Genomic DNA, 72,089 nt, shown 5'->3' on the forward strand with positions numbered 1-72,089 from the left:
AACATTGGATAACTATTCAGATAAAAATAACATGCAAGCGTTAAGTTTGAAATTGTCTTTTTTTAAGAAAAATTAAAGTTAATTATAGATGACAGGTCCTCCCCTCGATGTTTCTCATTGCAATATGTCTGTTCTGAACTAGCCCATTAAATGTCTGTTACTGCATCTCTATTGTTCCACCCTTTAATCAAATCTGGCAGTTAATTTTAGACAGTTGTGGGGGGTGGGGGGGGAGTAAGGGAGATGTGGGAGTTGGTATGTGGCATCATGGTAATGTCACTGGATTTGAAATCCTGAGGATTTGGCTAATGTCTGGTTGGAGGGAGGGATTGGAGAATCATGGTTTAAAAGCTAGCTTCCGCCATTTACAATCCGACCCCACCACCCAAGACATTTTTCCATCCCCTCCCCTGTCTGCTTTCCGGAGAGACCACTCTCTCCGTGACTCCCTTGTTCGCTCCACACTGCCCTCCAACCCCACCACACCCGGCACCTTCCCCTGCAACCGCAGGAAATGCTACACTTGTCCCCACACCTCCTCCCTCACCCCCATCCCAGGCCCCAAGATGACATTCCACATCAAGCAGAGGTTCACCTGCACATCTGCCAATGTGGTATACTGCATCCACTGTACCCGGTGCGGCTTCCTCTACATTGGGGAAACCAAGCGGAGGCTTGGGGACCGCTTTGCAGAACACCTCCGCTCAGTTCGCAACAAACAACTGCACCTCCCAATCGCAAACCATTTCCACTCCCCCTCCCATTCTCTTGATGACATGTCCATCATGGGCTTCCTGCACTGCCACAATGATGCCACCCGAAGGTTGCAGGAACAGCAACTCATATTCCGCCTGGGAACCCTGCAGCCATATGGTATCAATGTGGACTTCACCAGTTTCAAAATCTCCCTTTCCCCTACTGCATCCCTAAACCAGCCCAGTTCATCCCCTCCCCCCACTGCACCACACAACCAGCCCAGCTCTTCCCCCCCACCCACTGCATCCCAAAACCAGTCCAACCTGTCTCTGCCTCCCTAACCGGTTCTTCCTCTCACCCATCCCTTCCTCCCACCCCAAGCCGCACCCCCAGCTACCTACTAACCTCATCCCACCTCCTTGACCTGTCCGTCTTCCCTGGACTGACCTATCCCCTCCCTACCTCCCCACCTATCTTCTTTACGCTCCATCTTCGGTCCGCCTCCCCCTCTCTCTCTATTTATTCCAGTTCCCTCTCCCCATCCCCCTCTCTGATGAAGGGTCTAGGCCCGAAACGTCAGCTTTTGTGCTCCTGAGATGCTGCTTGGCCTGCTGTGTTCATCCAGCCTCACATTTTATTATCAATGATGGCAACTGTTGGTTTCTGGTATAAAAGCCCTGTCTTGTTCACTCAACCAACCCAACCTAGTCAAAAAGTGATTCCACGGTATAGCAACATGGTTCGTTCTTAACTGCTATGGTCTGACACTTCAAAGTCAAGAGAGAAGTTCGAGGGGTGGAGATTAAGGGCAGCACTACTGCCTCACAGCACCAGGGACCCAGGTTCAATTCTAGCCTCGGGCGACCATAGAGTCATACAACACAGAAACAGACCCTTCAGTCCAACCAGTCCATTATGAACATAAAGCCAAACTAAACCAGTCCCACCTGCCTGCTCTTGGCCCATAATCACTCCAGACCTTTCCTATTCATGTACTTATCCAAAATGTCTTTTGAACATGGTAATTTTACTCACATCCCCCACTTCCTCAGGGAGTTCATTCCACATGCAAATCACCCTCTGTATAAAAAAAAATTACCCATCATGTCTTTTTTAAATTTCTCCCTCTCACCTTAAAAATGTGTGCATTAGTCTTGAAAATGCCCATCCTTGGGAAAATGCAACAGCCATTCACTATCACTGATAATGGGAACTGCAGATGCTGGAGAATCCAAGATAATGAAATGTGAGGCTGGATGAACACAGCAGGCCCAGCTGGGCCTGCTGTGTTCATCCAGCCTCACATTTCATTATCTCAGCCATTCACTATCTATACCCTTCATTATTTTATAAACTTCACTCAGGTCAGGTTTGTATGCTCTCCATGTCGACACAGGTTTCCAGTTTCTGTCCACAGTCCAAAGATGTGTAGATTAGGTGGGTTGGCTGTGCTAAATTGCAGTGTCCAGGCAAGGTGGATTAGGCATGGGAAATGCAGGGTTACTGGGATAGCGTCGGGGGACAGGTCTGAGTGGGATGCCTTTCTGAGGGGTGGTGTGAACTTGATAGACTGAATGGCCCGCTTCCACCCCGTAGGGATACTATGAAGAGATGAATAGAAAAGCCACAGGATTTTGGGGATAGAGTGGATTTAATTCATTAGCCCTACCAAGAAGCAAGCACGAACCAAATGGGCTCCTTCTGTGCTATCTCATTCTGTACAGGATGGTTACCTGGGCAACTGGTTTGCAGTACAGAGTGATGCCAGCAGCTTGGGATCAATTACCACACCAGCTGAGGTTACAGTGAAGGACGAAAGAAAGAACTGCAGATGCTGGAAATCAGAAACAAAATCAGAAATTGCTGGAAAGAATCAGCAGCTCTGGCAGCATCTGTGGAGAGAAAGCAGAGTTAACGTTTCAGGTCCAGTGATCTCCGACTTCAGAACTCATTGTATCTAGCAAAAGGGAGTGGGAAGGAATAAAGGATAAGTGGAGACGTAGACCTCGGAAAAAGGAACAACAGCTGGACAAAGGAATGCATAAAGGGCAGCCTGGGAGAATCACTAGCTGCTAATGGGGACCATGACAATGGGCTCTTTGTGGTTAGCTTGTGAGGATAAGGCCTGGGTTGTGGTAAGGACATTGAAGGTGCCTCAGGCTCTAAAATTACTAAAGTCAATAGGGTCCCGAAAGCTGCAGGGTCCCCAAGCAGAAAGTCAAATGCTGTTCTTTGAGCTTGTGCTGAAGTCCTGCAGCAAGCCAGAGAGACATGTTGGCCAGGGAACACGGCAGCCTGGTAAAGTGACAGGCAACTGGAAGCTCAGGGTCACTTTCACAGACATAACGTACACGTCTGCAAAGCAGTCACCCAGTCTGTGTTTTGTTTCCTTAGTGTAGAGGAGGCCACAGTGTGACCCGGGAAAACAGTATGCTAGATTGAGACCAGCAATTTCTGTTTTTGTTTACAGTGAAGGATTCTTGTTCTCAACATCTCTCAACTGAGGCACAGTGACCCTCAGGTTAAATCACCACCAGTTGTCTGTCTGTCTCTCTCTAAGTTGGTTGGGGGCGGAGGGGAGGGGTGGTGGGTGAGAAGAGAAAGTGCACATGAGAGGGAGGAGCCTGTGGTTTGGTAGGACTGTGGTGACCTTTACCTTGTATCATTCTACACGATGATTATGAACTATTCCCTGGATAACACAACCCCCGCTCAACGTGTGAAACCAGTGAGAATGGAAGATTGAAAAAATGCATTTTCCAACCCCTAAATCTTTCTTTAACTGGTGCTCAGCCCAAAGGAAGGCCTGACCGGGACGTTGTGATATATTTCTTTGCTTACCAACAAGAGGTACTTTTTGGGGACGAAAAGCTGCCACCCATTCCCAGTCTTGACCTTCCATGTTTGACTGTTTAACCTAGTTGTTAATATAAACATTAAAAGGCCAACCATGCCTTCATCCAGAGAAGAAATTTATATTTAAAGGGAATATTAGATTATGTTCCTAGTCTGTCATTTATTGAGGCTAAAACAGGAGAAACACTTCACAATAACTAGATATTTCTAGAATGCATATTAAGGTTACAAAATATTTTTATTTTATTTCAGCATGAAAATATAAGTATTACATAGATGATTCATCCATCCCACCTTGTACTTCCGTAATTTATTTTCACCCCACCATAAATTAGAATTTATCAATACTGGTTTGCCGCACATAAGCGGAACATCTGACCTTTTCGTGTTAGCTCCTTGATGGAGGAATCAAAAAGAATCCAATAGCTTCTTCTCACCCCTTGCTCTATTTTCTTCTGCTGAAATACTGACATTTTTCCTCAAATTTGTACTAGCTTCTGCATGCCTGCATAGAAACTATGAACAGGAGGAAGCCATTTGAACCTGCTCCACCATTCAATATCAGAAGTCACATGGCACCAGGTTATAGTTCAAAAGGTGTATTTAAAATCACAGACTTTTGAAGCACTGCTCCCTCACCTGGAGTCGCACTTTGAAAACTTGTGATCTTTAAACAAATCTGATGGATGATAACATGGTGTCATGTGATTTTTGACTCTGCCCCCTCTAGTCAAACACTGGCATCTCCACAACATAGCCATTCAACATGATCACGGCTAATCCTCTATTTCAACGCCATACTTTCCTCTTCACACTCCACATTTAGTATTTAAAAAATGTAAATCTTTTCTCAATATACTCCACAGGTTTAATGGGTTGACCAGTATCTCCATGTGAAGAAATGGTTCCTCATTTTGACCTAAATGACTAACCCTCAAGATCACGATCCCTGGTTCTACAATCCCAACCAGGAGAAACATCCTCCCTCATTTAGTCTGTCCAGCCTGGTTATTTTATACCTTAAGTCAGATTCTCTCTCATTCTTCTAAACTCTCGTAAATGCAGATTCAGTCAAACCAATCTCTCTCACAGGACAGTCCTGTCATTCACAGTACCAGCCTAGCAAACCCTGCCCACACTCCATCTATGGAGAGTATATCCTCTTAGGTAGGGAAACAAAACCGCACAATACTCCATGTGCAGTCTTACCAAGGCTCTGTGTAACTGCAGTCAGATATACCAACTTATGAACTCATCCTCTTGCAAGAAATAGCCCATGCCTTTCTAAATACTTCATGCATCTGTCTGTTTATTTTACAAAGTATCCCATGTTCCAAAAATCAAAGAGAAAAGGAACTTTTAAATCTTCCTCCTCCACCTTCATAATAACTTTAAAATTGATTAACATTACTCACTGCTTCCCCCATGCAAATTATACCAAAAAGAAGCACAATCTGAAAGTACCTGGAGATGATAAATAGGGAGATAATTCTTGAATGAGTTATAAAATGTAGCAAATAAAACTCAGTCAGAATAGCACTGCATTGCTGTTCAACTTCAAAAATAAAAACTTGAATTAATAATTTCATAAATTTCAAAGTTATAAAAAAGTACCTAACAATGGTAAAGCCAGAATCAAAAGTGTTACTCGTTCTGAAATATAATCAAAGAAATAGTGTTTACATACAGATCAAGATTGTCTTAAAAAACACTTCAAGGTTAGTCCAATAAGCTTCCCACATTACATGTAATGTGTCAGATCAAGTGCTCCCATTTACATGGTGATAAGAAGTGTGCAAACATGAACTTTCCTCCAAAAAGCAGTGGATTTTACATCCCCTGTACCTATTTATTTCAGTGTCATCATTCCACATCCCAATTAAATGCATTTGTGAAATTAGGCCACAATTAATTTTTTGCAGAAACGCGCAAAAAAAATTTATATAGTGATCATTGGAGAAGATTCACTCTCGCCTTGGAACTATTTCCCATCATTCAAATGTAATTTGAATAAATTCAGTAGTGCAAAATTGCTGTGGACTCAAAGCTACTGGAATCTAGACTATGGTCGCCGAAGTTCATTTCAGAATATTCATAAGCTAAAAGGCAAAAGACATTGACCACAACAATTACAAATGCAAAAGCAAGCCAGATGGGCAGGGAGAGACAGAACGAGAAAAGTACATTGACAGACAGACACGTAGAAAAACAGAGACAGAGAGATGGGGAGAAAGACAGAATTTATCCATTGATATGTGCTAAATTTAGGGGGAGACGATGGCCTAGTGGTTTTATCGCCGGACTGTTAATCCAGAGACCAGACAACATTCTGGGGACCTGGTTCCAATCCCGCCACGGCAAATGGCAGAATTTGAATTCAGTAAATATCTGGAAATAAAGAATCTAATGACGACTGAATCTATGGTCGATTGTCAGAAAAACCCATCTGGTTCACTAATGCCCTTTAGGGAAGGAAAGTGCCATCCTGACCTACATGTGACTCCAGACCCACAGCAAAGTGGTTGACTCAACTGCCCTCTGGGCAGTTAGGGATGGGCAAAAAATGCTGTCTAGCTACTGACGCCCTCATCATGTAAATGATGAAAGGAAAAAAAAAATTAGACTTGAGATGCAACTGTGAAAGACAAGCACACTGCCCCAAAGCGGAAGACAACCCAATGCGCAGACAGGGTTCCTAAAAGTCTGAACAAAACATTATTCCCATACAACATTAAAACATGACCATCACTCAGCTGTTATTTGCTGAATATCTGTGCTCAGTCTGTTCCACACTCTAGCACAGTTAACTATTAAAGTATCTTTTTCAAAAGAATTACACACTGTTTCAGTGCATGATCAAAGAGCATAAGTGAGTTTTTGTTGCAGACTTGGCATGTTGCTATAATTATGATTTTCACTTCCTCTTAAGTACTTAAAATACAGGCTAGTTTTTGGCTAGCAACCCTCAAGTTTCATTCAATCAAATGTCAAGTGCAAAGGTTCACCGTTTATACAAATATGAAAATGCACAAATAACTGGCTTCAATTTTGTAGTCTTGTTTGTCATAGACACAATGTTTCACACACAAAACGTCCAAAACTTCAGAAACCTCCAGGATCAAGTCTTTCATTTATGTAAACATTAAAAAAGTGTTCAGCCTGGAATTCTCCAAATAAAAAGGGATTCTATCATTACTGTTCTTCACCATGATGCATCATCGGGATTTTTTTTTAAAAAACGGAGTGTTCTACAATTCTGAATCTGCGGTCGTCCAATAATTCACTTTTGCAGCCACGGTTTTGCAGCCCTTGACTGAAAAGATTCTTTGATCTTTTGGAAAGTATACCATCTCCTCCGCCACTTTGATGGCCACTTGGTCAACATCTTCAAAATGCATCGAGTACAATTCAGCTTTTGCACACAACACAACGTGCTTGTACTCCAGTGGCAGAAAAGGAACAAAATAATCTATTAGGTTTTTGTCAATGAGATGGGTGTGCCAGAATCCACCTGTAGAAGGATAAAGCAAAGCAAAAACATGAATCTCAGTCACGTTCGTAAAATGCACAGGTGGTCAGATTCCTTTTATCATAAAACATTTTTTTTTAAAAAAAGTCCAGGGTAATGCCAAAATAAACAATGTTAGAATCCCCACTGTGTGGAAGCAGGCCATTCAGCCTATCAAGTCCACATATGCAGTGAATTAAAATAAATTCATCCAGCATCTTTCATCAAATGTCCCAAAGAACCAGACAGCCAGTGAACTATTTTTAAAATAAATGTGGACACTCTTGTAATGCAGTAAATCCAGCAACCAATTTGAACACAGCAAGCTTCCGTAAACAATGTGATAATTACACTGCCACCTCTTTTTACTGATACTGCTGCAGGAATAAATATTACCCGATACCCGCTTTTCTCTAAAATAAAGACACTAGGACCTTTAACTTTCACCCGTGGGAGCAGACTGGACCAGTATTTCACAACTCGCTTATATAATGGCACCTCTGGCAATGCTTCTCTCCCTGGGTATCGCACTGGGAGAATCAATTTGAAAAATCGCAATCTCCTGACTCACCAATGAATATGCTACCTGCCAAGGCACAGTTGGTAGCAAGTGGCAAATATACGCAAGTGAAACATAGATTAAAAATTGTTAAGTATTGAAAATCATGCCATTCACATTCAATTAACGTCCTCTGGTTTTTAATCCTTCCACCAATGAGAACAGCTTCCCTCCAAGTAGTCTGACTCAATCCCTCCAGACTTGAACACTAAATGAACCTTCTCTATGTAGTAGTGCTAGTTTCTCAAAAAAACCACATTAAATGCTGAAATCTTTCTTGTAAGATATGTTTGTCACCCTTTTTAAAGCCTTCCCACCTTTGCTCAAGTGCGATGACTAGAACCGGATACAGTACTTATTTTGAGGCCAAATCAGTGAAGCTCAGCTTGGCCATTATAGTATTTCTCAGCGTTTTCTAGATTTGCAATTTATTTATTCACTGGGGTCAACTAACCTCTGTTAAACAGTCTGCTCAATCTGCAACCAAAAATAGAACAAGGGACGTCGAGCAACTCTAGCTCTTATTGTATAACTCAGGAGACTGTTCAGTTCATCGTATCTATGTCATATCTTCGAAACTATCCAGTCCTGCTCTTTCCCCATTGCCCTCAAAATACACATCCATTATTTTTTTGTGAAAATCATTTGAAAAGAAGATAAAGCAGGTTTCTAGGTAAAAGGTGAAGCCTAAATAGGTCATTGAATCTGGCTGGATGTACTGAGCATTCCCAGAGTGTTAAGATTTCAGAAATGGACAAAATTTTAAACCTTCAGTCAGGTAGATAAGTATATGTAAACCAGGAAACCTGGTATTCAGACCTTTCATTCAAATTATGAGGGATGGTTTTTTGCTTTTATATTCAGAAAAGAGAAATATGGAAAGACAGCATTAGAACTTGGATCAACTGGAGAGAATCATTTGAGTCACTGGAAGACTTAATTGGAGGGAAGTGCTGCAGTTCTGTCATAGCATGGAGAGATGGAACCATTTACACTGAAGCTCAACGTTGAAACTAGTTTCGAAGGGGCACTGCTGGGTTGGTGATTCAGCCATATAATTTGTCTCCATGAAGCTAAGTCACTATCTGCCCTCCATAAGATGTAGGGACAAAAGCAGGCTATTTGGCCCATTTAGTCTGCACTGCCGTTTAATGAGATCATGCCGATTTGATAATCCTCAACTTTACTGCCTTATCAGCCATAAATCTGTCCATATGAGCCTGCAGTATGCTTAACAATACAGCCTTAACAGCGCTTTGTTGTAAAGAATTCCACAGATTCACTAGTTCTCTATTCATCCCCTTCCATTCCCAGTTCAAATAAATGCTGAACCAAGACTTACTCTTTTTGTTGTTGTAGACTTCTAAGGACAGACTGGTCTCCAAGTCTGTCCATTTAATATCTTCCCTTTTCATCCCACGCTGCCAGAAATCTAGCACAACATCATTTATCTTTTCCCCACCAGCATTGCTATTCACAAAGAAAGCAGAGACAGATTACTTTACTGCAGTTCATTTCAGGAGTCACGATGTGGAGGTGGACTGGGGTGGACAAGATCAGAAGTCTTATGACACCAGGTTACAGTCCAACAGTGTTCACCTGACGAAGGAGCAGTGCTACGAAAGCTTATGATTTCAAATAAACCTGCTGGGCTATAACCTGGAGACGTGAGACTTCTGACATCATTTCAGGAGCATCAGCAAGAGTAAAAGGTCAAAGATTTTAAGTGATTGGCAGAAGAACTAGAGGAGAAACGGTGGGGTTTCTTCAATATATCAGCTATAGCTCAGGTAGTCAACATTCAAACTCAGACAAGAGTTTATCAGTTCAAGTCCTACTCCATGAACTTAGCAGGAAAGTTAAGATCAACAGTATCAGAGGATCCATCTTTCCCTGAACGTGTTAAACTGATTGCCCTCTGAAGAGTTTGCTGTGCATGATGTGACACTGACCCAGTGTTCTATTTTTGTGTTCTCGATTGAGGGATATTGATACCAAAGATAACTCTTGCATCATTATTTGAAATATTGCCATGGGATCTTTTACATCTACTTTAAAGGCCAGATACACCCTCAATTAAATGCCCATCCGAAAGATGATACTGGAGCATCAGACTTGATGTTAGATTGGAAGTTGGTAATATAAATGCAAGTTGCTGCTGTTAGAAATCCTTCCTGATCTTCATTTCCTTGGGAGAGAAGTATAATAGGCAGCTGATCTGATATTTCCCACATTATGCTATTGCTCAAAGCCAACATTATTTTCCCAGTGAACCCCACCACTCTAACAATTTAGGCATGTCCATACATCATGCCCTACAAGAGATCCTGAATGGTCTTAAATCGGGGTGAACCTGGGAAGGATGTATCCCTTTGAAGTAAGGGACATGCTTTTAAAATTAGGAGTTACCCTTTCACAACAGAGATGGGGAACTTTTTGTCCCTCTTCGTCTCTCAGATCACACAACGGTCTGTCTGTATCAGAAGGCAGCAGAGGTAGGGTCATTAAATAGTTAAAGTTAGAGGGGGATAGGTTCTTGTCAAATAGGAGAATCACATGTTATTGTGAGAGCCGGCAATGTGGAATTTGAAATACCAATAAAATTCTCAATTCGAGGCCAAATGGTTTATTTATGCTCCTGTTTTGTCTGTTCATACAGATGTGCAGGGTAAAGAATGGAAAGAGAGGCAAGCTCACTGGCTACGTCACATCCATCAGGTAACTCTAATCCATTTCCTGATTGCTATGCATAATGCTAAGGAATTGAGTGGCATGCTGCCTGGCCATGCTCTCTGACACAGGAGAAAGAAAAAAAAGCCACTGTGCCTTAAAAGTGCAACATACCCAAAGGCCAGCTCATACTTGCCTCAGGAAGATGAACATCGCCTTTCGATAAACCACTCCATCAAGCTGGCTGTAGTATTCCAAAAATGGTTTAATGGAATCAATGAGCTCAGGGTTCATTTTGTCCATCTCATCAAAAATAAACAGGGACCGCCCACACAGGCTAACATTCCCGCGAATCCATTCCTGCAACTGTTGCTGAATTAATTCAAAATAGAAAATAAAATTTAAAAGTGAATGTTTGAATCTGATAAAAGCCAGACACCTTATTCTTCAAGTACGAGTTCTATTGACAGCATCATTCTTGGTAGCTCCATATCTTCAAATACTTCTTTTAAAGGTTCTTGCTGCTGTTTTTATTATTCGCAATCCAGATAAAAAGGTATAAAATATTAACTTCAACTCATGAGATTCTCCCATGGAAATGCACGTGAATAGTTTCACTTAATATTTATGCGGGGATAAATAAAACCACTGCTTAAAGTGGGCAACATCACCAGACATTACCGCCACTTCAATGTGGCTGCTTATAAAGGCATATCCTTAGCCAGACTGGTGACAATTGGTCAATCATCCCATGAATCACAGACTGCTTAGTGACTGACATTTTTTAAAAACACAAAATGTGCTATCTTCCATGTTACCTATTCCTCAGAACTGGAAGATGCTAAGAGTTTTAAACAATTAGAGGTAGGAGAGGGAGTGACAGAATGTATGTTGTCGCTCAAAACGTAGGCATCAGTGCAGCATTACTTTGAACTCGACCAGTGGCTCAGCGACGAGAAACTTCAATTCAGTATTCTCAGTCTACAGCTCGACTGGATTAAAGTACATCATCAGGTTGGATAGGACATTGGAGAAGGAACCTTACTGTGTCTAACCCAAGCTGTACCTGCTCTGATTTTGAATTATATATAAATGACATGACTATGACAGAGAAAAATAAGCTGATAATTACTATATACTTGCTGGTATGTTGAACATTGGGGAAGTGGTAAGAAGTCACAAATTTATGAACATATTTACTGTCCATTCCATTTTTATAAAGACTTTCAGCTATTATTTTACTGACAAAGCTTTTGCCAGTACCAGTCCAGCCATGTAGAGAAAGGGAGAGAGGCTTCCTTGCATCCTTGTTACTCAAGAAACCTTCGATTGCCTTCGGAATCACATCCAATGCAATATGCTGTCCAAACAGCTGCTCCCTCAAAGAGGCTTCTAATCCTATTTCAAAAATCAAACAGGAATGCACAGATAAATACACATGCAAAGCACAACTACAGTCTGAGAGAAACAGAACAGCAGATATTCAGGCAAATTTCAGTGAAGAATAAAAGTAATGGGAGTCATAATGGTAGGGGATTTCAACTACCCCAGCATTAACCAGGTTAATCATAATGTGAATGTTTAAGGGAGCAGCATTCTTAAACGTATCCAGGACAGCTTTTTAAGCCAGTCCATGGAAAGCCCTACAATTATCATTTTTTACCAACCATCAATTTTTGTATTGGTGGGAACTTTGATTTTATGCCCAGTTTTATCTTTTACCATAACAATCTTGAGTCTAACAAAGTTAAGATCGCTGCCTGCAAAATGCTCACTCACTGATTCTTCAATCACTTACCCAACTTTGTTATCTAAAACTAAGTCCAGGAGTACCTCCTCCCTTGTAGGGCTTTCCACGTACTGGCTTAAAGAGATGCCCTGGTGCATTTTAAGACTTTAAACTTTCACACTATGACTAACCCAGTTAATGCTGGGGAAGTTGAATCACTCAAGAGCTGATTGAATGGTGCAGTAGGACTTAGGAGCAATATTAGGTCCTAAGTTACTATGTTTTTTGTGCAATAAATATCGACTAGGACACCAGGATAAAGGCTGGTGCCATTTTCCCTGGAGCTTTGGAGGCTGCGGGGTGACCTTATCAGGGTTAATGAGGTCATGACGGACATGGAGAGGGCAAATAGTCAAGGTCTTTTGAACCCCTGTACCCTGGGAAAAAGTAAGGGGCACAGGTTTAAGCTGAAAAGGGGAAAGATTTGAAACCTAAGGGACAACTTTTTCCCACATAGAGGGTGGTGTGTCTATGGAATGAGCTTCTAAAGAAGTGATGGAGGTTAGTACAACTACAACATTTAAAAGGCATCTGAATGGGTACATGATTAGGAAAGGTTTGGAGGGATATGGGTCAAATAATGTCAAGTGGCACTACATTAATTTAGGACATCTGTTCAGCATGGACAAGTTGACCAAAAGGTCTGTTTCCATGCTCTTCGATTCTATGACTCTTATAGTGTATGGTACCAACAGCCTCAGCACTGTACTTTGTGCTCAAACTCTACAGTGGGATCTCAGAACCTTGACTCAGAAACTAAACTGAAACCAACTAAGCCACAACTGACAAACAGAAAGCAAGAAAAACTTCCTTATTCTTCATAAAGCTTCTAAACACAACCGAAAAGTATTTCACCAATGAGATTAATAAAAGGCCAACAAAACAAAATCATGCAAGGTTTTAAAAGTTTGAAGTGCAACAAAGAAAAATTAAAACAACCAAATGCAGTACCAAGCTGCGACTCACTGAACTTTTATCTAGTTGCAGACCCTGACTCTGCATTTTGCTTCTACCCAATCCCCTCCTTGTTTCTTTCATCCCACAAAACTCCAATGCTACACTTCACTTCTAAGCTCTCTAACCCTGCCTCTACCCCACAAACCTGCACCCTGTCTCTAACCACCTTCCTGACACTCCATTTTAGTTCTATCCTCAACTAATCACCTGGCTTAAACAACCTCCTAGGCAACCAGCTTGTAACTGATGTCCATTTCAAGCCCACCAACTCCCACAGCTACCTAGAATACACCTCCTCCCACCGACCCTCCTGCACCTCCCCCCTATTCCCAATTCCTCCGCCTCATCTGCTCCCACGATAAGACATTCCAATCCCGCACATCACAGATGTCCAAGTTCTTTAAGGACCGCAACTTTCCCCCCAACAGTGATCGAGAACGCCCTTGACCGCGTCTCCCGTATTTCCCACAACACATCCCTCACACCCCACCCCCGCCACAACCGCCCTAAGAGGATCCCCCTCGTTCTCACACACCACCCTACCAACCTCTGGATACAACACATCATCCTCCGACACTTCCGCCATTTACAATCCGACCCCACCACCCAAGACATTTTTCCAATCCCCACCCCTGTCTGCTTTCCGGAGAGATCACTCTCTCCGTGACTCCCTTGTTCGCTCCACACTGCCCTCCAACCCCACCACACCCGGCACCTTCCCCTGCAACCGCAGGAAATGCTACACTTGCCCCCACACCTCCTCCCTCACCCCTATCCCAGGCCCCAAGATGACATTCCACATTAAGCAGAGGTTCACCTGCACATCTGCCAATGTGGTATACTGCATCCACTGTACCCGGTGCGGCTTCCTCTACATTGGGGAAACCAAGCGGAGGCTTGGGGACCGCTTTGCAGAACACCTCCGCTCGGTTCGCAATGAACAACTGCACCTCCCAGTCGCAAACCATTTCCACTCCCCCTCCCATTCTTTATATGACATGTCCATCATGGGCCTCCTGCAGTGCCACAATGATGCCACCTGAAGGTTGCAGGAACAGCAACTCATATTCCGCCTGGGAACCCTGCAGCCATATGGTATCAATGTGGACTTCATCAGCTTCAAAATCTCCCCTTCCCCCACCGCATCCCAAAACCAGCCCAGTTCGTCCCCTCCCCCCACTGCACCACACAACCAGCCCAACTCTTCCCCCCCACCCACTGCATCCCAAAACCAGTCCAACCTGTCTCTGCCTCCCTAACCTGTTCTTCCTCTCACCCATCCCTTTCTCCCACCCCAAGCCGCACCTCCATCTCCTACCTACTAACCACATCCCACCTCCTTGACCTGTCCATCTTCCCTGGACTGACCTATCCCCTCCCTACCTCCCCACCTACACTCTCTCCACCTATCTTCTTTACTCTCCATCTTCGGTCCGCCTCCCCCTCTCTCCCTATTTATTCCAGAACCCTCACCCCATCCCCCTCTCTGATGAAGGGTCCAGGCCTGAAACGTCAGCTTTTGTGCTCCTGAGATGCTGCTGGGCCTGCTGTGTTCACCCAGCCTCACATTTTATTATCTTGGAATTCTCCAGCATCTGCAGTTCCCATTATCTCTGCTCTGCCTTGGCTTGCTTTGCTTTTACCCGTTGTCCTTCGATCTTGCTTCTAATCCCAAAGATGCATTTTATCTCCACCACCAACCCCGACCCCTTTTACCTGCCGACCCCTACCCTGCCCCTGCCCCTTCCCCTTCTACCTGCTGACCCTGTGTCCAGCTCTGACCCCTGACCCTGCACCTTTTACCTACTGACCCTGTTTGACTCCAACCCCTGACCCCTTTTATCGTCTGACCTTTCACATCCAGCGGTACCCAGGCCCTGGTGCAGCATTCCTGGAAGCGACAGTTTAAATAATAATAATAAGCCGTAGAGGCCGCTCCCACCAGGAAGGCGGTGGTTGTAAAGAGTTCCAGCGCCGCAGTCAGTCCTGGGGAAAGAGACAGGACAAACAGCAGCAACTCCCACCTCCCAGGCGCCATCTTCCGAAGCTCGTGCGGAAAGGGAAACGGTAACTTGGACAGTTCCGCCCCGCAGAATGGCATCGACAGACGTCACGACCGCCCTGCAGGCTGCGCTGTCCTTTGCTCCTATTGGTCACCGGCTGTGCACGTGGTGCTGCGGGCGGGGCTGGTGTGCAGGTGTGAGGATGGCCAGGTGATGCCTCGGCCATGTAGTTCTTTACCTTTTGGTGTGACTTGGGTGCCAATGGGAAAACTTAACATACACTAACGAGGGAAGTCATCAGGGACTGGTGCGAACGCAGAGTTGATGATGATGATGATGATGATGATGATTGATAAAAGTCTGTACAGTTAGGAACTAGAGTAGTCCATCCAGCCCCTTGAGCCTGTCCCACCACTCAATAGGATCATGGCTGATCCAACATTCTTCATGTCTACTCTCCTGCCTTTTCTCCATAACCCTTGATTTCCCGAGTTACTTCGAGCCTAAAGTCTACACGAGGACTCTACGCGCCCACTCCCTATGGCAAGGAGTTCCAAAGGCTGTCAACTCTCTGACAAGAAATTCCTCCTCATCTCAGTCTTAAATTGGCCATTTACTCCGAGACTTCATATTCAGGTCCTAGACTCAGCCATGATTGAAAACACCTTGTCTGCATTTACCATCTCAATCCCCTTAAGTATCCTATATGTTTCAATGAGATCATCTCCTAATCTTCAAATTTCCTATGAGTAGAGTCTCAAAATTGGTTTCCTCAAAAGACAATCCATCGTACTGGGGATCACCCTAGGCAACCTTTTCTGAACTGCCTCCAATGAAATAATGATTTTTTTTTCGATTGAGAGACTAAAACTCTTCACAGTACTCTAGATGTAGCCTCACCAGAGCCTTGTACTGTTGTAATAAGACTTCCCTACTTTTACACTCCAACCCTAGAGATAAGTGCCAATATTCCATTATCCTCAGAGATAATAGGAACTACAGATGCTGGAAAATCCAAGATAACAAGCTGTAGAGCTGGATGAACACATCAGGCCAAGCAGCATCTTAGGAGCAGGAATGCTGACCAAGGGTCTGGGCCCAAGGCGTCAGCTTTCCTGCTCCTAAGATGCTGCTTGGCCTGCTGTGTTCATCCAGCTCGACACCTTGTTATCTTCCATTAGCCTTCCTGATTACCTGCTGCGCCTATGTGTTAGCTTCTGTGCCTTGTGTACAATTACCCCAATTACTTTTGGAGCTTTCTGCAGTTTTTCTCCATTTAAGTAATGCTCTTCATATGTTGCCAATCCTTCCCAGAACAAAAGATAAATAAACCTGGCAAATGACATATACTAATTTGACTCATCTTGTACACTTCAAATTGGAGGTCCAGTACAGAGGGATTTCAGTGTCCTGGTTCATGAGTCACGAAGTTTGTATGCAGGTACAGTAGGCTGCTGGGATACTATCCTTTATTATGAGAGGCATTGAGCACAAGTCAGGAGGTTATACTTCAGGTGTATAGGGCATTGGTGAGATCATATCTCAAATACTGTGGATTTGGTCTCCTAGTTTAGGGAAGGATATAAATGTGCAGGAGGCGGTTCTGAGGAGGCTTATTAGATTGACACTAGGAAGGAGTAGGTTGGGTTGTAAGGAAAGATTGGACGGGCTGGACTTGTTTCCATGGAGTTTAGAAAGTGAATTGTGACTTGATTGAAGTGTAAAAGATACTGGATGGTCTGAACAAGTTGCATGTGGAAAGTATGTCTCTTCCTCTTGGTCAGCCTAGAACTTGAGGGGGCTGTTTTAAACTTAGTTGACTGACTTTTTTTGGGACAGACATGAGATTTTTTTTAACTCTTTTGAAGGTTTTGGAATTTTAGAAACATCTGCCTCAGAAGATGGCAGAAGTAAGATTAGTGAATATTCCTAAGGTGAAGGTTGATAGAGTTTTGTTAGTCTTAGTAATCAAAGGTTCTGGGAGAAGGGGACTGTATGTGGGAAGGTGGGAATGTGGAATTTAAAACACAAACTGATCAGCCCTGTGATCTTACTGAATGGTGGAGCAGGCTCAAAGAGCTGAATGGTCTTCTTCTACTCCTATTCTCTATGCTCCCATCTTAGAGAACTACAGAAAGATAGAATGGTTACAGCACAGAAGAAGGCCATTCACTCCATGCGGGTTATTTTTTAAGAGCAATTTTAGTTGATCCCTTTCCCCATTCCCCCAAATGCAAGTTTTCCTCTTTCAGATCTCTATCCAGTTCCTTTCTGAAAGCTATTATTGAATCTGCTTCCATCAGTCTTTCATGTCCAGATCATGATGACAACTTCTGGGGTCAGTAGTAGTAAAAAGGGAGCATTACATCTCTGAAACAAACAAAATAAGGATATAAAATGTCGACTTTTTACCAGTGGCTGTGTCCAACGGGAAGTTAGTATGGCTGTCATTTATCCAAAAATGCTCAAAGAAACTTTTAAATTAATTTTATTCACAGAATACTGCTAAGTACAATCGCATTTGCAATTCACAAACAGCGATCAGATCAATAACTGGAATTTTGTGGTTTAATACAGGTTTGAGGGAGAAATAATGGTCAGATCAGTGCCAGATTGCCTCATTTTTCTTCAAATAGTGCAACTGAATCTTTTATCCTGAGGTTACCTGAGAGAGCAGGTTGGAAAACAGCAGCTCCTACAGTGCAGCAACTCCCTTAGTACTGCAAGGAAATGTCAGCTGGTTAATGTGCTCAATTGTCTGAATTGGGGTTTGAACCCACAACTCTCTGACTCAGAGCCAAAACACTGCTCTTCCTGGTCAGAATCCTATCCATTAGGTTGGTTTGAGGGATCTTCAACAACCTTGATGTTTGTAGATGAAGACATATAGTGCAAAAACCAATCATGCAGCACGAAGCTGACAGTGTGAATCCAGGGAAACAGGAGTTTAATGCCTCACTCGTACGGGTGCATACCTGACTTTCAGGCGAAGGCGTCCTGTGAGAGCCAAGTACATCCACACGCTGCCATTTCCAAACTAAGAATGCGAGACAGCCACTTCCCAAAACTGATGTTCCACTTAAACCTACGAAGCATTTGGTGGAATCAAATAAAACTGTATTAAAATGCCCTGAACTAGTCCGCTCAGGTTTGTGCTGCATGACACAACTCTTAAGTACCAACTCAACCGAAATCAGGTTAAACTGTGTAGTTTTAGTCGTAAACCGTTCATAGATAGAGAAAAATACCGCCCCACTATTTTGCTGTCATGAGCACAATGTCAAATCAATATGGCTGGAAGTTTTCTTTTGGTTCTGAAGAAGATTCTTTGGATCTAAACATTAACTCTGTTTTCCTCCCCACAGACGTTGCTGGACCTACTGAGATTCTCCAGCATTTTCTGTATTTATATCAGATTACCAGCTTCTCTAGTATTTTGCTTTTATGTTAGAATGATTTTTGGATCGATTAAGCTCTCATTTACGTTCAATGCTTTAATTCTCTTTAATCCCAGATTGCTATGTCCTGTGTCCAAGTACCCCTGTCTGCCAACATATAGTTATACCTTCTCCTTAAACAACTCAATTGATGATGCATCCACGGCCTTACAGCAGCAATCCAATTCATATTTTCACAACTCTCTATGCAAGGATATTTTTCTTCTCCTCGGAGTACGTTACAACAATTCGATATTGCGGTGAAACCATCATTATCCGTTGTGCTTGGGAATGGCTGTTGCAGGTTATAAAAATATTTACAGCCCTGCTTCGTATGCATCTTGGGATGAAAAAAATAAGTTGTAAACTGTCTTAAACTTTTCAATGTGCAGTCGAGACCCCAAGTGGTCAGGAGTTGAAATTTTGGGATCCAAAGTGCAATGGCTACTGTGGAACTCCAACCAAGTTATGAGAGCTTTGCTTCTTCTGTAACGTGATGCGGAGGTGCTGGTGATGGACTGGTTTGGGCAAAGTCAGATGTCACATGACACCAGGTTATAGTCCAACAGGTTTATTTAAAATCAGAAGCTTTGGGAGCGCTGCCCCTTTGTTGGGTAGCTTGACCTGATTAACCTGTTGGACTATAACCTGATGTTGTGTGACTTCTGATTTTGCCCACTCTAACAGGTCTCTCAAAGCAACCTGCAATTCACTCTCACAATACTCACTGAGGGGTCTTCACAGTTTTCAGATTTTTGAAATGGTGTCATAGGGCAGGAAGGTTTGGGAAGTACAGATCTTAACCACTTCACTCACATTTCATGCATAATTTACCTTTGCAAGTAAAATAAGTTTCAAGTGCTTGGATTCATCTCTTTCTAATGTCACTTGCAGATTACATCAATATCACGATCATTAATTCTTTAAAATGTACTAGATTGTGTTTAACACCATTTAGGCACTCGTCAATAACCCATTATTTTTAATGATGCTGTGTTGTATATCCTTTCCTGTACATATCAGAAGCCTAGACGATAAGTAAAGATCTGCAAGAAAAGAAAATGGAGGTTTTTAAAAGTGTGGTCATTAAGACATCTGCTGCAAATTTCACATACTATCCAAAAGGCAAATGAAGAGCTGTTTGAAATGGCATGAGCAAAAATAACTCTGAAAAGTGACATGCAGAATAGGATGTCAGTATTTCAGCCATTGTTCGTGTCTTTTCCAGGAGGCAAAGTGATGGCAGCAGAAAGAGGTCTGATCCCAGTTCTGAGGAAGTGTCACTTGACCCGAAACATTAACTCTGATTTCTCTCCACAGATACTCCAGATCTGCTGAACTTTTCCAGCAATTTCTGTTTTTGTTCCACGTCTAGTTGGATAACAGATGACACAGGTGGTGGTTAGATGTGCTACTGTGGGTGAGGATGGCACGACATAGACAAACATGGTGTACCAATGCAACAGATTCCTAAATGGCAGAAATGGAGACCAGCAGGAACAACAGTCTAATAATGGGCAATTCAGTTAAAAGAGTCATCAGTGAATAAGTGCATCATTAATCAGTCCCAGGGATTCTGCATACGCCAAGGAGATATGTAAAAGTTTCCTTCTGTAGGTTCTCCAACTTAGAAATACAGGTTCACTTTGGAGGCTACAGTCTTACAGCCTTTTTGTGACAGCAGCCTCTCTTCTGGGTAGTAGACCATACTGCTTGCAATTGTGGTGACAATGCTCTCATTGATCTTTTTATCCCTGGATGCAATTTCCGCTCTCACGCAGGACTCAACATGTTTGAACTCCAGGGGTAGGAAGGGAATGAAATGATCAATCAAGTTGTGTTGGATAAGGTCAGTCTGCCAGAAACCACCTACAAGGAAAATATTTTTAAATGTTAATAATTCTCCTTTTTATGATTTTCAGAATGAAAAAAAATTGAGTACTCCCCTTTCAGTGTTAATTTCTCTCCTGCAGACATGACTCCAATGTTCATTACTCTCCACTGCCACCAAACCCCAACTCATTATTTTAGTGATCATTGGCCGTTTGAGACTTGTTAAAAAATTATTTGGTCATTTCCAGGATGTGTGTGTCGCTGGCTGGACCAGCATTTACTGCCCATCCCCAGTTCTTTTTGAGAAGAGGTGTTAGGCTGTCTTCTTGAGCCAATGGCGTTGTATTGTGTAGGTACACCCACTGTGCCATCAGGGAGGGGATTCCAGGATTTTGACCCAGCGATACTGAAAGGACTTTGGCATATTTTCAGGTCAGTATGGTGCGTGGCTTGGAGGGATACTTTCAGGTGGTGTTGCCCCATTGCATTTACCACCCTTGGCCTTCTAGATGGAAGTGGTTGTAGGTCTGGAAGGCGTTGTTGAAGGAGTCTTGGTGAATTTATGCAGTGCATCTTGTAGATGGTACATACTGCTGCTACTGATTGTCAATGGTGGAGTGACTAAATGTTTGTGGATGTGGTGCAAATCAAGCAGGCTGCTTTGTCTTGCATAGTGTCATGCTTCCTCAGTACTGTTGGAGCTGCACTCATCCAAGCAAGTGGAGAGTACTCCATTACATTCCTGACTTGTGCATTGTGAACAGGCTTTGGGGAGTCACAGGATGAGTTTTATTCTAAATTCATTCACAGGATGAAGGTGTCACTGGCTAGGCCAGCATTTTTTGTCCATCCCTAATTGCCCAGAGGGCAGTTAAGAGTGCGTCACATTGCTGTGGGTTTGGAGTCACATGTAGGCCAGACAGGTTAAGGATGGCAGATTTCCTGACATTTGTAAAGGCAAACCCAGGTGGGCTTTTCCTGAATCAGCAATTGTTTCACTGTCATCATTAGGCCCTAAATTCCAGATCTTCTATTGAATTCAAATTCTACAATCTGCTGTGGTGGGTCAGGGTTAGGGTTAACCATTATATTCCCCTTTTTTGCCATGAATTTATGTTGTTAAAGAAACTCTACAGCTTCATGTGACTTTATTTCAGTGACCGACCACCACATAAACCAAAATAAAAACAATGTTCTATCAAGCTAGGTTTAATTCTGGGATCCGGAGACATTGTTCACCAGCTGGGATCATAACAATGTAGACAGCTGTTCAAGAATGGAGCTGTGGTGGGGAAGAAATGTGAAGCAGACAAAGTATATTTTGCCAATTGCAAGTTTTATGCATTACTTTATTCCCTATTGTAAGTGATGTGTACTCACTGTTGTTGTTGTTGAAAACTGTCGAGGAGAGTTCCTCTTCCAGCTGACTCAGTGTAATGCTCTCCCTTGCCTTTCCATTCATCAAAACACTTAAGGTAAATTCACTTATCTTGTCACCGCCAGTATTGCTTTCGGATTAAACAAAACACAATCAAGTGTCATTGGTCATCCCCAAAAGGAAGACATCACTCCAAGAGGGAATTCAAGAAAGTTAGCAAGGAGTAAACATGTGGGACTTGTTACCTCACGGAGTGGTTCAGACAAATAGTGTAAATAAAATTTGGAGGAAGATAGATAGATGCATCAGAGAAAACTATGCTAATAAGTTTAGATGAGGAAGAATGGGAGGGACAGGAGGAATCTCTTATGGAGTATAAATACTGTCATTGACCAGGACGGGAGGAATCTCTTATGGAGTATAAATACTGTCATTGACCAGGACGGGAGGAATCTCTTATGGAGTATAAATACTGTCATTGACCAGGACGGGAGGAATCTCTTATGGAGTATAAATACTGTCATTGACCAGGACGGGAGAAATCTCTTATGGAGTATAAATACTGTCATTGACCAATTGGGCTGAATGGTTGGTTTCTTTTCTGTAGCACTAACAAAATGCAATGGGTGAATAGCCAAGGTCATCCCCCAAGGGTAGGGGAGTCCAAAACGAGAGTAGATAAGTTTAAGGTGAGAGGGGAAATATTTAAAAGGGACCTAAGGGGCAACTTTTTCCACGCAAAGGGTGGTGTGTGTATGGAATGAGCTGCCAAAGGAAGTGATGGAGGCTGGTACAATTACAACGTTTAAAAGGCATCTGGATGGGTACATGTATAGGAAGGATTGAAAAGGATATGGGCCAAATGCTGGCAAATGGGACTATTTTAATTTAGGATATCCGGTTGCCATGGATAAGTTGGACCGAAGCGTCTGTTTCTGTGCTGTAAAACTCTATAACTTTGGCAGGAAGAGGCACTTTTAAAGTCATTCAGGGTTTCTTCTGCTTCATTGCAAAATGTTTACATTTAATTTCATGGTGGAACCTATTTACAATGGACAATTTTCGCCTACCTCACAGGGCAGGAATCCAATGAATCGAATGGAATATCACTCTACCCCTGTTCAACATTGCTCTCAGCTGACTTTGATAGGAAGTTAAGCCACCGTATAAAACCAGTACTGCACCCAATCGCATCAGTTGGAGTTGGTTGAAAGGTTAGAGAATTGTCCTATGGTGTCACCTTCTCAGAAATAGCACAACTCTCCAGCCAAGTAAAAGGTTAATAATCACAAGTGGGAACCTTACCCAGTTTTTTCCATCCTAATCGTTACCTTAAGAATATGAATATTGCTTTTCTGTAATCTACTTTGTCGACATCACTGCTATAGTCCAGGAAAGGTTTGATTGCATTGATGAGGCCTGGATGCATTTTGTCCATTTCATCAAAGATAAACATTGATTGGGCACAGAGTGAAACATTTCCACGAATCCACGTCTGTAAGTTATTCTGCAGAATGAAAAAAAGGTACCCCCATCTTTAGATGCCTGCTTCATCTCTACATCTTAAGCAAAAAAAATCCTCCATTCACTTAAGACATAACAAGGTGTGGAGCTGGATGAACACAGCAGGCCAAGCAGCGTCTTAGGAGCAGGAAGGCTGACATTTTGGCTCTAGGCCCGAAACATCAGCTTTCCTGCTCCTAAGATGTTGCTTGGCCTGCTGTGTTCATCCAGCTCCACACCTTGTTATCGCGGATTCTCCGGCATCTGCAGCTCCTATTATCTCTCCTCCATTCACTTTTTTGGTGTTATTAGTTCCTTTAAAAATAAATTAAAATAATTAATTGGGAGAATGTTTTCCTTCTGGTTAGGGAGCTTAGTCTCAGGATGAGGTTAGCCATTTAGGACTGACATGAAAAATATCACTGGAAGAGTTGTAATCTTTGGAATTTTTTACTGCATAGCGTGAATTTCTTATTTATTTGTTCATTGCATGTAGGTGTTGCTGGCTGAGCTAGCATTTATCTTTTGAACACTTGCAGGGTACCACTTCAGAGGGCATTTAAGAGTTAACTACATTTCTGTGGGTTTGGAGTCACATGCAGGCGTGACCAGGTAAGTATAGCAGATTTCCTTCTCTTAAAGTCATTAGCAGACCAGATAGGTTTTCATGACAATGAACGATGGTTATATGGTCGATATTAAACTAACATTTTATTCCAATTTTTTTACTGAGCTTCAGTATCATCACTTTCCATGGTAGGATTCAAACCAACATTCCCAGAACACTAACAGTAAAAACAAAGTGCTGCAGAAATTAAGCATGTCTGGCAGCATTTGTGAAGATAGAAACAGAATAAATAAAAAGACTTCCCTTTGGAACCAAAGAAGAGTCATATCAGACTCAAAACATTAACTGTTTCTCTCTCCACAGTTGCTGTCCAATTTGCTAGAGTTTCTCCAGCTCTTTCGGTTTTAATTTCAAATCTCCAGCATCTGCTTTACTTCGCTTTATTTTATTCACCAAAACATTAGTCTGGAACTCTGGACTACTGATCTGGTGACATTATCACTGTGCCACTGCCTTCCCATGCTTGTTGTTGAATATATTCAAGGCAGAAAGTCAATAAAGTTTTGGACCTGAAGGGAATCAATGGCAATGGAGATGGTTTGAGGAAGTGGAGTTCAGGTTAAAGATCAAGATATAACCAGTGGAGTACCACAAGTATCATTCCTAGAACCTCAAATAATCACAATCTATGTTGATGACTTGGAGAAGGGGACAGAGAATAACATACACATTTTCTGATAATAGAAAAGTAGGTGAGAGGACTGATTGTGATAAGGACATAAAAGAATCTGGAAAGAGGTCTAGATAGGTTGAGTAAGTGGGCAAAACTTGGCAGCTTGAGTTTAATGTAGGAAAGTGTGAACTCATGCATTTTGTAGGAAGAATCAAAGGCAGACTATTATTTAGGTGGAGAGAAACTCCAGCACAGAGGGTCCTGGGTATAATTATGCATGAAACACCAAAGGTTCCCATGCAGGTGTAACAAGTAATTAAGCTATAGGTTTGGAGTTATAAAAGGAAAATTGTGTTACATCTGTACAGGATGTTGGTGATGCTGAACCTGAACTACCATACAGATTTTATCCCCATGTATTATATGAGAAAGGGTGTGCTGATGTTGGAGACAGCTTAAAACAGATTGACCAGGCTGATTTTTGCAATGCAGGAGTTCACTTATCATGAAGGAATAAAGAGATTCAGCCTTTATTCATTAGTGTTCAGAAAAATGAGGGATCATCTTATGAAACATGCAAGATTCTGAGGGCGCGTGACAGAACAGATGTTGAGGAGATGTTTCTGCGTATGGGAATATCTCAAACTTCAGTACAAGGATAGAGAATAAGGGAACACTCATTTAAAACTGAATTGCAAACAAATGTCTTCTCTTAGATAGAATGCCTTGAATTCTCTATCCCAGAGAGTTGTGGAGACTGGGTCGCTGAAATATCAGAGAGTTGAGGACTATGATGAGCTCCACCAAAGAGGAATTTAGGCCTCAGGCAGATCAGCCACAATCTTGACCATGAATGGCAGGGCAGGCTTGAGGGGCTAAACTGTCTACTCCAACTGCTACACCTTGTGACTTTGCTTTTATGTTTACAGAGCTATTGGAGAGCGAAGTCCAGAATTTTGACCCAGCAATAGCGAAGAAACAATCAATCAACAACTAGCAATTGTTCTTGAAGTCCCATGACAAAAGGAAACACAACAAACTTGAGATTAACGCAGCATTGTAAATGAAACAGAAATCAGGATTTTGATGTATCCATGTGTTAATAATACTACACATTTATTATTAAATTCTTGTTAACAATAATAATAATGCAAGGATTACCTGATACCGGTCAATGAACTGAACATGAGGAAAATGGAGAGTTGACACAAATACATGGATGTACTGGCTGTATAATCCTTTTCTATAAAGGTTCTGGGCTACTAAACGACTAATAAAGTTCTTGCCAGTGCCACTGTTACCATGTAGAGACATGGTCAGGGGTTTCTTGGGATCAGGGTTACTTAAAGAACCCTTAAGTGCTTTGATGATCACTTCGCTTGCGATGTGTTGTCCAAACAGTTTCTTTGTGAAATCCTCCTCTAAACCTACATTAAAGAATAGCAAAAAACAGGCACGTTAACAAAGGAAAAAAATGACATTCATATAGGATTTACATGATCCCTGGTTGCCCTGTGTGCATTACAGCCAACAAAGCCATTTTGAAGTATATGTGCTATTTTAACATAGGCAGCCACTTTGGAAGCAGCAAGCTCTCACACGCTGTAATGTGAAACTGTTCTGATCATCTATATTTTTACGTGCTGTTGACTGGGCGGCACAGTGGCTCATTGGTTAGCACTGCTGCCTCACAGCACTAGGCACTGAGGTTCAGTTGCACCTTCGGGCTACTATCTGTTTGGAATTTGTACATTCTCCCCATGTCTGCGTGGGTTTGCTCCGGGTGCTCCGGTTTCCTCCCACAGTCCAAAGATGTGCAGGTTAGGTGGATTGGCCATGCTAAATTGTCTGTAGCATCCAGGGTTGTGCAGGCTGGGCGCATTAGCCACGGGAAATGCAGGGTTACAGGGATAGGGTAGGGGGTGGGATACTGTTTGGTGGGGACTCAATGAGCCAAATGGCTTGCTTCCACACTGTAGGGGATTCTACGACTGTATGATTAAGGGGTAAGTGGTGTTAATTGAGGACTCAGGGGAAAGCTCCCCTCTTTACTTCAAAATCATGCCATGGAATGTTATACATCCACCTGAGAGGACAAGCCGGGCCTTGATTTAATGTGCCGTATTTGCAAGATGGCATCTTTGGGGGCGCAGCATCCCCTCAGTACTGCATTTAGGACTTTCTCTCGCCAGGTTTCTGGAGTCAGATTTCAATCTACATACTGTGCTTCCTAAACATTTTCCCACTATGATCCCATTTTGACTTCTGAAAATTGTTGCAACCCCTCTGAGAAATGAGAGACTAAGAACTGCAGTTACAGTCATTGAGTCACAGAGATATACAGCATGAAAACGGACCCTTCGGTCCAACTCGTCCATGCCAACCAGATATCCTAAATTAATCCAGTCCCATTTGCCATCATTTGGCCCACATACCTCTAAACTGTTCCTATTCATATACGCATCAAGATGCCTTCGAAATGTTATAATTGTACCAGCCTCCATCACTTCCGCTGGCAGCTCATTCCATACACACACCACCAACTGCATGAAGGAGTTGCCCCTTAGCTTCCTTTTAAATCTTTCCCCCTTACCCTAAACCAATGTCCTCTAGTTTTTGATTCCCCCAATCCAAGCAAAAGACCTTGTCTATTCACCCTATCCATGCCCCTCATGATTTTATAAACTGCTAAAAGATCACCCCTCAGCCTCTGAGACTCCAGGAAAAATAGCCTCAGCCTATTCAGCTTCTCCCTGTAGCTCAAACTTTCTAACCCTGGCAACATTGTTGTAAGTCTTTTCTGAACCCTTTCAAGTTTCACAACATCCTTCCTGCAGCAGGGTGAACAGAATTTCACATAGTATACCAAAAGTGGCCTAACCAATGTCTTGCACAGCCACAGCATGACATCCCAACTCCTATACTCATTGATAACAAGGTGTAGAGCTGGATGAACACAGCAGGCCAAGCAGCATTATGCTCTGTTCATCCAGCTCTACACCTTGTTCTCTCGGATTCTCCAGCATCTGCAGTTCCTATTATCTCTCCTGTACTCAATGCACTGTCAAATAAAGGCAAGCACACTTAAATGCACACTTCTTCACTATCCTATCTACTGTGACTCCACTTTCAAGGAACTATGAACCTGCACTCCAAGGTCTCGTGGGTCAGCAACACTCCCCAATTAAGTATATCAGCCCTGCCCTGATTTGCCTTGCCAAAATGCAGTACCTCACATTTGTCCAAATTAAACTCTGCCACTCCTCAGTCCATTGGCCCATCTGAACAAGATCCCATTATACTGTTACAATGATCTGTCTGAGATGAAGTAATAACTTGGTCAGAAATCCATGATGACCATTGATACCTTGGAGCTCTTAATCCCAAAATGTCAGCATAGGACCCTACTTCAGGTCCTGACCTCCAGTTTGGGAAGCCCTGATCTACAACCATTTGTCTTGAATGTCTAGACTGCTACCAACAGTGCCACAACTTAAACTGTTGCTAATTACATTCCAATCGCTGCGGATTAATCCAATTGACAATAATCACGCGACATTACAGCCCCTTGAACACAACACTGTCAGCGAGACCATAGTTCATGTTTTATAAATACCATTCCCCTATTTGCAATCGCGGCATAGTCAATTCACACTGCTGGGGCATGCATTATAGGAGAACCACAACACCTCCCCCCTCCCAACCCCGCGCACCTGTATGAAGAAATACTGGATAGGCTGGTGTTGTTCCCTGTATAGAGAGGAGGCTGTGGGAAAATCTGATTTGAGATGTGCAAAACTGAGAGGTGCCTGGATAGAGTGAATGGGAAACACTTGTTTAGCAAAGTAAGAAAATCAGTGAAAAAGGGACAACAATTTAAAGTGGTTGGTAGATTAGTGAGGAGATGAGGTAAAGGTTTGTACCCAGACGATAGCAGGAGTCTGAAACTCAATGTCTGAAAATGGAGTCAAGGCAGAAAACCTTGGATCTGTCAGAGGTGTCTAGACTTTAAACTGAAGTCCCATAACATCCAACAAAAAAATGCTGGGAAGTGGGATTAGGCTGTATGTCTTGTCATTCAGCCTCACAGACAAGATGGCCTAAGGAGATGCTTTCTGTTCTGTAAACATTTTACAATTCTACGAAGAATACACTGGTATTAAACAAAGTACAGTTGGGTCAGCAAACTCAGGCACCTGTTTCTCACGCAATTCTTGAAGCTTGAATTGTGGTTAGATGTGCCTGATGTAGCAACTTCAAATGTGAATTTTGGTCCGAGGAAAGCGTATATAGATTTGCACATGTAACAATACCTTTAGCACCTTCTGTCACACTTCTAACAAAGTCCAATGTCCCAAGGTGCTTCAGACGAGTGTTAAATTTGATTCCAAAACACAAAGCGGCCAAAGTTACCAACTCTACAAGCAAATCTGCAGTACATTTAATCAGGTCATAACGGAATGCCACTGACAGAGCTAACACAGCAATCCCCGAGTAAAACATACAGTTAGAAAGCAGTTTAAGTTATGGGTACTTAAATACAAAAGATTGACCTTTCACATTCAGTGCGATCCAATTCTCATCACAGTACTCGCAGCTTTTGAAATTAATATAAACTTTCAGCAGATAACCTGCTATGACACTTATAATAAACAGGAAGACGTGCTGGCTTGCCATGTCTTGGAGATCTGCTCCTGCTATGTTCTATTTTCATCTGAATGACTGAAAAGCAAATAAGACAGTTATGAAAAGTTTAGTCACTACCATAATCAACCTAAGTTTTCTTGGTTCTTGGGATATGGGCATCGCTGGCTTGCCCAGCATTTATTGACCACAGGGCAGTTTAGAGCCATTGACATTGTTTAGGAGTTGCATGTTAACAGGCCAGGTGAGGACGGCAGATCTCCTTCCCTAAAAGATGTTGTGAACCAAATGATCAGAAACAAAATCAGAAATTGCAGGAAAAGCTCAGCAATTTCTGTTCTTGTTTCTGATTTATAGTATCCGCAGTCTTTGTGGGTTTTGATGATAATGGGCAATGGTGACATGGGTGCCATTACGTGTGCTCTTAATTCCAGAGTTTCAAAAAGATTGAATTCAAATTTCACCATCTGCCACGCTAGGATTCTCCCCCATGACCCTAGAACATTAGCCTGGGGTCCTGGGTTACCTGTCCAGTGAAATTACCACTTTGCCACCACCTCCTTATAGCTTTAATCAGCGTTATCTTATGTATGTACTATCTACGGTTTGGTGAATGAGACTTGTGTCTCAGTCAGCAAGTTGTGGATTCAAGTCTCACTTCTGGGAGTTGAGTACAAAGTTCTTGACTGATTCTCCTTTGTGGAAGGAAGTGTTTCTTAAACTCAATGATATTGGGAACTTCCTCTCTGATGAAGGATGTAGGCCGAAACTTCATCTTTTGTGCTCCTGAGATGCTGCTTGGCCTGCTGTGTTCATCCAGCTCCACACTTTGTTATCGCTGTTTCTTAAATCCACTGCTCAGGAAATCAAACTGTCATATTTAGATCAGTGACAATGGGAACTGCAGATGCTGGAGAATCCAAGATAATGAAGTGTGGAGCTGGATGAACACAGCAGGCCAAGCAGCATCTCAGGAGCACAAAACTGACGTTTTGGGCCTAGACCCTTCATCAGTCTCTCTGATGAAGTGCCTAGGCCCGAAACGTCAGCTTTTGTGCTCCTGAGATGCTGCTTGGCCTGCTGTGTTCATCCAGCTCCACACTTCGTTATCTGTCATATTTAGATGACGCTTTCTATTCCTAGACTCCCAACCCAATGAAAATAAGTTCTATGTAATTTGTCTGCTCCCCTCCATATATTGAAAACATTGATCAAAATCACCCCTTGAACTTTTAAATTTATGAAAAACACAGACATGTTGTCAAAGCCATTTTTCCTTGCATTCATCAGCACAGATGCAAGAATTCCAAATTTCCACGGGTATAGCAATGAATGCTGTTTGAGAAATAGCATGCTGATTGGTTAGCAAGTGAACACTGATTGGTTGAGGCTTTGCCAGGTAAGGGAATGCAACAGGGAACACTAGCCCTGTGGCTTTCAAAATGCTGTCCTGTTGTCATGTGACATGCAGAAATGCATATGTGCAAAGAATTTATAGGCAGAGAGATCAATGGGCATAGAGATCAAAAGATTATACAAGTGGTGTGGCATGGACTGTTGAATAATAAGTCTCTGCAGATGATCAAAATTGTCAGGCGGTATGAATAAGGTGTCAACAGCTGAATAGGAAATAGAGCAAATGATCTATAATCCAATTAATTGAGGCAGAAAGATAATTCCAAAAAATTTAAAATAAGGTGGTGCTGGAGACAAACCAAACAGCTGGAATAACATGCTGAACAAAGTAACAAATAATCCAAAACTTACAAACTAATTAAGGGAGAGAGAACGTTGTTATTAAGGTGATGATGTTAAAGCAGGATAGTAAGGAAGATTTAACAAATACAGAACAGTGTGATGGTTCAACATGTAATGCAAACTAATCTGGTCAGTACTTTATGTGGGGGGGAGAGAGATAATGGGAACTGCAGATGCTGGAGATTCCAAGATAATAAAATGTGAGGCTGGATGAACACAGCAGGCCAAGCAGCATCTCAGGAGCACAAAAGCTGACGTTTCGGGCCTAGACCCTTCTTCAGAGAGGGGGATGGAGTGAGGGTTCTGGAATAAATAGGGAGAGAGGGGGAGGCGGACCAAAGATGGAGAGAAAAGAAGATAGGTGGAGAGGAGAGTATAGGTGGGGAGGGGATAGGTCAGTCCAGGGAAGACGGACAGGTCAAGGAGGTGGGATGAGGTTAGTAGGTAGGAAATGGAGGTGCGGCTTGGGGTGGGAGGAAGGGATGGGTGAGAGGAAGAACAGGTTAGGGAGGCAGAGACAGGTTGGTTAAAATAGTATCAGAGATAATGGGAACTGCAGATGCTGGAGATTCCAAGATAATAAAATGTGAGGCTGGATGAACACAGCAGGCCAAGCAGCATCTCAGGAGCACAAAAGCTTTATGTGGGATCTTGCTTTTTTTTATTCCTGAGATGTGGGCATCCCTGACTATGGCAGCATTTACTGCCTATCCCTAGTTGCTCAGAGAGCAGGTATGCGTCAACCATATCATTGTAGGCCTGGGGTCATATGTAGGCCCGGACAAGGTAAGGATGGCAGATTTTCTTTCCTAAAGGACATGAGTGAATAAGATGGAGTTTCGCCTCAACAATTAGTAATGGATTCATGGTCATCATTAGACTCTTAACTCCAGATTGAATTCCGATTCCCCCGTCTGCCATGGTGGGAGTCGAACTCGCCAAATTCCTGAATCAATGGTTTAAGCTATAATATCACTACACCGCTCCCCTCCCCATGTGCGCAAGCTGCTTTAATCTCTCCTGTAAGTGACTGTTATTTCGAAACTTCCGGGAAGGCGCTACGTAAATGTAAGTCTTCCATCATGTTTATATGCCAAAATATGGTACTATACATAAAAGTCCATGATACATTTGCACTTTTGTTATAAGAATTCAAACTGCTACCTTTAATTGTGCTCGTTTCAGGTCTGTCCGCCCTGAGGTTCAACTTTTTGCAAAGCTCATGTAAAAGATTCGAAGCCGGACAGAGTGAACGAGTTTATCACTTTCTGAAGGAATTTTCTCAAACTTCTGGCCCCGTGGTTGGTTGTCATTGTCAGGTCAAAAAACACCCCAAACAAACAAAACTCACTCCGACCCGTCTGATGTCCGCCTTTAAAACGCATTCAGCCATGACTCTGGAAAGAGAAAACGAAAGTTACGTTTCACTTCCTGAGCAGCAAACCGGTTGGACTTTCGTCTCACCAGCTTATCCGTGGACAGGGGAGAGAAAAGATCCCAGCTTCCCCCCCACAACGCTCACAGTCCTTAACCCCTAACCAAGTCTCTCTCTCTCCCCATTCTATCCTCTTCACCCCCTCCCTCATACCACAACTCTCTCTGCCCAATACACTACTTGTTCACTCCCCCAACTCGGCTACCCTCCTCATCCTCCAAGCCCCTTATACCAACACCTCTTCGAAATCCCAACTCACTTTCAACCCACCCACTCTCACTACCCTCCTTCCTCGCCCATTTGAATCTTTCATCACACCTCAGCCTCCCAGTTTCCTTAATCCCTCCCCTCGTTCCCTTACCTCATCACACACTCACCTCCTTCTCCACTTCTTTATTATAGAATTCCTGCAGTGTGGAAGCAGGCTGTTCGGCCCCTTGACCACACAGACCCTCCAAAGAACATTCCACCCAGACCCACCCCCCAACCCTGCATTTCCTCATGGCCAATCCACCTAGCCTGAGCACCTTTGGACTATGAAACCCAGGTAGGCACAGGGAGAACATGCAAACTCCACACAAACAGTCACCCAAGATTGGTATCGAACCTGGGTCCCTGATGCTGTGAAGCAGCAGTGCTAACCACTGAGCCACCGTGCCACCCCATCATTCCACCCTCCACTCTAAACCTAAACATGATGCATTAACCTTAAACAAACTCTTGAGAATACTGATGTAACTCAGCTGGTGTGGCAGCATCTGTGGAGGGAATCTGAAGGACAGACATAGCCAACTCAAACGAATAATGTGATTGGGGCAGTACGGTGGCTCAGTGGTTAGCACTCTCAGCCTCACAGCACCAGGGACCTGAACCCAGGTTCAGTTCCGGCCTCGGGCGACTGTCTGTGTGGAGTTTGCACATTCTTCCCATGTCTACGAGGGTTTCCTTCCACAGTCCAAAGATGTGGAGGGTAGGTGGATTGGCCACGCTAAATTGCCCCATAGTGTTCAGGGAGGTGTAGATTAGATAGGCTACAGGGTTATGGGGTGATGGGTTTGAGTCGGATGCTCCGAGGTTCGGTGTGGACTTGTTGGGCCAAAGGGCCTGTGTCCACACTGTAGGGATTCTGATTCTGAACTCTGTTACCTCTTCGAAGGAAATCAGTAAAATCATCAATCCTGACTTCCCCACTGGCAACCTGTGTTAATGGGTCCATTGTGGATATTTCTAATCAATTGGTTCAGGGATGTTATGACACACCTCTAGAGCGTGTGGTACTTGAATCTCTGATCACCTGTCCTCAACGACCCCGCCCCCCCCCAAACAAGCTGTGGTGTTTACAATATACATTTAATGATATAGACGAAGGTATTAAAAGTAATATTAGCAAATTTGCTGATGACACAAAGCTGGGTGGCAGTGTGAAATGTGAGGAGGATGTTATGAGAATACAGGGTGACTTGGGCAGGTTAGGTAAGTGGACGGATGCATGGCAGATGCTGTTTAATGTGGATAAATGTGAGGTTATACACTTTGGTGGCAAGAACAGGACGGCAGATTACTACCTCAATGGAGTCAAGTTAGGTAAAGGGGAAGTACGACGAGATCTAGGTGTTCTTGTACATCAGCCAATGAAAGCAAGCATGCAGGCACAGCAGGCAGTGAAGAAAGCTAATGGCATGCTGGCCTTCATGACAAGAGGAATTGAGTATAGGAGCAAAGAGGCCCTTCTGCAGCTGTACAGGGCCCTGGTGAGACCGTACCTGGTGTATTGTGTGCAGTTTTGGTCTCCAAATTTGAGGAAGGACATTCTTGCTATTGAGGGAGTGCAGCGTAGGTTCACAAGGTTAATTCCCAGAATGGCGGGACCATCATATGTTGAAAGATTGGAGCGACTGGGCTTGTATACACTTGAGTTTAGAAGGGTGAGAGGGGATCTGATTGAGATGTATAAGATTATTAAGGGATTGGACACTCTGGAGGCAGGAAGCATGTTTCTGCTGATGGGTGAGTCTAGAACCAGAGGACACGGTTTAAAAATAAGGGGTAGGCCATTTAGAACAGAGTTGAGGAGAAACTCCTTCACCCAGAGAGTGGTGGATCTGTGGAATGCTCTGCCCCAGAAGGCAGTGGAGGCCAAGTCTCTGGATACTTTCAAGAAAGAGATGGATAGCGCTCTTAAAGATAGTGGGATCAAAGGTTATGGGGATAAGGCAGGAACAGGATACTGATTGTGGATGATCAGCCATGATCATAATGAATGGTGGTGCTGGCTCAAAAGGCCGAATGGCCTACTTCTGCACCTGTTGTCTATTGTCTATTATCATAGGGTAATACAGCACAGAAACAGACCATTTGGCCCAACTAGTCCATGCTAAACATAATCTGAAACTATACTAGCCCCACTGCCTGCATTTGATCAATATCGCTCCAAACATTTCTCATTCATGTACTTATTCAAATGACTTTTAAGCATTGTTATTGTACCCACATCCAGCACTTCTTCTGGAAGTTCACTCCACCCACACAAACCACCCTCTGTGTAAAGAAATTGCCTCTCATGTCATTTTTTAAATCTTTCTTCTCACCTTATAAATATGGCCTCTAGTCTTGAAATCCACCAACTTAGGAAAAAGACTTCTGCCATACACCTTATCTACACCCCTCATGATTTTATAAACCTCTATAAGGTCGTCCCTCAGCCTCCAATGCTCCAATTAAAAAGCCACAGCCTATCCAGCCTTTCCTTGTAACTCAAACTCCCTATTCCCAGCACTTGTTCAGCTGTAAATCCCCCCCCAATTCCAAACTCCAACCCATCCTCCACTCTAAATTCCTCCCAATCACTGTCACCAATCCTGCCCCTTCTATTTCATGTCTCCTGTCTTCTGATCCCACTTCTCCAACATACCCCTCTCGTCCACACCCCACCCCTCCACCGAGTGCCCTGGGCTTCCTCATGCTATGCTGCTTGAATTTATGTGTAAAAATTGTTGAATTTGAGGTCCAGTTACAAAAACAGGTAAATGCTCTAATTCCTTAAGCAGTAACATATTCTAACAGCAACGAGGAAGCAAGGGTAACTGGATGGAGGGTTAGGTTGAGTTGAATGACTGTGGTATGACAGATAGGAGATGGTTAAAGTGGGTACTTCTGATGGAATAAAAAAGAGGGGTATCGCTGAGATGGAAGGAGTGGAGGATTAGTGAAACGATGAAGGTAAAACGTATTTGTTGGGGAAATGGGTTGGATGACAACACAAATGATTGGGTAAGAGAGTGGGAAGGGAGTTGCTAATTAAAGTCAAAATGATCATGCAAGCTCTTCCTCAAGCTTATCGTCGACTCCTTTCCCTTCCCTGACTCCCCAACGCCTGTCACTGATCTACAAGGCACAAGTTAAGATTGTGAAGGAGCACTCTTCACTTGCCTGGATGGGTGCAGCCCCAACATCATGCAAAAATGTTGACACCATCCAGGACAAAGTAGCTTGCTTCATTGGCACTACATCCACAAGCATCCGCTCCCTCCATCAATGACGCTCAGTAACAGCAGTGTGTACTGTCTACAACATGCACTGCAAAAATTCACCAAAGATCCTCAGGCAGCACCTTCCAAACCCACGACCACTTCCATCTAGAAGGACAAGGGCAGCAGATACATGGGAACACCACACCCTGCAATTATCCCTCCAAGTGACTCACCATCCTGACTTGGAAATACATCACTGTTCCCTCACTGTTGCTGGATCAAAATCTTGGAATTCCCTCCCTAATAGTATTGTGGGTCAACCCACAGTAAGTAGATTGCAGCAGTTCAAAAAGACAGCCCACCACCACCTTCTCAAGGGCAACTAGGGACAGACAATAAATGTTGGCCAGCCAGTGATGTCCATGTCCCACAAATGAATAAAACAAAAGAGTGACTCCTTGCTCTAAAGTTCTGTTTCTCATCCATTGAAGCTTTCCAATTTTAAAGCTAGATAAAACAATTATCCAGTTAGATAGGATCCACGACTGGCTGCATACTTATTTCACCAGTTGGTTCCCAAAAATGGGGTTTCAAATTCAAGCTCGCAATCTCTTCAATGTTGGCTTCTGCTTATGACCGGATATCAAATCCTTATTGGAGCTTTGGACATTAAGTCAAAATGCATTCACCAGGATGTTGCACTGAACATCAAAGGTACAGCATCTGCAGTTTGTTAAGCCAACAGCTGCCTCCTCCCCAAATCTTCAGACACTTTTGAACAGCAGTCTATAATATTCAGAGATCCTTCCCAGTGCAGCACACTTTGAAGGAGGTGTGTGTGTGTGTGTGTGTGTGTGTGTGTGTGTGTGTGTGTGTGTGTGAGAGAGAAAGAGGCCAAGCAATAAAGCGACTCTTTCCAATCAGATTGAAGGATTCTCACTGAGAGAGGCAGAGTTTAAACTGCGAAGTCAGCAGTGCCTTTGTGGGTAATTGCGTCACCTCTTCATAAGAGGGTTATGCATTCAATTCCTCTTCAGGACACATGTAAAACAATTTAGGTTGATGCTCCAGCACTGTGCTGAGTGATGAAGATTTATTACTTGGAAACTGGAGGCTGAATTCTGACAAATTTTGGCCAGGTGCTATTTTTGGAGAGCGTCGTGCGGGGTTTCCTGCCAAGGCCCATGGCGACTTTCCTCACATCTTTCACGACTTTCTGCTTATCATCTCATTAACAGCACAATCGGACTCCAAAACGCTTATTTCTCTGCCACAGACGATGGTGGAGGCTCAGCCGTAGAGTCATACAGCACAGAAACAGACCCTTCAGTCCATCCAGTCCATACTGAACATAATCCCAAAATGAACTACCTGCTTCCTCCTGGCCTGTATCCCTCCAAATTTTTCCTAGTCATGTACTTATCCAAACGTCTTTTAAGTGCCCACATCTACACTTCACATTGAGTATATATCCAAGGCTGAAATCAATAGGTTTGTCAATATTTAAAAATCAAAGGATATCAGGAGATTAGTGCAATCAAATATTGTTGTAGTAGAAAATCAGCCATGACCTCACTGAATGAGCCCATTCTGCCATTCAGTAAGATCAAGGTTCATCTTTGGTCTCAACTCTACCTTCCTTGCTCTGTAATGTATCCCTTAATTCTCTTAGACCCTGGTAGTATACAGACTTCTGTTCTGGATATACTTAATGACCAAGATTCAACAGCTCTCTGGATTAGAGATTTGTACAGATTAGCAACTCTTGCAGTGAAGACATTTCTTCTCTTCTCAACTTAATTGGCCAATCAGTCATTCTGAGATTGTACCACATGTTCTAAGTTTGTCAACTGGATGAAGCATTTTTCACCATTTACCTTGGCAGTCCCCTAAGGAGTTTTTGTAGTTATCTAAGATCACTTACCATTCTTTTCAAGTCTAGACAGTTACATGAATAGGAAAGGTTTAGAGGGATATGGTCCAAACGCAGGCAAATGGGACTAGTTTAGTTTGGGAAGTCTGGTCAGCATGGACGAGTTGGACCGAAGGGTATGTTTCCATGCCATATGACTCTACGAATGGCAGAATGGGCTAGAATGGCCAAACGGCCTTCTCCTGCATTTACTTCCTATGTTCTTCTGTTCTCAACTCATGATAGAAAGAACTTCCTTGTCAATGCAGCCCTACCATTCTTCTGAAGACACTAGTATATGGCCAGAGAGCAGCAGCCAGAAAAAGTAGGCACAATCTGCTCTGAAAATCATCGCCACTCTAGACACCAGTTTTTCATTGTCAGTTTGTCGATAGAAATCACAAAATGGGAGCTGTCCAATAGCTCTGCATCATTCTCTATGGAGCTCCTGACAAATAAAACCTACTTGAAAGAAAAATTGTGGACTTTTTTTTCTGTTGTTTCATCAAAGACAGCCTGATGAGATAATGATTTTGAGAAGTATAGGACTGTAGAGGTCTGAGGGGGTGGAAGACTGCTGGCCTGTTCTGTTCGGTTAGCAGGACAATGAACTCCTTTTGACAAATAAGATAAGTGACCCTGCCATCTGTCTTCAGACTTCCTGCAAATGCAGAAGGCCAACAGTTTGTTCTTGTGTGGGAATGATAATCTGGAAGTGGATCCATGATCTGTAACTGAGAGTGAATTTGCTTAAACAAGCTATGATTTAATGATGCCCTTTTTGCTCCACTTTTCTCCTTAGTCCCATATGAGTGTAAGTTATTTTGCATGCACTGTTTGCTTTCTTGTGTAGTATCGCTAGAGGGCCTCAGACCCTTAAGTTTAAACCATTGATTGTATTTCCTCAGTGATCATGCAGATTGCTGGTTTTTTTTAATTATTTGCACAGCATCCCCGTTTTTAGTCTGTGTTTGCTCTTGTAATGTTTTTCCAAAGAGATAAGCCGTTGTGCATGTTAAGTTCCACACATCTCTGAGTCGCATGGTTCCAGTTTCAAGCTCCACAAAAGTCAATGGCTGACAGTCCAGAACGAGTGCTGCATTGTTGGCTGCGCCTCTCTCAGGTCAGACTCCAGTCTGGACTGAATAGAATAGAATCAAATCAAATCCCTGCAGTGTGGAAACGGGCCGTTCGGCGCAACAAGTCTACACAAACACTCAGACCATCCAAATCAGGATCATCCCCCTCATCTACACATCCCTGAGCACTAGGGGTAATTTAGCATGGCCAATCCACCCTAACCTACACTTCCCTGAGCACTATGGGTAATTTAGCATGGCCAATCCACCCTAACCTACACTTCCCTGAGCACTATGGGTAATTTAGCATGGCCAATCCACCTAACCTGCACATCTTTGGACTGTGGGAGGAAACTGGAGCACCCGGAGGAAACCCACGCAGACACGGGGAGAACATGTAAACTCCACCCAGACAGTCGCCCGAGGCTGGAATCGAACCTGGGTCCTTGGCGCTGTGAGGCTGCAGTGCTAACCACTGAGCCACCGTGCCGTCAATACAATACAATGCAATATGAATGTAAGTGATCCCAAGGTCATTATTTCCAGGAGGTAGAGGATCATTTCCACCACTGTCCCCATCTCACAATCAACACCACAAAAGGTGTTTATCTGGTCAGTATTGCATTGTTTGCGGAAGCTTGCAGAGCCTCACATATATTGCTATTTTTCCAACATTACAGCAGGGACTACATTTCAAAAGTACTTCATTGCTTCGAAATGTCTGATGGTCAAAGAAATTGCTATAAAAATGCAAATCTTTTAAAATTATTTTCTGTTTAAGTAATAGCGTGAAGTTATGAAATAGATTAGATTAGATTCCCTACAGTGTGGAAACAGGCCCTTCGGCCCAACTAGTCCACAACGCCCTTTGAAGCATCCCACCCAGACCCATGCCCCCATAACCCACACACCCCTGAGCGCTGCGGGCAATTTAGCATGGCCGATCCACCTAACCTGCACATCTTTGGACTGCGGGAAGAAACTGGAGCACCCGGAGGAAACCCACACAGACATGGGGAGAATGTGCAAACTCCACACAGACAGTCGCCCAAGGCGGGAATTGAACCCGGGTCCCTGGCGCTGTGAGGCTGCAGGGCTAACCACTGAGCCACCGTGTCCTGAAAAGCTATAAGACCTGCATTTATACAGCATCAGGTTGTCCCAAAGCACTTTACAGCCAGCAAAATACATTTCTCCTTGTTGCTGCTGTAAGAAAAATAGCAGTAGGTTTGTCTAAGGCAAGCTTCCACATGTGGTCATATGACAATGACAACAAAATCTGTCCTCACATGATGCTAGTTAAGGGCTAAATGTCACCCAAGTCTCTGAAGAAGGTCTTCAAAATAGTGCCATGGAATATGTTACACGCAACCAAGAGGAGAAACGATTTAATGACTCATCTGAAAAACGGTACAACTCTCCCTCAGTACTGCACTGGAATGGCAACCTGCCTTCTATCTGTATTGGGAATTAAACACACATCCTTAATGCAAACGCAACAGCTCTACCCTTCAAGCCATGGCTAGACAATAAGCAAAGTAAAACTCCTGAAGTTGTAATTTGGAAAATTTCCAACACCAATACAGGCATCAAGGCTAAAAAGAAAATCCACTAAGCAAGCACAATATGTCATAAAGTGTGTGATCACAAAACCATGGCAGCTATAAAACAGTAAATGTTAGGTAGTGAGTCTAACATCCACCAGAATAGAAAGCTGTTGAGCTAAATGTCTGGGAAACTGCCCTTCCTTTAATCTGCTTTGGGGAATGCGACCTATCAATCCTGAAATAACTAATAAGATTGCCAATCCATTGTGGCATTAAGTTGGTCTTCCACAACCCAAAACACCTGGTATCGTTGGTAGTCTTGCCTAGAAGTTGTAATGCTGATTGGGGATAACGCTGATCTGATATTGCTGCTGAAATCCTCTGGAAAATTTGACATGTTTTATAAAGTTTCTAAGGAGAGGTGGTGACGTTGTGGTGATGTGGCTGGATCTAGTAACTCAGAATTCCAAGCTAATGTTCTGAGGACATGGGTTTATGTCCTACCATGTCAGATGGTAAAATTTGAATTTTAAAAAAATCTGGAATTTATAAGTTAGCCTAACGGTGATGATAGCCTTATGACATGTAACCACTATCAATTGCTGTAAACCCATGTAGTTCACTGATAGCCTTTAGGGAAGGAAATCTGCCATCCATGACATCACATTGGGTCAGGCAGCATCTGTACAGTGAGAGAAAGCTAACGTTTCAAATTGAGATGACCCTTCACAGAAATGTTAGCTTGCTGTCGCTCCACCCAATGTGCCTGACCCAATGTGATTTCCAACATTTGTAGCTTTCAGTACATATTCCAGTATCTGCAGTAACTTGCTCCCAATCTGGCATCCTTACCTGGTCTGGTCTACATGCGACTCTAGACACTCAGCAATGTTGTTTACTATTAACAAACCTCTAGGCAATTAGTGTTGGTCTATAAATGCTGACCTAGCTGGTGATGCCAACATCCAATGAACAAATAAAAAAAGACAACCTGAAAATTTTCCTATGTTCTAAATGGCTCATTGATTTTTGTGCGTGGAGGTGTGTGAAAGAGAGTGATGAGGAGCTGGGGTCACTGGTGTTGTTGGATAGCAGAGGTAGGTCAAACCAAAGCTCCTAGATCCTCTTATTGGTCACCAATGGAAGATCTTTCAATGTGGCTATATCTATAATTGGCGATTAGTTAGCTCAGTTAGCTAGATGACTACTTTTGCTATACAGGGTGATGCCAACAGTGCAGGTTCAATTCCCATCACCAGCTGAGGTTACCATTGAAGGTCCTTCCTTCTTAGCTTCTCCCCTGGCCTGAGGTATGATTACCGTCAGGTTAAACTATCACTAATCATCGCTCTCTACTGAGGGAACAGCTCTATAATCCTCTGGGAAGATGGCGACTTTACTTTATCTGTTAAACTCTCCTGTCTGCATGCACTTTCAACCCAAGACTCTCCTCACCTCACTGATTCTCTCACAATTTGTTTGCCTGCAGTATTCCCACAAAAGAATTCAATGCTGATATTAGATTAGATTCCCTACAGTGTGGAAACAGGCCCTTCGGCCCAACAAGTCCACACTGCCCCTTGGAGCATCCCACTCAGACCCATCACCCTATAACCCACACACCCGTGAACACTACGGGCAATTTAGCATGGCCGATCCATCTAGCCTGCACATCTTTGGACTGTGGGAGGAAACCGGAGCACCCGGAGGAAACCCACACAGACACGGGGAGAATGTGCAAACTCCACACAGACAGTTGCCCGAGGCTGGAATTGAACCCGGGTCCCTGGCGCTGTGAGGCTGCAGGGCTAACCACTGAGCCACCGTGCCGCCCGTTAATTTTAATAGCAGAAAATGTCTATGTAAATAAACTAATCATTCAGATTGCACAGACTCATCAAAAATCTCTCAAAATACTTCCTAGAAAGCTGCTTTAGGAATCATTGCCTTCTAAGCAGTTTTTTGAGTTCTAGATTAATATGGCTCAGTGTCACTCTTTGTCTTCCTGGCACACTGGCGAAATGTCTCGTGACTTTTAATTATGTTAAAGGCATTATATAAACCACGTTATGGTTGTTATTTGACCCCTTTTGTTAATGGTGTCTTTGGTGGTTCTCTAATTCAGATGTTCACATTCTTATTCAGGCTTTCATTCATTGCCCAGTGCTTCAAGACATTTTGACATTTCAGTCCTAACATCAGCTCAATATGTCTACCAAGCCAGAATTGTAGACTGTTACAGACAGAGACCATTCAGCCCTTCATATCTACTGCTTTTTGAATGGTTTCCTTCTGTTTTATCCAATTGTCTTTTGAAAGCTGTTGTTAAGTCACGTTGCACTACACTTTTGGCAGTGCATTCTGATCCTAGCAACTCGCTTCTTCAGAAGAAGGGTCTAGGCCCGAAATGTCAGCTTTCTTGCTCCTATGATGCTGCTTGGCCTGCTGTGTTCATCCAGCTCTACACCTTGTTATCTCGGATTCTCCAGCATCTGCAGTTCCTACTATCTCTCTAACTCACCGTGTCGAATTTGTTTTCTTGATGTTGCCTCTGTTTCTTTCACAAATCATTTAAATCTGATCAAACACTTAGAACAACTTCTGTCTGTATTTGCACCATCAAAGTCCTTCAAGAGCTTGGACGCCTCCAATCAATTTCTCTTCAACCTTCACTGATCTAATGACAACAATCCCAGGCTCTCCAAGCAACTAGAGGCTTTCGGAATTCATTTGAGCAAATTTCCTCTGCAGCTTCTCAAGAGCCTTGCCAAGTTTCTTAAAATGTTTAATTCAAGATATGCAAAGAGATGAATTTGGAGCATAGTAGGCTATCTGGTCCTCCATCCTACTCCATCATTCAATCAAATCATGGCTGATTTGTTTGTGTTTCAAATACCACAATGCCATCTACCTCCTGATGACCCTTGACTTCCCAACCGATCAAGAATCTATCCACCTCTGGCTTAAAAATATTGAATGGTCAAGCCTCCAAACCCTTCAGCAATGTGGTATTCCAAAGTTGCACAACAATCTGAGAGAGACACTTGCCTCTCATCTCTGGCCTAAAAGAGCAACCTCTGATTCTAAGACACCGCTCTAGTGTTCTGAACTGACACACAACGTTAAATAATCTTGTTAAGTCCCTCTTGTGAAGACCATTGCACCTTGTCAAAACCTTATAAACATCAAGTCTTCCTCCGGAGTTCTAAACTCTGGTGGAAACTGGCCCAGTCTGTCCAACTATCCCTTAAAACACAACTCACTCATTCTAGGGATCTGTCTATAGACATACACAAATGGCAAATATTACAGCAATCAATGTCAACTGTATTTGTCAAGTTAGTGAAATTATTAAACTTAAAAAGATGATAAACTCTAGAAAATACAATGAAGGGGTTCCCCATGAGGCAACAGAGTGGTTTCCTGTGGTCCAAAGACTCTGCTGTATCGGAAAATATCATAGTAACGAGGCAAAAGGCGTTCAGTTATGTATTTTGGCTGTTCCATTTTTAGCCATTAAAAGAACGTTTTTTTCATAAATATATTGTTTGCTTCTATAAAATGAGTTTCTTAATCATGGCCAGAAAATCTTCTATATAAAACTAAATAATTGTTTCAAAATATTTACTCTGGACACTAACAGATGGCGAATAGTTAGCTAGATTCAATGCAATATGTTGGGTATATTAAATGCAACTGTAGGGTAGGTATAGAGTCACTTACAGTAGTCAGTATATCATAAAGAAAGCATAAAAGACCCTATACAGACAACAAATAAAACGAACGTCATCTACAAAATACCTTGCAAGAACTGTGACAAACACTACATTGGACAAACAGGCAGAAAGCTAGCCACCAGGATACATGAACATCAACTAGCCACAAAACGACATGACCCACTATCACTCGTATCCTTACATACAGATAAGGAAGGACACCACTTTGATTGGGACAACACATCCATCCTAGGACAAGCCAAACAGAGACATGCACGAGAATTCCTAGAAGCATGGCTGTCCAACCGGAACTCCATCAACAAACACATTGATTTGGAGCCAATCTACCATCCCCTGAGAAAAAGAACAGGAAATGACATCACCAACCCAGGGAAACCTAACCAGATAAATAGTAGGAGGGACATAACACCAGCGCTTCGTCGGAGGCTCACTGATAATGTTACCTAGAATGGTGACGAAATGTCTGAAAACTAACCTTCCAGCTCAGCGAGCAAACTCACATCCAGAACCTCAACCTGAGCTACAAATCTTCTCAAAACTCGCTATAAAGAAAGCAATTTAGTTTATTTTAAGCATTTTTTTTTAACTTGGTCATGCATTACAGAAGCAGCATATGATGGAGGCACGACAAGCCAGGAATCTCTGCTGCAGGATTTACGTTAATCCAAGAGCTATAAGCTAAGGTGTGGGAACCAATGGGCCTTGACAGGCAGAAGCCAGAGTGCCATGGGGCTGGGCTTATGTTAGAACACAACCAGGGCTCTAGCTGTAGTGTAGGACCCTGCATTGTGCAGTAACTTCAGTGTCCTATGGTATAGGACGAGTCCGTTTGATTTAATTTATTGCAGTCACATGTACCTCAGTGCAGTGAAAAGTTTTGTTTTGCGAGTGGTGCAGGCAGGTCACTCAAACAAGGACATAGAGATCAAAGGGTATTTAGGCAGAGTGAAGCATACAAGATTATAGCTGCACAGGAGCTGCACAAATCAAGATCAACATTATTTGATGTTAGAGAGGCCCATCAGGGAAGAAGCTGTTTTTGAATCTGCTGGTGCATGTCTTTAAATTTTTGCATCTTCTGCCTGATGGAAGAGGTTGGAAGAGAGCATTAGCAGGATGGGAGGGGTCTTTGGTGACATTGGCAGCTTTTCTGCAGCAAAGAGACGTGTAAATGGAGTCCATAGATGGGAGGTTGGCATGTGTGGTGGTCTTGGCTGGGCACACAACTTTCTGGAGCCAGAAACCAGCTGGGCCTGTGGTACACAGAAGACCTTCAATCTAGGTTTGTGTGCAGGAGCTAGAAGCCAGGAGCCTGTGGCAGAGGAGGTATATGCCAGAGCCTGTTTTGAATCATGAGTTGTTGCAAGTGATCCAAAGTGATATTTCCAAGTCAACATAACAGAATAGAGATAGTGTTTCAGGTCCAGTGACCTTTCTTCAAAACTTCAGAATTTTGAAGAAGGGTCACTGGACCTGAAACGTTAACTCTACTTTTTCTCCATAGATGAGACCTGCTGAGTTTCTCCAGCAATTTCTGTTTTCGTTTCAGATTTCCAGTATCCATACTTCTTTAGAGTTTTATTTATAATAGAATACAAAACAGAATTTGAACAGAACAGAAAAGGGCAGTGTGATGGCTCAGTGGTTAGCGCTGCCACATCACAGTGCTAGGGACCTGGGTCAGGTTCCAGCCTTGGGTGACTGTCTGTATGGAGTTAGCATGTTCCCCCCATGTCTGTGTGGGTTTCCTTCGGGAGCTCCAGTTTCCTTCCAAGCTCCAAAGGTGTGTAGGTTAGGTGGATTGACCATGCTAAATTATCTGTAGCATTCAGGGATGTGCAGGCTAGGTGGGTCAGCTGTAGAAAATGTGGGGCTATGGCGATAGGTTGGGGATGCTCTTTGGAGGGTCAATGTAGACTCAATGGGCTGAATGGCCTTTTTCTGCATTGCAACGATAACACTTAGACTGAGTGTAAGCTAAGGTGTGGGAACCAATGGGCCTTGACAGGCAGAAGCCAGAGTGCCATGGGGCTGGGCTTATGTTAGAACACAACCAGGGCTCTAGCTGTAGTGTAGGACCCTGCATTGTGTTTCAGGTTTTAGAAGCTGAACGGAGGCAAAGGGTTCAGGGAAGGAATGGGTGTAGTTTTGCTAAGCTAGCTGTGAAAATATTGGCGCTGGCATTAACACCATGGGCATTAAAACACACACACAGTCTTGGCCACTTTTCATATTAGGAGATTTTTTTTACAGTGATGCTTTTATAGTCTTGTAGGAAGGGAAGAAAGTTATAATTGAGTGTAATCTCTTGGTCTCCCAAATTACTGTCATAACACAGAACTGTTGAGTAGCTCCTGCAGCACGCGTCCAAAACTCACAAAGTTTCATGTCAAACCTGAAACAAGCCTAAGCACGGCACATCTAGCCTGCACTGTAGAAGCAGAAACATCTTACTCAGTTGTTAAATCAGTTGTGGGACGTATGGAATTTTAGCATGAACATAAGTAAATGAGAGAGGCTTTGAAGGCTGCAAACAAAACTGCTCCTAATTTGACAGTAGCGACAAAGAATTGGTTTTATATATCACCTTTCACAACCTTAGGACACCCCGTAATGCTCGACAGCTAATTAATACCTTTTCGAGCTATGGCCACTGTTGTAATGTAGTAAATGCAGCAACCAATTTGCACACAATAAGCTCCTCCAAGCTGACAGGAGATAATGAGCAGGTCACAGAGTCATAGGGATGTACTGCACAGAAACAAACCCATCGACCCAACTCATTTATACGAACCAGATATCGTAAATCAATCTAGTCCCAATTTGCCAGTATTTGGCCTATATCCTCTAAACCCTTCTGATTTATGCACCCATCCAGATGCCTTTTCTATGTTACAGTTGGGTCATTTGGAATAGTGATGTTCAATGATTGATTTAAAGCCTCAATTAATGATCTTCAAAGCAGTGCCACAGATTGAATGTGTCTATTTACAAGGATGAGGGATAGGGCCTGGGTTTAATGCCTCATCCTGGGGATGCCAGCCCCCACAGTGCAGCACTTCCCCCAAACTGCACCAGAAGTGTTTGCCTGGATTATGTGCTGCATCCCTAGATCCTGCAGCAGCCCATTCCTGTATGTAGGAAGACCTAGACAACATTCAGGCTTGAGCTGATTGGTGATAAGTGACATTAGTGCCACTCAAGTTCCAGGCAGTTACCATCTCCTTCAAAAGAGAATCAAGCTATCTTCCTTTAATATTCAATGGCATTAGCATGACTGAATTCAGCATCAGCACCTTTATGATGATGAAATTTATCCCGACCAACCATATAAACACTGTGGCTACAAGAGTGGATGAGAAACTGGGAATTCCGTGGTAAGTAACTTAGTTCATGTCTCTCCAAATCCTGTCTGACATCTATTAGGGACATGTCAGGTGAATGCTGGAGTGTCCTCAACCAGCTTAGATGAGTACATCTCTCAAGATACTCAAGGAGCTTGACAGAACCGAAGAAAATGTAGCCCTGCTTAATCAGCACCACATCCAGCACCTGGTTTAAGGTGAGAGAGGAAAGATTTAAAAGGGACCTAAAGGGCAACTTTTTCACACAGCGGGTAGTCCGTGTATGGAATGAGCTGCCAGAGGAGGTGGTGGAGGCTGGTACAATTACAGCATTTAAAAGGCATCTGGATGGGTATATGAATAGGAAGGGTTCAGAGGGATATGGTCCAAATGCTGGTCAACGGGCCTAGGTTAATTTAGGATATCTGATTGGCATGGATGAGTTGGGTCAAAGTGTCTGTTTCCACGCTGTATAATCCTATGACTCTATAACCTCCTCCACCACAGAAACATAGTCGTAGCGTTTACCAACAATGAGATGTACTGCAGCAACTCACCAAGGCTCCTTGCACAGCACCTTTCAAACCCATGAACTCTATCATCTGAAGGGCAAGGATGATAAGTGCGTGAGGACATCAGCTCCTGTGGGTGCCCCTCCACATCTTCATCCTAACTGCAAATTGCAACTTCATTTCTTCATTGCAATGGGATCAAGGTATTGGAAATCTCTCCCTCCATCAGCACCATGGGGAATACACTCTGGACTGGAGCACCTTAAGAAGGCGTCTCAATGCCACATTCACCGGGACATTCGGGATGGACAATGGGTGGTAGTCACATCCTGAGGACAAACTTAAAAAATACAATATTGTAAGACCTGAACACACTGTCATTGGAAGTTGGGCCAAAGTCCATTGCACATGGTTTGAAAAGCGTATACAAGACAAGATACATTCGTTGGATTTTATAAAACTGTAGAAACTAGGATGGATAGAGGATTTGAAGGAGGACCATCTCTTTTGCAAGCAAGCTCATATTTGTGTTCAATAAATAGTTTGCTTGTGTGAAACTCTCCCACTGATAGCCCAATGGTGAAGTCATTGTATTACTCACTCATCCCCTTTGTGAATATTTCTCAGATATATCTTGGTCTAGGAAACTCAGGGCTAATGTATTTAGGCTGTTTGGCTTCATTTTCCTACTGCAAGAACAGCAGGTAAATCATGTAACTGGGGACTCTGACTTCCTGCTGTGAATCCCAATGAAGATCAGTTCTTACTTCGAAATTTTGTTTTAAAGCAAAAATGACGTCTGGAGGCAATTGGAGTGGTGTGGAGTGGGATGGTGGGGATGGAAACAGGTTTTCAACTAGGAAGCCTTGAATCTGCAGCAGTATCATGGTCCCCACAGAATTGTTCAGAGGAAGCGAAGATTCATGATGACAACTCTGGTGGATTAAATTAACTGAGTGGAGGTATAAGAACTTTCCAAGAAACATTAATAATAAGCAGAAAGAAATCTATGTGGATCTCTTCAAATTTGAGCTGTTCTCCCCTCTGGGGCTAACGTGATCCCAACTGATATCTATCAGAATCTTTTTAAACCTCCTTCCTTTTCACATCTCCAATGCCATCCTCTTTCAATTACCTTTGTGCCTGAATAGTCACTCACTGCCATTAAAGAACTCTTTCTACCTATAAAAATAACTCGGGCAGAAGTCCTGGAAACGCAGTTACAGTGGATACATTTAATAAAACGGCGAGCTTGTTTTATTGATATTTCGACTAACAGTCTCTGCTAAGTTCTGAACTGGGCAATTTTGCTGGATGGAGGAAAAACTGTCGGTGGGGAATGTATTTGAGAAAATATTACCATAACGAGTGAGAGAAGCCTTTCTTGAATCCAGTGTTATTCTATGGCTTGATATGTGCTTGAATTGTAAGAGATTCAATGAGTAAACGCAGGTGATTATGTATTTATATTGTTGTTGATGGCCACATTCCAGGTAAAATGGAGCCAGTTTCCCCCAGAGCCAAAAAGTGCTCCTGAATGGACAGTTAGCCAAAGAATTTCTGTGTGTGCAGCAGCGTTGATTAATTAGGCTGTAGATATAGCAGGCTACGTTTAATCAAGATGAAATTAATCACATTAAATCAATGTATTTTAAAATCTAGAACTGTGATTTATGATGTGGCATTGCCTGACTACTCGAGGTCCTCCAAATATCACAACTTGAACATTCTGCAAAGAGCCAGGTTTTACTTTTAGGATTAATTTGCACCACTGCTCATGCGGCAGAAATGTTTTTAATGGTTTGGAAGGTTCGAGCTACAGGGAGAGGCTGAAGAGACTGGGTCTACTTTGCATGGAGAGTCAGATGCTGAGAGGTGACCTTATAAAGCCTTAGAAAATCATGAGGGGCGTGGACAGGGTGAATAGTCAAGGTCTTTCCCCCAGGGTAGGGGGACCAGATATAGAGGGCATAGGTTGAAGGTGAGAGGGGAAAGATGTAGAAGGGACCTAAGCAGCAACTTTTCCACACAGAGGGTATGGAATGAGCTGCCAGAAGAAATCGTGAAGGCTGGTACAATTACAATATTTAAAATGCATCTGGATGTGGATACGGATATGAAGGGTTTAAGAGGGATATGGGCCAAATGGTGACAAATGGGACTGGATTTGTCTAGGATATCTAGTCAGCATGGGTGAGTTGGACCAAAGGGTTTGTTTCCATACTGTGCATCTCTGTGACTCTGTGCATATCACACCAGAGCAGATTACTTGTGACATTTTGCATTTTTGAAAATTGGTTAATTTTAAACATTTTGCTTTGCCATCAGAAATGAAAAATTGAGTGTGGGCAGATTCTGGTTGTGGGGCTGGATGAACACAGCAGGCCAAGCAGCATCTTAGGAGCAGGAAAGCTGACGTTTCGGGCTCGAAACGTCAGCTTTCCTGCTCCTCTGATGCTGCTTGGCCTGCTGTGTTCATCCAGCTCCACACCTTGTTATGTTGGATTCACCAGCATCTGCAGTTCCTACTATTTCAGAATCTGGTTGTGCCTGGTTCTGCATCTGTTCACCACATTTTCATTGTGTTCTCTGGGTCTGAGTAACTTTGGGGTAGGAGCAAGAAACATCTACACATATGTTTGAGAGCTTTTATGATTGGTTGGCAGTCCACCACACTTGTATTTATTATCCTGAATCCATGTTTTATTTGCACAGTATATTCCATTCCCTTGGAAAGCCCCAAAAAGCTTTCTAGCCAATCTACTGGAGCAGATGGAAATTTAGAATTTGAACTTTGGAACAGAAATGGATCAACCATGATTTTATTAAATGACAACAGACACAATGGAATGAATGAACTAATTCTGCTCTAATGGAAGGTCATAGTAATAAAATATTGGAGGAAATGCAATAATTAATTTGCCTTCTATACTCCCTGCTGCACTTGCATGCTTACCTTCAGCAACTGATGCACGAAACTGTCACAGTCAATTCTTATGTTCCCACAAGCTTACATTCATACTCTATTTTCACCTTCTTAATCAATCCCTTGGTACTTCTTTCCTGACTCTCAAACCATTCCCAATCTTCAGGACTATTATTTCTCCTTACCAATCTGCACACCTCACTTTTTGTATCCGATGCGTTCCCTAACTTCCCTAGTAAGCTGTGGTTTGGCCACTGTTCTCTTTGAAGACAAGAATAACAGATTTTCCATTTCACCATTTGCTGTTTGAATGTTTACCATTGCCTAGCCATCATCATGCTTCCTACAGGCAACTGGTGCACGAGGGAACCCAGGTCTCATTGAACATTCCCCTCTTTCAATTTACTGCCATTCAAATAATAACCTGCCTTCCTATTAGGGGAGATGTCAGAGGAAGGTTCTTCACACAGAGAGTGATGGGTGTGTGGCATGCGCTGCCGGCAGTGGTAGCGGAGTTAGATACTTTAGAGACTTTTAAGCGGCTCTTGGATGGGGGCGCATGGATGATTGTAAAATGTAACGTATGCAGGGTAGTTTTGATCTTAGTAGGATAATAGGTCAGCACAGCATCGTGAGCAGAAGGGCCTGTACTGTTCAATGTTCTATTTTTGTTCAATCAAAGTGGACAACACATTTACCCACATTATTCTGCATCTGCCATGCATTTGCCCGCTCACTCAGCCTGTCCAAATCACACTGCAATGTATCTGCATCGTCCTCACCGCTCACTCCAGCCACCTTTGTGTCATCTGCAAATTATGGAAAACTACATTTAGTTCCTTCCTTTAAATTATTACTGTATGTTGTGAATCGCTAGGATCCTAGCACCAATCCCTGTGGTACTCCCTTTAGTCACTGCCTGCCAATCAGAACAAAAGGACCCATTAATTCCTGCGCTCTGTTTCTTGAATGCTAGCCAGTTTTCAATAGACCACCACAGTCCTATGCACTTTAATTTTACGCACTAATCGTAGGACTTTTGTTGATAGCTTTCTGAAAGTCCAAATAAACACACCCATTGTCCTTTCTCTCCGATCAACATTAGTTAATCCTCCAGATGATTTGACAACCATGATTTCTCCTTTGTAAATCCATGTTGACTGTATCTGATTCTTCTAAGTGTTCTGCTATAAAATCCTTGATAATAGGCTCGAGCATCTTCCCCACTACTGACATCAGACTCACTGGTCTATAATTCCCTGTTTTCTCTTCACTTCCCTTTCTAAAGAGTGGGGTTACATCAGCTAGCCTCCAATCTGTAGGAACTGTACAGAGTCTAAAGAATCTTGGAAGCTGACCACCAATGTGCCCATTATTTCGGGGGCCACTTCCTTAAGTACCCTGGGATGTAGATTATCGGGCCCTGGGGATTTATTACCCTTCAATGTCATCTACTTACCCAACACCATTTCTGTACTAATGCAGATTTGCTTCAGTTCCTCCCTCTCACTAAACTCAGAGCTCCCCATTGTTTTTGGTATGCTGTTGGTGTCCACTTTTCTGAAGACAGAAGTGAAGTATGAATGACAGCTGCCTCTTTGTTCTCAATTATAGATGTTCCCCGTTTCTGACTTTAAGGGACGCACATCGGTTTTTACCAATCTTTTTCTCTTAATACACCTATAGAAGCTGTTACTGACAGTTCTTATGTTCCTGAGGGTTACATTGTAATTCTAATTTCACCTTCTTAATCAATCCACTTGCTGTTTCCCACACTGTTCCCTATCCTCAGGTTTATAGTTAATCCTTGCCAATCTGAGTACCTCTTTTTTGCACCTAACCCTATCTCAAACTTCCCTTGTTAGCCATGGTCTGGCCACTGCTCTCTGGTGGCAGACAGGAGCAAACAGTTTTTCTACTGCACCCATTTGCCCTTTGAATGTTTGCCATTGCCTCTCCATTGTCATTCCTTTCAGTAACATTTCCCAGTCCATCAGAGCCAACTCACAATAATTAATCACAATAACCTACCTATTACTTGCTACATTGCAAACCATGATGTGGAGGTTCACTGGGGCATGTGAGTCTTATCATGTTGTTCCAGTCATATGGTTCGTCTCCAGCACCACCTTATTTTTTAAATTTTCTTAGTTATCTCACTGCCTCATTTAATCAGATAATAGGCCATCGCTTGTCTTGTTATTCAGATCTTGCCACTTTACTCAACACCGTCTGACACTTTCGATCACCTGTAGAGATTTATTATTTGACGTTCCACTCACACCATTTGCATGATCTTTTGATCTCCCTGCCTATAAATTCCATGTCTGTGTGCTTCCCTCTCACTTCATCTGACGAAGGGGATACACTCTGAAGGCTTGTGATTTTAAATAAACCTGTTGGATTATAATCTGGTGTCGTGTGACTTCTGGCAATATTAAATAAAGCTTTTGAGAGGGTCTTGTGACACAATGGTAGTGTCCCTAACTCTGAGCCAGAAAATTTAGGTTTCAGCTCCATCTGTCTTGGATGTGTGCTATACTGTGTCTGAATTGGTTGATGGAGAATAATTTAAAACTTTCAGAGACATACAATCAAAGCTTGAACAAGACTAATTAAAATTAAACAATTCTTGTTCATATTCTAAATCTTATCTTTTAATGAACCAATTAGCAACAAAATCTTTCTTTAAAAAAATTCCTCATAATGCAATCAAACTTCTATATTTCTTTATCTTTCTTTAAACAAAAAAGTAACTTTTCAAGCACCTAGCAGAGTTTGATAAAACCTTCTAAGATTTTACCTGTGACAAGTGTCAAGCTTCTTTCCCTGGTTTCTATCTCCCTCCCTTTTGAATAAAGGAGTTACATTGACAAACTCCCATTCTACTGGGGCCTTCTCTGAATTGAGGGAGGTTTGTAACATTAAACCCAATGCATCAATTTCTTTTAAGACCCCAGAGTAAAGTCCATTTGGACCCAGGTACTTGTTAGCTCACACTCCAACAATTTATTCAGTATCACTTCTCTCATGGTATAAATTTCCTGAGTTCCTCCCTCTCTTCCATTCCCTCATTTATGGCTGCCACTGGGGTGTTGCTTGTATATTTTACTGTGAGGATCAATGAAAAATGCATCTTCAGTTTATTTGTCATCTTCTCATTTTCCAGAAATAATTCTCCTGACTCACTTTCACTAATGGTCAATTTATTACCTCTTCCTTTTAAAATCATACAAAGAAGCAAACCATTTCCACTCCCCCTCCCATTCTCTTGATGACATGTCCATCATGGGCCTCCTGCACTGCCACAATGATGCCACCCGAAGGTTGCAGGAACAGCAACTTATATTCCGCCTGGGAACCCTGCAGCCATATGGTATCAATGTGGACTTCACCAGTTTCAAAATCTCCCCTTCCCCCACTGCATCCCTAAACCAGCCCAGTTCATCCCCTCCCCCCACTGCACCACACAACCAGCCCAGCTCTTCCCCCCCACCCACTGCATCCCAAAACCAGTCCAACCTGTCTCTGCCTCCCTAACCGGTTCTTCCTCTCACCCATCCCTTCCTCCCACCCCAAGCCGCACCCCCAGCTACCTACTAACCTCATCCCACCTCCTTGACCTGTCCGTCTTCCCTGGACTGACCTATCCCCTCCCTACCTCCCCACCTACACCCTCTCCACCTATCTTCTTTACTCTCCATCTTCGGTCCGCCTCCCCCTCTCTCCCTATTTATTCCAGTTCCCTCCCCCCATCCCCCTCTCTGATGAAGGGTCTAGGCCCGAAACGTCAGCTTTTGTGCTCCTGAGATGCTGCTTGGCCTGCTGTGTTCATCCAGCCCCACATTTTATTATCTTGGAATCTCCAGCATCTGCAGTTCCCATTATCTCAAAGAAGCTCTTCCTGTCTGTTTTTATATTACTGGCTATCTCCTGTACTCAAAATTTTCCTTCCTTATTAATTTTCAGCTTATTCTTTGCTTTCTTTAATCTGTCCAATCTTCTGATCTTCCACTGTCTTTGCGCAATGATGTGCTTTTTATTTAAGTTGTCACTAGCTTTAACTTTTCTAGTTAACCTCAGATGATGCTTCAATAATGACTTTTCCTCCATCATAAAGTCAGAAGTGGTGATGCTCACTGCTGACTACGTAACGTTCAAAGTCCTTCATGATTCCTCAGATACTGAAGCAATCCACGTAACAACATCTGGACAATATCCAGGTTTGGGCTCACAAGTGGCAAGTAACTATTTTGCTGTGCAACTGCAAAGCAATGATCATTTCCAACAAGAGAGAATCTAATCATTCTGGGAGCTACCATTGGCCAGAAACTGAACTGCACTAGCCATGTAAGCACTTTGGCTGCCAAAGGAGGTCAGAGGTTAGAAATATTATAGCGAATAAGTAACTGACCTCCTGACTGTCAACCATCTACAAGGCACAAAGGGTGATGGAATACTCTCCAAGAATACTTGCTTGGATGAGTGCAGCCTCAACAACATTCAAAAAGCTTAACACCATCCAGGACAAAGCAGTCCTTTTCATTGGAAGAACGACATAAAGCATTCAGTCCTTCCAGAGCCAAGAGAAGCAGCAGTGCGTATTATCTACTAGGTGTACTGCAGAAATTCACCAAGGCGCCTTCCAAAGCCATGACCAGGACCATCTAGAAGGACAAGGTCAGCAGGTATATGGGAACACCACCAAGTTTCCTTGAAAGCCATTCAGCAACCAGACTCGCAAATATATTGCTGTTCCTTCATTGTCGCTATGTCCGAAACCTGGCATTGTGAGGTTACTGCACCAAATGGGTTGCAGTGGATCAAGGAGCCAGCTCACCACTGTGGTATAAAATCATTTTGCTGTGAGGTCCTGATCTAGTTTATCAGAATGTGATTAACACTTTCCAAGATGATCCAAAGTCACTCCTGGCTTCTGTTAAATGTCTGACTCTACATATTTGAAGGCTTCAGAAGTTCGATTTCCAATCATAAATTCCCTTTAAATTTTATCAATTATGTACCTTTCAATTTTCTAAAATGTCCCCCACAGAATATCATTGATGTGCATCATTTAAATACCAATCAGTTTCTCTCTGTGATCCCAGTAGATCGCTGCTGGATCTACTTTAAGCTGAATGCAACCTACTTTCAGCAAGTCGAGCCTGAAAAATATCTGACACCTCACCCTCGCATCATTCAGCTCATCAACACATGTTTTAATTTCTATGCCTTCTCTTCCAAGGCATCTCCTTCTTTTCGTGGTTTCAAAAATACTTCCCTTTGAAACTTTTCAACTTGCAAAAATGTAATTTTAATATCAATTGACTGACATTCCCAGGAGTGTGTTGCTAAAAGAAGATCATAACGATCATTTTTCCCACTGGAGAGGGATCAACTCTAACACCTCAATCCCCAAGCTTTTTGTTGCAACCGTGAGCCACTAGACTGGAGTTAACCTCATTTGTCCATTAGGAAGCATATTTTCCATATACATGATAAGGCTGGCTGACCTTTACCTGATATTTCAGAGGATGCACCGAACTCATTCCGGCTTCTGTTTAGTATCCACGATCAACTTAATTTCTAATTTGTTTGCAACCATCAAACCCGTACAATGGCTTCTACTTCCCATGATTTTCTGAGGCTGTTCCACAGACCTTGTTCTTGTCAAGTAATGACCTCTTCTTGTCCTCCTATCTAGTTCTGAAGCATTACTACAAGATCCCCTTTGTGCAAATTCCTTTTGCAAGCTTGCAATCTTTTCCTAGAGCCACGTTCACTTCCAGGTCCACTTTCAGAACTGGTGCTGTGGTTTCTGGCCTTCCACATCTTTACTTCATTTTGTATTCATGTATCAAGCCTCTTTGCTCCCATCGTGCACAGTTGGCTAATGTTTATATTTATTGGATGTTTTCCCTGCTCTTTCTAAAATGGTGATATTTTTCCATTAACTGTCTTCTTCTGCCATTTGAGATAGTGGGAACTGCAGATGCTGGAGAATCCAAGATAATAAAATGTGAGGCTGGATGAACACAGCAGGCCAAGCAGCATCTCAGGAGCACAAAAGCTGACGTTTCGGGCCTAGACCCTTCATCAGAGAGGGGGATGGGGTGAGGGTTCTGGAATAAATAGGGAGAGAGGGGGAGGCGGACCGAAGATGGAGAGAAAAGAAGATAGGTGGAGAGGGTATAGGTGGGGACTGTCCCGCAGGCCCGACCAGTCCCCCTCCACCGACACCCTCATCCGCCTAGCCAAACTCGTCCTCACCCTCAACAACTTCTCTTTTGACTCCTCTCACTTCCTACAGACTAAGGGGGTGGCCATGGGCACCCGCATGGGCCCCAGCTATGCCTGCCTCTTTGTAGGTTACGTGGAACAGTCCCTCTTCCGTACCTACACAGGCCCCAAACCCCACCTCTTCCTCCGGTACATTGATGACTGTATCTCCTCCGCCTCTTGCTCCCCAGAGGAGCTCGAACAGTTCATCCACTTCACCAACACCTTCCACCCCAACCTTCAGTTCACCTGGGCCATCTCCAGCACATCCCTCACCTTCCTGGACCTCTCAGTCTCCATCTCAGGCAACCAGCTTGTAACTGATGTCCATTTCAAGCCCACCGACTCCCACAGCTACCTAGAATACACCTCCTCCCACCCACCCTCCTGCAAAAATTCCATCCCCTATTCCCAATTCCTCCACCGCATCTGCTCCCATGATAAGACATTCCACTCCCGCAAATCCCAGATGTCCAAGTTCTTCAAGGACCGCAACTTTCCCCCCACAGTGATCGAGAACGCCCTTGACCGCATTTCCCGCAACACATCCCTCACACCCCGCCCCCGCCACAACCGCCCAAAGAGGATCCCCCTCGTTCTCACACACCACCCCACCAACCTCTGGATACAACGCATCATCCTCCGACACTTCCGCCATCTACAATCCGACCCCACCACCCAAGACATTTTTCCATCCCCACCCCTGTCTGCTTTCCGGAGAGACCACTCTCTCCGTGACTCCCTTGTTCGCTCCACACTGCCCTCCAACCCCACCACACCCGGCACCTTCCCCTGCAACCGCAGGAATGCTACATTTGCCCCCACACCTCCTCCCTCACCCCTATCCCAGGCCCCAAGATGACATTCCACATTAAGCAGATGTTCACCTGCACATCTGCCAATGTGGTATACTGCATCTACTATACCCGGTGTGGCTTCCTCTACATTGGGGAAACCAAGCGGAGGCTTGGGGACCGCTTTGCAGAACACTTCCGCTCAGTTCGCAACAAACAACTGCACCTCCCAGTCGCAAACCATTTCCACTCCCCCTCCCATTCTTTAGATGACATGTCCATCATGGGCCTCCTGCAGTGCCACGATGATGCCACCCGAAGGTTGCAGGAACAGCAACTCATATTCCGCCTGGGAACCCTGCAGCCTAATGGTATCAATGTGGACTTCACCAGTTTCAAAATGTCCCCTTACCCCACCGCATCCCTAAACCAGCCCAGTTCGTCCCCTCCCCCCACTGCACCACACAACCAGCCCAGCTCTTCCCCTCCACCCACTGCATCCCAAAACCAGTCCACCCTGTCTCTGCCTCCCTATCCTGTTCTTCCTCTCACCCATCCCTTCCTCCCACCCCAAGCCGCACCCCCATCTACCTACTAACCTCATCCCACCTCCTTGACCTGTCCGTCTTCCCTGGACTGACCTAACCCCTCCCTACCTCCCCACCTATACCCTCTCCCCCTATCTTCTTTTCTCTCCATCTTCGGTCCGCCTCCCCCTCTCTCCCTATTTATTCCAGAACCCTCCCCCCATCCCCCTCTCTGATGAAGGGTCTAGGCCCGAAACGTCAGCTTTTGTGCTCCTGAGATGCTGTTCTGCCATTTATTTCACATTGGTGTCAACTTTAGCCATTAACTCTGAGGTAAGTAGCCTCGCTTCATGTTCTCTGTCATTTTGTCCATTTTGAGTTAACCCTTCATCTGCTATAATTTGGTCCCCATAATTATCTAGCACATGGGGCTCGGGGTGACCTTATAGAGGTTTATAGAATCATGAGGGGCATAGATAAGGTTAATAGCAGAGATTTTCTTCCCTAAGGTAGAGGAATTCAAAACAAATGGGCATATTTTTAAGGTGAGAGGAGAAAGATTTAAAAGGGACATGGGGACAACTTTTTTTTAACACAGAGAGTGGTTAGTGTGTGGAATGAACGCCAGAGAAAGTGTAACAGCCAAATGCAGATACAGTTCAACACTTAAAGGACATTTGGATAAGTTCATGAATAGGAAAGGTTTGGGCAGATATGGGATAGGTGCGGGCAGGGGGGACTACTTTAGTTTGGGAATATGGTCGGCATGGACTAGTTGGTCTGAAGAGTCTGTTTCTGTGCTGTATGACTCTATATGTATACAAAGTGCATGGTGCCCCATCTCTTTCTGTGACTTGCTCAGAGCCTGTCACATGTAATCATTGCCAAGTAACTTTGGGGAACGCACCTTAACATTTTGTTTGTCATGCTTTGCCACCATGACCTATAACCTTCCCCAAACCTTTCCACTCTTTCTGCCCTTCACTTTAATGGTATGTTATATCCCTGGATTGCAATGCATTACTGATGGCCTTGATGGATGTTGTAAGGCTTGCCAAATTTTACCTCAGTTATTTTATCTACATTAAAGCCCCATGCAGGCTTTCATGCTGTATCACAGTCTAGTATGATTGGGTCGTAATGTCAGAAGTGATGGGTACAAAATTTAGCTAAGGATTTGCTTTGCCACTTTCTCAGCTCACTCTCTGCATGAAGCTGAAGATACTGAGGGACCTTTAATCCTCCTGTGAATTTAGGGATTCTGATATGTACAACACTGGCCCCTCCACAACTTAGACAAGAGAGATGTTTATCGAGAGAGACTTCCAGAGATCTTCAGACACAATTGTCCTTCTCCTTGCATGCAATGATCAAAACATGCAGAGCTAACCTGTAAGCCAGGGGATGCTCGAACATTACCAAAAACTGATTAATATGCACTGTAACCCACAAACATCTGCTGTGAGTTCTTTGCATAGACTGCCCATGCTAGGATAGATGTTGATTTACAACTTTGTTGATCTTCCACAATTTTATGCAACATGTCATCCTTTGCCGTGTGATTTATTTCATACAATCTGTTATAAGAGGGATTTTCTGCTCCTGCATTAATTACCACAAAGCACCTGATTAGTTCTCTACTTTCAGGGGTGTGCCCACTGCCTTTGAATGAACTGGAAACCATCTCCATGCCGATTAAAGGCTCAACTAGTTCAAAATATTGATTTAACTCAGTTTTCCACCACAGGTAGGTTCTTGGCCGAGAAACCAACTCTAGCTTCTCACCTCCGTGGTAATGATTTAGCCTTATTTGAATGCAAACAAGTTATATTTTGTTAAAGAATATAGTTTCCAGAAAACAGAATCTACTTATTCAGCAAACACCAAACAGAGTCTATTTATTCAGAAAACACCACTATTTGTTTAGCCTCTATAACCTAAAGCAAGTTAGGGCTCATGACCAAAAGTTATGAGCAAAGTTTCCTGATAAAAACAGGATTACATTGCAACTCAAAACTACTGAGAAGAAGTTTGTTGATAATACAAACAAAGTGCTTAAAATCAGTCTCAGTCAGACACATCAGTGTGGTCTTCAGGTGTTAATAACAAGGAAACAGTCCAATCATCTAAAACAAAAGCGAAATAAGGCTAATGCTGGAAATCTAGAAACTGCTGTGTGGAGATGCTGCCCCAGATGCTGCAGGACCTGCTGAGTTTCTCTAGCATTTTCTCTGTTTGTATCAGCCATCTCCCTTCCTGGCCCGGATTGTGATGTAGGCAGCCTTATGTTAATGTGATGTCCAACAGCATTGAGCAGCTGAACAGCAAACGAAAAGCAGCTTTCCAGTGTACAATGCCATTGAATACACCAGATTATATTACATTGCAATTTCCTGCCAGCACTCTCATAGTTGTATCAAAATGCAATTAAACAAGGAGCAGAAATGAATTTCTGAACTACTGTAAAGTATTACATTTATTAGGCTGGACAAGCAAAATAGCATTTTTCATTTTGAATTGGAGAAAGGGATTGTGTTTCATTGTTTTGAATGCCACAAATTTAGAATACAAATACTCATTCGATCATTTTTTTCAAACAGAATTTCCAATAAGATTTACTACTGTTTGTTTCTGGCTATCAGTTTTGAGGAATTATTACTTACGAGAAATATATCTACAAAGTTCTTTGGGATTTGGTTTATTCCTTCACAAGTTGGCAGATCTGAAATTTGGTCAGTGCCAATGTTGTAATGATTCTGTTTATACCAAAGGTTAATCCTGCACTGAATAATGTAAATCGTTTGCAAGTTTAAGAGGGAAATAATGGTGTAACTGGGTCATGGAACTCACAGGATGGAGCCTTATTAAGTTGGAAATTAAACGATGGCAAGAATCATAATAAGTAGTAAAGAACACATGGAATTTCCCTATAGTGCATGCTACAAATAGCTTAGATCAACATAATGCTACAGTCGTTAACAGTTCAGTACAGCTACATGCACACAGATCTTTATCTACATTAAAGCCCCATGCAGGCTTTCATGCTGTATCACAGTCTAGTATGATTGGGTCGTAATGTCAGAAGTGATGGGTACAAAATTTAGCTAAGGATTTGCTTTGCCACTTTCTCAGCTCACTCTCTGCATGAAGCTGAAGATACTGAGGGACCTTTAATCCTCCTGTGAATTTAGGGATTCTGATATGTACAACTCTCTACTTCTGAAATCTCCTCAAGCCCTACAGTTTCCAAGATCTATGCAATTCTCCAAGTCTCACCCCAAATGGATTCCCACTTTTTATTGTGCCACCACTAACAATTGTGTCTGCAGCTCTCTGGAAGTCTCTCTCGATAAACATCTCTCTTGTCTAAGTTGTGGAGGGGCCAGTGTTGGATTGAGGTGGACAAGGTCAGAAGTCACACAACACCTGGTTATAGTCCAACAGGTTTATTTGAAAACACAAGCTTTTGGAGCCTCGCTTCTTCGTCAGGTGTCAATGTTCCTGAAGAAAGACTGAGGCTCTGAAAGCTTGTGCTATCAAGTAACCCGGTGTTGTGTGATTTCTGACCTTCTCTCATCTCAGCCTCCAAACCTACCTCTTATATTTGATTTATTGTCACATGTACTGAAGTACAATGAAAAACTTTGCTTACAAGTGGTACAGGCAGATCATAGTAAGCAAAGGGTGTACAAACCAAAGAGACTTAGACAGAGGCGTACAGGTTACATTGCACGGGGTGTGCACTAGGCGAGATCAATGTTAGCAAGATCAGTGTTGTTTGAGGCTACAGAGTCCATTCATCAGTCTGATAATGACTGGGAAGGAGCTGTTCCTGAACCTCTTGGTGCTTGTATTCAGGCTTCTGTACCTTCTGCCTGACTGAAGAAGTTGTAGGAGGTCATTACTGGGGTGCGATGGGTCTTTGATGATGTTGGCCGCCTTTCTGCAGCAGAGGGCCATTTAAATAGAGTCCAAGGATGGAAGGTTGGCTTCTGTGATGGTCTGGGCTGCACACACCTCCCTCTGTACTTGCCGTACCAGGCTGTTATGCATCTGGACAGTTTGCTTTCAATGGTGCAGCTGTAGAAGTTGGTGAAGGACCTTATGGACATCCAAATTTCCTGAGCCTCCTGAGGAAGAAGAGACGTTGTTGTGCCTTCCTGACTGTCACATCTACGTGGGAAGCCCAGGCCAGGTTGTTGGTTATCACCACTCTGAGGAACTTGATGCTCTTCACTCTCTCACCCTCAGTTCTGTTGATGTAGATGGGGGGCATGTTCTCCTCCCATCTTTCTGGAGATGATGATCAGTTCTATAGTTTTGTCGACATTGAGAAACAGGTTGTTCTTATCGTACCACATCATCAAGCCCTCTATCCCCTTTCTATATTCTGACTCGTCACTGTTTGATATATATCCTACCACGATGGATGGTGTCATCAGCGAATTTGTAGATGGCGTTCGTTTGGAATTGGAAACAGGCATTTGGTCACCTAATGTGGCTAGATTATCATCGTGCCATCAGATGCTTTCTACATGTAAGTTGTTCTGCAGAGCTGTTGAAAGTTAGTCCAAGGCAGAATTCTGTAAAGAAACTGTGTGTGTGTGTGTGTGTGTGTGTGTGTGTGTGTGTGTGTGTGTGTGTGTGTGTGTGTGTGTGTGTGTGCGTGTGTGTGTGTGTGCACGCGTGCGTGAATGTGTGCATGAATGTGAATGCATGTGTGTGTGCAAGGGTGCACACATGTACGTGTGTCCGTGTATGAGTATATGTGTGTGTGAGTGCGAGTGTGTGTTTGTGTGTGTGTGTGTGTGTGTGTGTTTGTGTGTGTGTGTGTCTGTGTGTGTGTTCCATGGAAAGGAACCTCAAAAAGCTCAGCTCTTCATGTCTGAATGTCAAGGATCTCCCCTAGTGCTTTGGGACAGAGAAGCTCTGGGCATAAGTCTATTCCCAGATCTCTTATCTGCACTTGTTAGCGTGGAGCTGTCCGCACTCTCTAACTTCCAGCCTTCGTCCTGCAATCTTTAACCAACAGGAAAGAAGATTTGATTTTCATTTCAATGGTACTGGCATTGTACATTTAACAAATTCCCAAAGGGAGACATTTCCAATTTGAAATGTAAAATATGAAATCATCACATATGATATTAATGTAGAATACCCTGGCTACAGTTGTGTAGAATTATGAGACTAGACCAGTAATCCGGAGTTCAAATCCCACAAGGGCAATTTGGAACTTTCAATTTGTTGTTAAAAATCTGGAAATAGTAAAAGTGATGGTAAACCAGTCAGATTGCGGTTAAAGAATGCAACTGATTGATGAAAGACCTGTTTGGGACGAAGCCTGCTATCTTTACTAAAGTCAGTACCATATATGATTCCAGGTTTGCATCAAACGAGTTGGTTCTGAACTTCTCTGTGAAGTAGACCAGGAAGCCATTCAGAGATAATAGGAGCTGCAGATGCTGGAGAATCTGAGATAACAAGGTGTAGAGCTGGATGAACACAGCAGGCCAAGCAGCATCAGAGGAGCAGGAAGGCTGACGTTTCGGGCCTAAGCCCTTCTTCAGAAAAGCCATTCAGTTGTATCGAAATTAGTCAGGGCATTGAATACAAGAGCAAGGCGGTTATGATGGAACCGTATATTATATTCGTTTGAGCTTGGGTAATGTGTGCAGTTCTGGTCGCCATGCAATTTGGAAAGGATGTGATTGCTCTAGAGAGGGCACAGAGGAGGTTTGTGAGGATGTTCCTGATTTGGACTGATTCAGCTTAGTAAAGTAGCTAGCTAGGCTGGCATTGTTTTCCTTACAACAGAGAAGATCGAGGCCGGACATGATTGAGGATTACATAGTTATGCGGGGCATAGATAGGGAGAAGCTTTTCCCCTGAGTAGAGGGGTCAGTATCCAAGGGGGCACAGTTTTTGGATAAGGAGCACGTGGTTTAGAGTGTATTTGTGGAAACAATTTTTCACCAACAAAATGGTGGTTATCTGGAACTCTCTTCCTAAAAGTGTGGTGGATGTGAGAATCCTCAAGACATTTAAGAAACATTTAGATGGACACTTGAAATGCCATATTATACAAAGCTACAGGCCAAGTGCTGGAAAATGGGATTAGAAGAGAGACATGTTTGATGATTAGCATGGATATGATGGTCTGAAAACCTCCTTCCAATCTCTAAAAATGATGACTGTCTATGACTCAGATGAGACTTTGCTACTATTTGGGACATTAAGTTTTGACAAACCCATTTGTTGCGTTCAGGAGAGCCCAACAGCAACCCGCTGATTTGTCACATGGGAGTTTAACAATGGCACAGTGGTTAAGTGGTCAATACTGCTGCCTCGCAGCTTCAGGGACCTGGGTTCGATTCCAGCCTTGGGTGACTGTCTGTGTGGAACTTGCACATTCTTGTGTCTGTGCAGGTTTCCCCTGGGTGCTCCGGTTTCCTCTTGTAGTGCAAGTTAAGTGGCTTGGCCATGTGAATTTACCCTGTAATGTTCAGGGATGTGTGGATTAGCCATGGGAAATGCAGTGTTACAGGGAAAGGACAGTGAGGTGGGATGTTCTTTGGAGGGTTGGTTTGGGCTGAATGGCCTGTTTCCACATTGCAGGGTTTCTATGGAATGCACACGCAGAGTGGGGAGTGAATCAGAGAAAAGCGAGGAGGTGTCTAGAAGCTGGATGCATAAACATTTCTCACTCCCATGTCTCTGGAAAGATGCTTTCTTTTCAATTTCCTGACAAAAGAGCAGAGCACAAAAACTACTGGAAACATTGAAGGAAATAATTCCAAAGCCCAAAGACAACAAGGAAGACCCAGAACCAACCAACCAATGAGCTGCAGGCCGATCATCGCTGTGCAGATAGCATCATGACATCATGGGAGAATCACAAGGACTGTGAAACTAGCCCAGCTGGTTTTTACTTTGGACTGGTGATTTTGCATACTCCCGACTTTAATTTATCCTCCCCTCAGCTTTGGCTGCCTTTTGTTTTCTCGCTGCGTATGTGTGTGAATTTGAAACGGGGTAACATTTAACTAAAGTAAATTAGAAATCCTGTTCTTTTACTATGGTAACAAAGTGTGGAGCTGAATGAACACAAGCAGCATCTCAGGAGCACAAAAGCTGACGTTTCGGGCCTAGACGCTTCATCAGAAAAGGGGGAGGGTGTGAGAGTTCTGAAATAAATAGGGAGAGAGGGGGAGGCGGATCAAAGATGGATAGAGGAGAAGATAGGTGGACAAGCACTTTCAAGGCCAAAGAGATTACAAGACAGTTGCAGTGGGAAAGAGAGCCCCTGAGGTTTGTCTGGAGGGAGGAGGGTAACTTCTTCAGGTTAGGCATCCCTGGAAGACGCTTCGCAGTGAGGTTAAAATTGTATCAGAGATAATGGGAACTGCAGATGCTGGAGAATCTGAGACAACAAAGTGTGGAGGTGGATGAACACAGCAGGCCAAGCATAACAAAGTGTGTTCTTGTTGAAGTTAAGACAATTCTAATAAATAGAGTCATTTTTATTGCTTCTGAAGCAGCTTGGTGTGATTTGCTTTCAGCCTGGGCAACAGTGATTAGGTCAGAGGCAAATCGGGATTTTTGGTTGTTACATTAAATCTTCACATTTGTGAGTGGACAAGTGGGGCTACATTTCTAGTGCACTAATCTGTGAGTTATGATGGAATTTTTAAAATGTGAATGTTTAACTGTGTATTTTGGAACAAGAGAATTGAATTAAATTGAATGAGCTTTGTTGATGCTATCTTTTTTTTCAAGATGGCGGTGGAGTAGAAAGCTTCAGCTGGACCTCATCCCACTCTGTTTCTTTTTCTCTTCCCTCTTTTTATTTCTCTTTTGTGATTTTCTTTTTCCCTCCTCTTTCTTCTTGACGGCGTTATAGACCCCTGGCCTCAGCACAGACTCGGACTCTCGGCCTCAGTGCTGACCTGGCATGGCTTCCTGCTGGGCCAGAATGGCGGTCTCCCAGTGGCCATCTTTGATACAACACACCCAGGTACAAATTCTTCAGTACAAGTTCTTAGGATAAAAAAGTAGATAAGTAAAGAAATTAGAGGTCCAGCATTACAGATTGTATGAATAAATTCGAGAAATAAAAAATTTCAGAGTAACAGTCCTTATAACCCAGTCCACCCCCGGTCTCCAGTCCACACTGGACCTTGAATCTCCTCGATGCCAGACCGCTGGGAGACTGCCCTGCTGACTCAAGAGGAAGCCATGCCAGGGCACCACTGAGGCTGAGAGTCTGAGTCTGTGCTAAGGCCAGGTTTTAGGGCATCATCGAGAACAAAAAAGAGGAAAGAAAACCCACAAAAGAGGAACAAAAAAAGGAAAAGAAACAGATGGAGTGAGACAAGCTCTAGCTGAAGTGTTTTACTCTGCTGCCATCTTGAAAAAATTAGATAGCATCATGGTGTAATTGCAGAAGGCTAAAGCACAGCACCGCACATTATATAAAACTTTTAATTAAACTTCAATAATTACAAAACATATATTAAAATTTTAAAATCAATTGTTCAAGTGGCTTTCAAGATGGAGTCTGCCATTATTTGCGTTAAATCATGTCCATATGATCAGAAGATATAGGAACAGATTTAGGCTGTTCAGCCCACTGAGTCGATGCTGCCATTTGATCATGCTGGATACAGTAGTGCATGCAGTAGATCTCAGAGAGGTAAATGGTTAATTAACTAATTAGCTGTTTTCATAGAGAACAAGAAGCACCTTTTTCTAGTAAACTAGAGTAAAAAACACTTGTCCTGGTCTTGGGACTGAGCAGGAGAGTGGGTCTAACTGAATTGCCCTTCAAAAGAACCAGCACTGACTTGATGGGTCGAATAGCCTTCTTATTGTGGAGCATCATTGGAGTAATGTCCAATACAACTACTAACCACACGTGGATAATGAGGAATCCAGATGTGACTAATTGCATCTCTGATTAGTAAATAAAATTTAGTAATTGAAACCATATTTGCATTGTGTATCCATGACAACGTTGAGAAACATTTCAGCCCCAAATGAATGGTGGAACAGAGTCAATAGGCTAATTCTGCTCCTATATCATTTGGTTTTATGGTGCTATTACGGCCTAACATTTTGGAAACATTATTGATGAAGTTTTAAGTTGGAAAACAGAACATGTAAGTGTTAGGTTGTTCTGAGTGCTTCACTTCCTTGCTTATTGGATGATGGTAACTATCTGTGAGATAACCATACACAAGTGTAAGTTAGGCTAATACAGATTGATGTGGTTTGTCAGTGATTTCTAGCAGAATACAATGTGTTGGTCAACTATTGTGCATTGGCTAATTAACTTAGCGCCCTTCAGAGCTGAAATTACCAAGCCGAGACAATTGATGCCAATTGAATATCATCAACTTCATCTGTCTCTCACCGATGAGGATGACGTTCTTCCACTCTCAGAGACAGATTGTTGGTGTGTACAGGCTGCTATAGCTACCACTAGCTTTGTTACACTTGGGGCAAGTGGAGGTCATGGCAAGGGGTTGGGGGGAGGGGGGGGCGGTCATTGATGTGGCAACCCGCTCCTTTCTCCCAGCTTCCTTTCTTTCCCCGACGGCAAGTCTCCAGGTGCTCGATGCCTTCGCCGATTGCTCTTCCTCCACTTTGGCCGGTTTTGGGCCAGTGATTCCCAGGCATCTGTGGGAACGCCACACTTTGCCGGTGAGCCCTTGAGGGTATCACTGATGCGATTCCTCGGTCCACCTGGGGCTCTCCTGCCGCTTCAAAGTTGGGAGTCGGAGGGCCTGCATGAGGGAGTCTTGTGTATGTCATGCAGACAATGTGCCCAGCCCATTGTAACCAATGAAGGGTGGTCAGTGCTGGGGAAATTGGCCTGGTCGAGGATGCTGGTGTTGGAGCGCCTTTCTTCCCAGTGGATTGAATGTACAATATTTATCAACACAGGTGGCACTATCTACCTTTTGATCTGAAAGTCTGGTGTCTCAAGTCCCACTCCAGAAATGTAACACAAAATTCAGGACAGGTCCTGCAATGCGGTTTTGAGGGAGTGCTGTGTCCTTGACAGAAATGCCAACTTTTGAAGGAGATATTAAAGAGGGCCACATCTGTTCCATCAGGTGCGTTTAAAAGATTCTGTGGCACTATACCATTAAATATACCAGGGCACTTTGTTCTGATCGCTGGGCCAATATTTGTCCCTTGATCAATATCATTTAAAACAGCTGATTTGGTCATTATCACATTGTTGTGATGTGGCAGCCAATTTGTACACAGCAAACTCTCACAAACAACAGTGACTGTAACTCAATAGTGTTTAATTTGGCGGGGATGCACTGAGGCCATGAGAGGTGTTATATTATTGGATCACTTTCAAGGCTAGCCTTGCACTCTTCTTTCATTTCCTGACTCCTGGATTTTCACACTGACTTCTCAGTTTTGCTTCAGTCTATTTTCTTCCCTAACCTGTCCACACCATTGGGGTGAGTCTGTACATCTGGCAAACTATTTATATTTGCTGGCTGTTTTCATGTGTCCTTTGTGCAAATATTTTCTTTTTTAGTGAGCTTTTGCTAAGCCTTCTCTTTGATTCTCCGTTAATAGATTGTTCAAATGTCCTGAACTGTAAGCTCACTGTAAGTAAGTGGCTGCGCAGTTTGAAATCAAAGTAGTTTATAGAGTTAGCTTTGTTTTCATTGTGTACTTTCTCTGCAACTGTTTGAACCAATGCATCTAAAACTTCTCCACTTGCAACAGTGAACTTCTATTTATGACTCACTGTCAGTTTGTCTGAAATTTTACAGATAGAATTTGGTTGTGGACTGGAGTTTATATTCTCAATGACCCATTTGCTTCAATCAATATCACTTGCTTTGAATGTATAATCAAACTTCAGATAGCTGAAATTTTCGCCACATGCGCAATGCTACTAAAGATAGCTCAAGTAAGCTTCATGCAGGTTTCTTAAATTGGCCACACGTTTCATCCATTGCGTGATTCAATGCTTTTCATAAGTGGTTGTACCCCTGGTAAGATAATTGAAGACAATGGAAAATGCATGGAACAACACTTGCCAACCAGGAAAACCTGCAGGAGCTGCTCAGCCTTTCATAAAAGCAGGCATGGGGCCCCAGAAAAACTGAAGAAAACAATGCTAGCACAGTTAAATCGAGCATTTTCTTGTTAACTTTTGGGGTAAATTCAAGAAAGGAGCGTCTTTTTACAACCTCAGCATGTCACAAAGTGCTAGAGGAGCCAATGAAGTGTTTTTCAATGGTAGTCATTGTTACGGTGTAAGGAAAACGCCAGCTGTTTTGTGCACAGGAAGATCACACAAGCAAGCAATGTGGCAACCCGTTCCTTTCGCCCGGCTTCCTTTTTATCCCCGACAGCAAGTCTCCAGGTGCTCGATATCTTCCCCGATTGCTATTCCTCAAACCCTGATTATACATCACTCTTTGAAGGGCATTGGGAGCAGAGGGGATCTCTCCTGTTCTTCTTGGAATAGCATCAGGGGACTTACTTGAGCTCAAACAGAGCCTGGATTTAATGTCTTATCCAAAGGGGCACATTAGCTGATCATGCAGCACACCCGCAGCTTCATACCCTCGTCCCAGCCAGGATTGAGATCGGATGTACAACAGAAACTGCTGGAGAAACTCAGCAGGTCTGGTGGCATCTGTGGAAGAAGAAAGCAGAATTAACACTTAGAGTCTGGTGACTCAGTTAATGAAACGCAAACTCTGCTTTCTTCCCACAGATACCTGCTGAGTTTCTCCACAGCTTTGGTTTTTGGTTCTCATCTCCTGCATCTGCATGTCTCTGGAGTGGGACTTTACTCATTACCTTCTGATTAAAAGGCAAGAATACTAACAACTGAGCAAAGGCTAACACTTTGTTCAACAACCCTTTCCTTGGTATGAGAAAGACATTCACCCAATTGTACTGAAAATTACTTCTACGTTTAGAAACTAATTATTTCTTATACTTTACACCTTCTTTGCAGCTGTAACTTTGTATTCCTTGCTCTGGTCAATCACCCTCTGACCTTCAGAGATAGTAAGAACTGCCGACGCTGGAGTCAGAGGTAACACAGTGCGGAGCTGGATAAACACAGCAGGCCAGGCAGCATCAGAGGAGCAGGAAAGCTGTCTTTTCAGGTCGTGACCCTTCTTCGAACCCTATAACCTTTGTGTCTTTGTATGGTATGATTTGCTTTTGCTGCATGCAAAACAAAACTTTTCCCCGTGCTAAGGTACATATGACGATAATAAATCAAATCAAATCAAACCAGATCAATTCAAACAAATAATTTAATCACTGGAAAGAAGAAAAATGTGATAGCCCATTTGAAATGGTCATTATGGGAAGAGCTGTAGGCAGTGAATGTAAATTCGTGCTCAAATACTTTTCACAAATTTATTAGCATCAACAGGTGGTTATGTCTGTGAGATAGATAAATATTAAACTTTTACAAAAGTGGTGCATTCAAGCAATTTTGTGCAATTTCTTGTTCCACACTTGATTTGTTGTTCATTGTCGTCCCTAGAGTAGAAATATCTGTAATGAGATTGGAGAGACATGTTCAGAATTATATGAGCATTTTTTTGGTTAAGTAATTTGGAAAAAGGTTAGTAAACATAGGACACAAGATTAAGATATTTGGCAGAAGATCCAAAAGTGATGGTAGGATTTGGTTTCTGCAGAGAGCTGCTATGATCTGGAATGCACAGCCTGAATGGGTGGTCGAGGCACATTTAATTAAAACGATTGGAAAAGGGAAGTGGGTAATTACACATACCAGGAAAATTTGCAGGGATATGGGGAGAGATCAAATGTACTCTAATCCTGTGATACTCTTGGATTTTCATTTATTCTTTCATGGGATGTGGGCATTCCTTTTTTTTAATATTCCAAAAATATATTTTATTCATAAAGGATCTTTTTGTATATATATGTTGTCACAAATGCTGTTCGGTTCTGTACAGTTGCATTTCGAGTAAACAAGCAGACTAGTGGACTTCAACTCTATCCAAAAAACCAACAACCTCTCATACATACAATACTAATATTGACATATGTTTGAGGCACTAGGAAGGTCTGATAACTGAACAGACTGTCCTTTACCATCAGCAGAATGTTCTCAGATAGTGGTCTTTCTCCCCTGCATCTTGGTAACCGTTGCCTGGAGGGCATTGTTGGCTATACAGCATTTATTGCCCATCCCTAATTGCCCTGAAGGCAGGTAAGAATAAACTACATTGCTGTGGATCTGGAGTCATATGTAGGTCAGACCACGTCAGGGCAGCAGATTTCCTTCTCTGAAGCACATTAGTGAACCCAATGGGATTTTTGTTACAAAGTAATGTTGCATTAGACTAGCTTTCCTAAAAAAAATCCAGTTTCTTTTTATTGTATTCAAAATCACTAGAGGCATTGTTAGATTTCAACCCATATACCCAAAACACTATCCAGGTTTCAAGCATCATCACCAGCACCATCATCCTTATCCCCTCATGTCATGAGCCCTTCCCCACATCAGAAATTTCTGTCCCCCATGCATTATGAATCCCCTACAGCCCCTTGACTGCTGTCTGTCTCCCAGCCGTTGTCCCTATGGATGTAACCCTTCCTGTCTTCTACCAGGGAACCAAACTAAGATGATCAGCTTGTGACTTATGGCATTTTGTTAATGAA

General features: G+C 43.1%; 2 protein-coding genes and 1 long non-coding RNA gene across 7 annotated transcripts; 1 reads left to right on the forward strand and 2 right to left on the reverse strand.

Moving 5' to 3' along the window:
• Positions 1-3,771: 3,771 nt before the first annotated feature.
• On the reverse strand, positions 3,772-15,095 carry LOC125465400 (torsin-1A-like). Its single transcript, XM_048558851.2, has 5 exons — positions 14,887-15,095; positions 11,422-11,687; positions 10,486-10,661; positions 8,962-9,089; positions 3,772-7,063 (listed from the first exon to the last, which is right to left on the reverse strand). The coding sequence occupies exons 1-5, from the start codon at positions 15,071-15,073 to the stop codon at positions 6,801-6,803; spliced, it is 1,020 nt and encodes a 339-aa protein (XP_048414808.1). The 5' UTR covers positions 15,074-15,095; the 3' UTR covers positions 3,772-6,800.
• On the forward strand, positions 10,277-25,654 carry LOC132206055 (uncharacterized). The gene is made up of 3 exons (XR_009442786.1): positions 10,277-10,337; positions 23,729-23,801; positions 25,360-25,654. It is a non-coding gene; the product is annotated as an uncharacterized LOC132206055 (long non-coding RNA).
• Positions 17,511-32,330, reverse strand: LOC125465401 (torsin-1A-like). 5 transcript variants are annotated; one of them, XM_059638390.1, is made up of 6 exons: positions 32,184-32,330; positions 29,105-29,152; positions 25,592-25,857; positions 23,018-23,193; positions 21,689-21,816; positions 17,511-20,344 (listed from the first exon to the last, which is right to left on the reverse strand). In XM_059638390.1, exons 1-6 carry the CDS (start codon positions 32,215-32,217, stop codon positions 20,103-20,105), a joined length of 894 nt encoding a protein of 297 aa, XP_059494373.1. In that variant the 5' UTR covers positions 32,218-32,330; the 3' UTR covers positions 17,511-20,102. The 5 variants fall into 5 exon arrangements, with proteins under 5 accessions (XP_059494373.1, XP_048414809.1, XP_048414812.1 ...); XM_048558852.2 differs by having other exon boundaries at positions 28,984-29,152; positions 32,184-32,279; XM_048558855.2 differs by having other exon boundaries at positions 28,984-29,152; positions 32,190-32,214.
• Positions 32,331-72,089: the final 39,759 nt, after the last annotated feature.

The sequence above is a fragment of the Stegostoma tigrinum genome, chromosome 29, assembly GCF_030684315.1.
Source record: "Stegostoma tigrinum isolate sSteTig4 chromosome 29, sSteTig4.hap1, whole genome shotgun sequence".
Lineage (NCBI taxonomy): Eukaryota > Metazoa > Chordata > Chondrichthyes > Orectolobiformes > Stegostomatidae > Stegostoma > Stegostoma tigrinum.

Excerpts from the sequence above, each read along its gene's own strand:
- LOC125465400 (XM_048558851.2), bottom strand. The coding sequence starts at position 15,073 with ATGGCGCCTGGGAGGTGGGAGTTGCTGCTGTTTGTCCTGTCTCTTTCC. Across the intron at positions 10,662-11,421 it reads AACATACCAGCAAGTATATA|CAACAGTTGCAGGAATGGAT; the intron begins GTAATTATCAGC and ends GAATTAATTCAG. Across the intron at positions 7,064-8,961 it reads AGTCTACAACAACAAAAAGA|GTGGATTCTGGCACACCCAT; the intron begins GTAAGTCTTGGT and ends ATCCTTCTACAG.
- LOC125465401 (XM_048558852.2), bottom strand. The coding sequence starts at position 29,107 with ATGGCAAGCCAGCACGTCTTCCTGTTTATTATAAGTGTCATAGCAGGT. Across the intron at positions 25,858-28,983 it reads GATCGCACTGAATGTGAAAG|GTTTAGAGGAGGATTTCACA; the intron begins GTCAATCTTTTG and ends TCTTTAATGTAG. Across the intron at positions 20,345-21,688 it reads AGTTTTCAACAACAACAACA|GTGGTTTCTGGCAGACTGAC; the intron begins GTGAGTACACAT and ends TTTTCCTTGTAG.